The sequence below is a fragment of the Onychostoma macrolepis genome, chromosome 03 (genome assembly GCF_012432095.1).
Source record: "Onychostoma macrolepis isolate SWU-2019 chromosome 03, ASM1243209v1, whole genome shotgun sequence".
Classification (NCBI taxonomy): Eukaryota; Metazoa; Chordata; class Actinopteri; order Cypriniformes; family Cyprinidae; genus Onychostoma; species Onychostoma macrolepis.
In genome coordinates, this window is record NC_081157.1 from 2890406 (window position 1) to 2950561 (window position 60156).

Here is a 60156-nt window from a genome sequence, read left to right on the forward strand (position 1 = left end):
CCTATAAGATTAGTTATGGATATTTCTGGTTTAGATAAGAAAACAAGGACATCATCAGCATAAAGATTAATCTTATGCTGCCTACTAGCTCTAGTCAAACCATGTATGCCCAAATTTGACCTAATTTCCTCAACCAAAGGTTCTACTACTAAAGGAAAAAGAAGGGGTGACAATGGACAGCCTTGTCGAGTGCCCCTACTGACCCCAAAAGTGGAAGAGCGCAAGCCATTGGTTATTACAGCAGCAAGAAGGCCAGTATACGACCCAGCTAACAAAATATTCACCCAGACCTGTCAGCATCCTGCCTCTCGTAGGTTGTCTCCGTGCCTCTAGAGGTACTCCTCCTCTGCCTTAGTTCTTCCTCGTGTGGCCTTGTTAGCGTTATCCAGGTCACCTGTGCTTTGTTTCCCCCAGTGTATTTAAGTTGTGTGTTTTACCCTTGGTTCCTCACTCGGTTTTTGAGTTTTTACACTGTGTTTCCTGCCTCGTCTCGCTAAAGCCTCCCTAGCTACCCCCAAGTAAGGTATCCTGAGCTCCTTTCTTTGCTTGTTATTGTTCTCTGAATTCGTTTTTTCCCATCGTGGAGTTTTTATTTTCCCATGTAGTTTTTCCATTGTTTTTGCTGTTGTTAATACCTCAGTCTGAGAAGAACTCCTGTTGAATTATTCTTGCAAAGGCTTCGTTTTTTAAAAATAAATCTACATTTCTTGGGATACTGCCTCAAGCGTTTGGGTCCAACATTACCACTCACGTGGCTCAGTGGTAGATCTCTCAACCACCACACCAGACACCCGACTTCAAGCCCGGCTTGCATCTTTCTGTTATGTTTGCCTCCGCCTCTTACTAAACGTATAAGAAATTATAAGACACCTTGAGAAAGCCTTAATCGTTTCCCATAGCAGAGAAAAAAAACATGACTGAAGCCCAGCTGTTGCAACTTAAGATGTTCTTTATCATCAAGATGAGTTTCTTGTTGGAGGGCTATTTCAACCGTCTCCTTTTTAAGGAATGTGAGAATTGACTTCCTCTTCACAGCTGTGCATAAGTGGCACCGGCTGCCCTCAAGACGCTTCTTGACCTCGTCAAATTGCTTGAGTTTGCGCAAAACCGCAGCAGAGAAATTCTGGAAAATCTTCACCTTAGAGTTTCCGAGCATCAAAGCCTGCTCGCCGTTACCCAGCTCTCTCGCTGCTGTGATGACCCGTTCCTTGTCCACGTAGTTATGAAATCTCACCAGAACTGCCCTTGGATACGGGGACGATGTCTCGACAGCTCTGCCTGGAACGCGATGGGCTCTTAACAGGGCGATCACGTTCTGCATTCTCGGGAAGCCCAACAATACGTATGTTCTTCCTTCTCCCTCTGTTTTCCAAATCATCCAAATGATCTGTTAACTCCCAAACTCCTCGTCTCTCTAGCGTCTCCAATTTACCCTCGACCGGGGCAGCAGCATCTTCCAGCGTGGAGATTCGATTCGAAATCACCGAAACTGAGAATCGTTTTTCACGGTTGCTCATCTAGTTTTAGTGGACTCAACTTTTCATCCATCAATTTCAAAATGTTTTCCGTGACTTCCGTAATAATCTGACCAATAATTCAATAATTTGACCAAATGCGACATGTTCCTGGAACAACGTTGTGATTAACCAATCAGATTTGAAGAACCAGTTTATAGTTTTTGTGACGTTTAGGCTTCCAATCAGCGTTTGGTTCTTGTACATCTGTGGCATTCATCTATCATCACTCTGATTTTAGGGATCACTCACAGTTAACCCTCTGGGGTCCGAGGTCATTTTGGGGCCCTTGAGATGTTTTGACATGCCCTGATATTTGTGCTTATTTCAGCAACTTAAAACATACTATTGACCAACATGTAATTTTTTTTGTATTCAGCACAAACTGTGCTACAATAATATGTGACCAAGATGGATGTACATGTTTGCATTTTTTAGAAAAAAAATATTATGCGTGGTTAGTAAGTTTTGGGAAAAAAAATGTAGCTGAAATAAGGCCTTAAAACCCATACTAAATAGTCCTGACCAAGACTTTTGAGTAATCGGTCTTGTAGCCTAGAATATTTACTTCAAAATTATGTGAAAATCATTCTGCTTACTCATTCACAGAAAACAATATATTGATTTAAAATTTTCAAGACATGTTTTGTGATCGAGGGTCTATATGCGAGGGAGTGGCAATGGCCATGAATATTAAGTGATTTTCACCTGAGAGACAAAGGGCCCTCCCCTAATGGCCCATCAGTGTGACTGTGACTTTGAGGCAGGTAAGAGAGAATGTGAGGAGATTGAAAAAGTTTTTTAATTATTTGTATTTTATTTACAACACAGTATAATCAAAACATACATAATGAAGGTCAAAGACACATTATTGTGCACACTGATCTAACCACAGAGATGTGAACAGACTTTGAGTCATTCCTGCAACAGATTCTGTTCAACAAGTGAAACAAGGAAATCATACCTGATATTTACGTGTGTTATTTAAGTGTTTCTACTTCTTTCCATGGATTCAAGAAGAAAAAACATAATCAGTAGAGAAGGAGCTTGTTTTGACATAGAATATCAGTGTAGTTGAACATCTGATGTTGGTGCAGCGCTCTCAGAGGAAAACAGTTTGAAGAGACATCAGGAATCATCTGAATCGGATATAATAATCTTGGGAGAACAGTCATTTTCAAAAGAGCAATGTGCCCCAGCCAAGAAATAGGGAGAGTATTCCATCTTTCTAGATCAAGTTTAATACGATTAAAAAGAGGAGTAAAATTTGACTTGAACATCTGGTCGAATTTAGGGGTTATATGTAGTCCCAGATAGACAAAGCCCAATGGGGACCACTTAAATAGGAAAGGAAGTGAACCTGAAGGGACAGTTTGTAGGTTACCTAGGGGCATGGCTTCAGATTTATTCAAATTAATCCTATAACCTGAGAAGACACTAAAACCTTTGATGACGCCTATAAGATTAGTTATGGATATTTCTGGTTTAGATAAGAAAACAAGGACATCATCAGCATAAAGATTAATCTTATGCTGCCTACTAGCTCTAGTCAAACCGTGTACGCCCAAATTTGACCTAATTTCCTCAACCAAAGGTTCTACTACTAAAGGAAAAAGAAGGGGTGACAATGGACAGCCTTGTCGAGTGCCCCTACTGACCCCAAAAGTGGAAGAACGCAAGCCATTGGTTATTACAGCAGCAAGAAGGCCAGTATACGACCCAGCTAACAAAATATTCACCCAGACCTGTCAGCATCCTGCCTCTCGTAGGTTGTCTCCGTGCCTCTAGAGGTACTCCTCCTCTGCCTTAGTTCTTCCTCGTGTGGCCTTGTTAGCGTTATCCAGGTCACCTGTGCCTTGTTTCCCCCAGTGTATTTAAGTTGTGTGTTTTACCCTTGGTTCCTCACTCGGTTTTTGAGTTTTTACACTGTGTTTCCTGCCTCGTCTCGCTAAAGCCTCCCTAGCTACCCCCAATTAAGGTATCCTGAGCTCCTTTCTTTGCTTGTTATTGTTCTCTGAATTCGTTTTTTCCCATCGTGGAGTTTTATTTTCCCATGTAGTTTTTCCATTGTTTTTGCTGTTGTTAATACCTCAGTCTGAGAAGAACTCCTGTTGAATTATTCTTGCAAAGGCTTCGTTTTTTAAAAATAAATCTACATTTCTTGGGATACTGCCTCAAGCGTTTGGGTCCAACATTACCACTCACGTGGCTCAGTGGTAGATCTCTCAACCACCACACCAGACACCCGACTTCAAGCCCGGCTTGCATCTTTCTGTTATGTTTGCCTCCGCCTCTTACTAAACGTATAAGAAATTATAAGACACCTTGAGAAAGCCTTAATCGTTTCCCATAGCAGAGAAAAAAAACATGACTGAAGCCCAGCTGTTGCAACTTAAGATGTTCTTTATCATCAAGATGAGTTTCTTGTTGGAGGGCTATTTCAACCGTCTCCTTTTTAAGGAATGTGAGAATTGACTTCCTCTTCACAGCTGTGCATAAGTGGCACCGGCTGCCCTCAAGACGCTTCTTGACCTCGTCAAATTGCTTGAGTTTGCGCAAAACCGCAGCAGAGAAATTCTGGAAAATCTTCACCTTAGAGTTTCCGAGCATCAAAGCCTGCTCGCCGTTACCCAGCTCTCTCGCTGCTGTGATGACCCGTTCCTTGTCCACGTAGTTATGAAATCTCACCAGAACTGCCCTTGGATACGGGGACGATGTCTCGACAGCTCTGCCTGGAACGCGATGGGCTCTTAACAGGGCGATCACGTTCTGCATTCTCGGGAAGCCCAACAATACGTATGTTCTTCCTTCTCCCTCTGTTTTCCAAATCATCCAAATGATCTGTTAACTCCCAAACTCCTCGTCTCTCTAGCGTCTCCAATTTACCCTCGACCGGGGCAGCAGCATCTTCCAGCGTGGAGATTCGATTCGAAATCACCGAAACTGAGAATCGTTTTCACGGTTGCTCATCTAGATTTACTGCCAAGCCTTCACAGAATTTACAGTAATGGGGTTTTTACAAGCTACTCTAACAGTCTTCATTCTTTTGATAAAGAGCAATATATTGAAAGAACTCTATATCCAGCCATTTTATTAGCCCATATAAAAGAATCGAACCATCTGTCTAGGTCTTTAAATGTTTTCTCCAAGAAAAGAACTGGAATCATCTGAATCGGATATAATAATCTTGGGAGAACAGTCATTTTCAAAAGAGCAATGCGCCCCAGCCAAGAAATAGGGAGAGTATTCCATCTTTCTAGATCAAGTTTAATACGATTAAAAAGAACATTGAACATCTGGTCGAATTTAGGGGTTATATGTAGTCCCAGATAGACAAAGCCCAATGGGGACCACTTAAATAGGAAAGGAAGTGAACCTGAAGGGACAGTTTGTAGGTTACCTAGGGGCATGGCTTCAGATTTATTCAAATTAATCCTATAACCTGAGAAGACACTAAAACCTTTGATGACGCCTATAAGATTAGTTATGGATATTTCTGGTTTAGATAAGAAAACAAGGACATCATCAGCATAAAGATTAATCTTATGCTGCCTACTAGCTCTAGTCAAACCGTGTACGCCCAAATTTGACCTAATTTCCTCAACCAAAGGTTCTACTACTAAAGGAAAAAGAAGGGGTGACAATGGACAGCCTTGTCGAGTGCCCCTACTGACCCCAAAAGTGGAAGAACGCAAGCCATTGGTTATTACAGCAGCAAGAAGGCCAGTATACGACCCAGCTAACAAAATATTCACCCAGACCTGTCAGCATCCTGCCTCTCGTAGGTTGTCTCCGTGCCTCTAGAGGTACTCCTCCTCTGCCTTAGTTCTTCCTCGTGTGGCCTTGTTAGCGTTATCCAGGTCACCTGTGCCTTGTTTCCCCCAGTGTATTTAAGTTGTGTGTTTTACCCTTGGTTCCTCACTCGGTTTTTGAGTTTTTACACTGTGTTTCCTGCCTCGTCTCGCTAAAGCCTCCCTAGCTACCCCCAATTAAGGTATCCTGAGCTCCTTTCTTTGCTTGTTATTGTTCTCTGAATTCGTTTTTCCCATCGTGGAGTTTTATTTTCCCATGTAGTTTTTCCATTGTTTTTGCTGTTGTTAATACCTCAGTCTGAGAAGAACTCCTGTTGAATTATTCTTGCAAAGGCTTCGTTTTTTTAAAAATAAATCTACATTTCTTGGGATACTGCCTCAAGCGTTTGGGTCCAACATTACCACTCACGTGGCTCAGTGGTAGATCTCTCAACCACCACACCAGACACCCGACTTCAAGCCCGGCTTGCATCTTTCTGTTATGTTTGCCTCCGCCTCTTACTAAACGTATAAGAAATTATAAGACACCTTGAGAAAGCCTTAATCGTTTCCCATAGCAGAGAAAAAAAACATGACTGAAGCCCAGCTGTTGCAACTTAAGATGTTCTTTATCATCAAGATGAGTTTCTTGTTGGAGGGCTATTTCAACCGTCTCCTTTTTAAGGAATGTGAGAATTGACTTCCTCTTCACAGCTGTGCATAAGTGGCACCGGCTGCCCTCAAGACGCTTCTTGACCTCGTCAAATTGCTTGAGTTTGCGCAAAACCGCAGCAGAGAAATTCTGGAAAATCTTCACCTTAGAGTTTCCGAGCATCAAAGCCTGCTCGCCGTTACCCAGCTCTCTCGCTGCTGTGATGACCCGTTCCTTGTCCACGTAGTTATGAAATCTCACCAGAACTGCCCTTGGATACGGGGACGATGTCTCGACAGCTCTGCCTGGAACGCGATGGGCTCTTAACAGGGCGATCACGTTCTGCATTCTCGGGAAGCCCAACAATACGTATGTTCTTCCTTCTCCCTCTGTTTTCCAAATCATCCAAATGATCTGTTAACTCCCAAACTCCTCGTCTCTCTAGCGTCTCCAATTTACCCTCGACCGGGGCAGCAGCATCTTCCAGCGTGGAGATTCGATTCGAAATCACCGAAACTGAGAATCGTTTTTCACGGTTGCTCATCTAGTTTTAGTGGACTCAACTTTTCATCCATCAATTTCAAAATGTTTTCCGTGACTTCCGTAATAATCTGACCAATAATTTGACCAAGTGTGACATGTTCCTGGAACAACGTTGTGATTAACCAATCAGATTTGAAGAACCAGTTTATAGTTTTTGTGACGTTTAGGCTTCCAATCAGCGTTTGGTTCTTGTACATCTGTGGCATTCATCTATCATCACTCTGATTTTAGGGATCACTCACAGTTAAGCTTAGGTGTAGGGATATGGTCAAGACTACATTTTTGGATTCAAATGTTGTTGCAGGGTCAACAAAATATGTTGACCTAGGAATGCATCTAACTCGGCGAAATCAGAACGTGCGAGACAGCTGTATCAATCTGCTTTTCGACACTGTTTGCTCTTTCAGTGTTTCTTCAGAGATTTTGACGAGCCAAAGAGGATAAACAGGGTCATGTATGCAGTGATTCTACATTACTCATGTTTGAGCATGATGCATTGCTAAACCTAACTAGATGAGTCAAGTTTGGAAACGAACTTTGAAAGTTGGTTTGAAAAAGCCTTGTCTGAAAGTTTGAAGCAGTTGCCAATGCTGAAGTTTAGGTAGCTAGATGTTGATAGCATGATGCTAGCATGATTTAACACATTGCTAACATGTTGTTACCATAGGTATAGGTAGATGCCATATTCGACTAGTCGCGTCCGCTATCGTGGGCATCTAACTCAATGTCTGTGGTTTTTAGCATGATGTCCTAGGATAATCATTAAGCTTTGCTAGTGATAAACAGCTTAAACGCCCTATTCCCTGCTTTCACAGACAGAGCTTAGACTAAGCCAGGATCAGTGTTGGGTGTAATGCGTCACGAAGTAGTTAGATTACTTATCCACCTAAAAAGTAAAGATTACGGTTCATTTTTAGGTAATTTAATTACAATTACTTGTATAAATAATTGTAGTAATTTTAAAAAAAGAACATACAGTACATTTCAACAGTTCAAATTCAATATTGATTTTAGAAATGTAAATATACCGTCTAAAGATAAAATTGAATGCAGCGTCTAACCCTCCGCGCGCCGGCTCGATTTTCCTGATTCACATAGGAACCTTAAATACTCAGATACATATAAGACTAAAATCAATAGAATCTAAAAGGCTTGAATTTTACTTTTAAATGAACAAATTCAAATCGAAAACGAATATTCCTGATTATCTAGTCAAACCGTGTACGCCCAAATTTGACCTAATTTCCTCAACCAAAGGTTCTACTACTAAAGGAAAAAGAAGGGGTGACAATGGACAGCCTTGTCGAGTGCCCCTACTGACCCCAAAAGTGGAAGAACGCAAGCCATTGGTTATTACAGCAGCAAGAAGGCCAGTATACGACCCAGCTAACAAAATATTCACCCAGACCTGTCAGCATCCTGCCTCTCGTAGGTTGTCTCCGTGCCTCTAGAGGTACTCCTCCTCTGCCTTAGTTCTTCCTCGTGTGGCCTTGTTAGCGTTATCCAGGTCACCTGTGCCTTGTTTCCCCCAGTGTATTTAAGTTGTGTGTTTTACCCTTGGTTCCTCACTCGGTTTTTGAGTTTTTACACTGTGTTTCCTGCCTCGTCTCGCTAAAGCCTCCCTAGCTACCCCCAATTAAGGTATCCTGAGCTCCTTTCTTTGCTTGTTATTGTTCTCTGAATTCGTTTTTCCCATCGTGGAGTTTTATTTTCCCATGTAGTTTTTCCATTGTTTTTGCTGTTGTTAATACCTCAGTCTGAGAAGAACTCCTGTTGAATTATTCTTGCAAAGGCTTCGTTTTTTAAAAATAAATCTACATTTCTTGGGATACTGCCTCAAGCGTTTGGGTCCAACATTACCACTCACGTGGCTCAGTGGTAGATCTCTCAACCACCACACCAGACACCCGACTTCAAGCCCGGCTTGCATCTTTCTGTTATGTTTGCCTCCGCCTCTTACTAAACGTATAAGAAATTATAAGACACCTTGAGAAAGCCTTAATCGTTTCCCATAGCAGAGAAAAAAAACATGACTGAAGCCCAGCTGTTGCAACTTAAGATGTTCTTTATCATCAAGATGAGTTTCTTGTTGGAGGGCTATTTCAACCGTCTCCTTTTTAAGGAATGTGAGAATTGACTTCCTCTTCACAGCTGTGCATAAGTGGCACCGGCTGCCCTCAAGACGCTTCTTGACCTCGTCAAATTGCTTGAGTTTGCGCAAAACCGCAGCAGAGAAATTCTGGAAAATCTTCACCTTAGAGTTTCCGAGCATCAAAGCCTGCTCGCCGTTACCCAGCTCTCTCGCTGCTGTGATGACCCGTTCCTTGTCCACGTGGTTATGAAATCTCACCAGAACTGCCCTTGGATACGGGGACGATGTCTCGACAGCTCTGCCTGGAACGCGATGGGCTCTTAACAGGGCGATCACGTTCTGCATTCTCGGGAAGCCCAACAATACGTATGTTCTTCCTTCTCCCTCTGTTTTCCAAATCATCCAAATGATCTGTTAACTCCCAAACTCCTCGTCTCTCTAGCGTCTCCAATTTACCCTCGACCGGGGCAGCAGCATCTTCCAGCGTGGAGATTCGATTCGAAATCACCGAAACTGAGAATCGTTTTTCACGGTTGCTCATCTAGTTTTAGTGGACTCAACTTTTCATCCATCAATTTCAAAATGTTTTCCGTGACTTCCGTAATAATCTGACCAATAATTTGACCAAGTGTGACATGTTCCTGGAACAACGTTGTGATTAACCAATCAGATTTGAAGAACCAGTTTATAGTTTTTGTGACGTTTAGGCTTCCAATCAGCGTTTGGTTCTTGTACATCTGTGGCATTCATCTATCATCACTCTGATTTTAGGGATCACTCACAGTTAAGCTTAGGTGTAGGGATATGGTCAAGACTACATTTTTGGATTCAAATGTTGTTGCAGGGTCAACAAAATATGTTGACCTAGGAATGCATCTAACTCGGCGAAATCAGAACGTGCGAGACAGCTGTATCAATCTGCTTTTCGACACTGTTTGCTCTTTCAGTGTTTCTTCAGGGATTTTGACGAGCCAAAGAGGATAAACAGGGTCATGTATGCAGTGATTCTACATTACTCATGTTTGAGCATGATGCATTGCTAAACCTAACTAGATGAGTCAAGTTTGGAAACGAACTTTGAAAGTTGGTTTGAAAAAGCCTTGTCTGAAAGTTTGAAGCAGTTGCCAATGCTGAAGTTTAGGTAGCTAGATGTTGATAGCATGATGCTAGCATGATTTAACACATTGCTAACATGTTGTTACCAGGTATAGGTAGATGCCATATTCGACTAGTCGCGTCCGCCATCGTGGGCATCTAACTCAATGTCTGTGGTTTTTAGCATGATGTCCTAGGATAATCATTAAGCTTTGCTAGTGATAAACAGCTTAAACACACTATTCCCTGCTTTCACAGACAGAGCTTAGACTAAGCCAGGATCAGTGTTGGGTGTAATGCGTCACGAAGTAGTTAGATTACTTATCCACCTAAAAAGTAAAGATTACGGTTCATTTTTAGGTAATTTAATTACAATTACTTATATAAATAATTGAAGTAATTTTAAAAAAAGAACATACAGTACATTTCAACAGTTCTAAAATCAATATTGAATTTGAAATGTAAATATACCGTCTAAAGATAAAATTGAATGCAGCGGCTAACCCTCCGCGCGCCGGCTCGATTTTCCTGATTCACATAGGAACCTTAAATACTCAGATACATATAAGACTAAAATCAATAGAATCTAAAAGGCTTGAATTTTACTTTTAAATGAACAAATTCAAATCGAAAACGAATATTCCTGATTATGTAATCTGTATGAAAGCGAGGTACAGTCTTTCCCGTATCTGAGCTCATTACATGCAGTCACCTGCGCGCAAACGCTCACACCTAGATACAAAAAATAAAATCAAGATTCATCTAATTTTCTTTCATTTTTGAAAGAAGACCTACTATGAGGAATTTACCTCATAGCAGCGAAATCTGACATTGCTTTATTCAGCAGAGAAGATCATTTCTGTAATTTATTCTTACCTACATTGGTTAACGTGTTATTTTTACATAAACCTGTACGGATTTTACTAGTTGGGCTTTTCCTGAACATATTGCCAAACTGAAGTGTATTGTTTAACTTTTAAGCTTTTTGTTAGTCAGATATTACAGTTGTTTTAAAGCTAAAAGGCTAAACTATTCTATGTTTGACTCAAATTGAAATAATAAAGTTTTGAAAATGAAAAACATTACCAGTGTGCATCTTGAGACAAAACAACGGCACTGACGTATTTTAAGATCAGTCTGTGCAAGTTTCTTTCAGCTGAAACAGCTCAGACTTAAATTTTAATCTGGGAGTAGGCTTAAGCCTTGAAACTGAAACTGGAGGTGTAAGTCTTACTGTACAAAAGTGTCGACTCCTCAATGAAAGTACACGGACTTTTCATAGTTTCGATCATCCGAAAATCGTAAGTACGTTCAGTTAGGGGGAAAAAAATTCCAACCCGAGTTTGGTGGTTGTAGCTTGAAAGCTCTAGGAGGAGATACATTTTAAAATCTAGTCTCAGATGAAAAAGCAGCAGCAGCTTAAATAGCAGATAAATAATTTGGCCTTTTCAAGACAACTTAATTACTGTAGCATATCACATTATTACATTTTAGATACTCTTCCTTGAGGCAAACTCAGACCTTCCTCCCAAGATGACCAACCCACACTTTGGTTAGTCCAAGTTAGGTCAGGTTTCAACAAATGGTGTGGGGAGAGTTATGGGGAAAGAGCAAGCAATAATGACTTGGTAAGCATTCTAAATATGCAGTAATATATCTTGAATTGTAATTCAAATGTATGTTTTTCCTCAATCGCTATTTTGTATCGGTATGTATGTTGTCCAGTTATTATGGAGTCATGTTTTTGTCATCAAATTTCAAGATATACATAGAATTCTGAATTTCAGGGGGGGTGGGGTTCTTCCACAGAATAAAACTCACCATTCTATTAGGTAACGGAAGTCAACATTTGAGAAATGAATGAATAGTTTTGATGAGCTCAAGGGCACATGCATCACGGCCCCGCAGGCCCACGTGAATATGCCATCCACATGTTCTTCACCTCTCTCCTGGTCTCAATGTGTAATTACAGTCAAACCTCTTTCCATTCCTGCTATAGCTGTGAATAATGCCTAGAAACATAGTGACAGTGACCAAGTTAAATGTCATTATTGACACAAAGTTATCAAATAACCAAGTCAAGTAAATGTTTGTATTGACTTTAGGTTATGTAACGTGTGGTGCAGAAATCTGCTTTTCCTGCGTGGGTTTAGGTGTATGATTAGGATTTGTGGTGGGTTTCGGAGACAGGAACCAATCAGACAGCAGTCTCCTCGGTGTATGAACCAAATAAAAGTAGGGAGTCATAATCTGGTGTTGAAGAGTCAGATTTTGGACAAGCATTTGTTGTTCTGCAGAGACCTACAGAGTACTTGTACGTGACTAACTTCATAGAGGGTGAGGTTTTCAGCCGTTCAAAACATAAAATTTCACTCTGTTTCATAAAAGTATGGCTTGAGACAATGGATCATTTGGAATGCTTATATATATATATATATGTGTGTGTCTGTGTATATGTAATTTTTATTTAATTTTTTTGTGCTTTATGGCTTTTTAATTGGACTTGGTTTGGAAATGTTAGGCTATCTGATTACAATATAAAAACAGGCAAGAAGAAAGAAAGTAAAAAAAAAAAAGCTAAACAATGCACAATCGATTTATTTATTTTATTTAATTACTTTTTTTTTTTTTTTTTTTAAGAAAAAAAACACATCAGCGGATGTTTTTGAGAAACCAGCTTAATGATCTTAAGTGTGCCGAAGCCAGGTCAATATGTTTGTTTACATCTGACTTACAGTCCTAATTAGCCAAGCTTCAATGACACCTCCATAGTGACACACAGGGATCTTGTACAGTATTGGAATTTGGACAGTGAGAACAGGTTAATAATGAATTAAAAACTTATATTTGCATATATGTTTTATTCTGTTCTGTCTTCATGTTTTTTCAGGTGTGCAGTAGTCCTGGTTGATTTCAGTAATAATGGCAGTCTGGTCTCTTTGTCTGTCTTTCTTTCTGCTCTTTGCTCTGGATGCTGCAGGTAATTGTTGTGAAGTGTATATTGCCCAGTTTTCTGTTTATGCCGTTTAGCTCAAATCTCACTGACTGTCAGATTGGGTTTAGACATAAAATTGTAATCTGATCATTTAAATTCTTTGTATATAAATATATATATAATGCTTTTCTTTTATTATTTCAGGGGCAACACCTCTTAATGGCACAAGCAATGGTGAGATATTGATGCTGTCTTTTAGTGCGTTACATTTGTTCTGTCTAGTTGTAGTGACAAAAGCAGGGTCGTCGCTGGTGGGGTGAAAGGTGATGACGATTATAGGGGCCCATGGCTGTGAACTGCTTGTTGCTTGTCTGTCTTTCTTTCTGCTCTTTGCTCTGGATGCTGCAGGTAATTGTTGTGAAGTGTATATTGCCCAGTTTTCTGTTTATGCCGTTTAGCTCAAATCTCACTGACTGTCAGATTGGGTTTAGACATAAAATTGTAATCTGATCATTTAAATTCTCTATATATAAATATATATAATGCTTTTCTTTTATTATTTCAGGGACAACACCTCTTAATGGCACAAGCAATGGTGAGATATTGATGCTGTCTTTTAGTGCGTTACATTTGTTCTGTCTAGTTGTAGTGACAAAAGCAGGGTCGTCGCTGGTGGGGTGAAAGGTGATGACGATTATAGGGGCGCATGGCTGTGGACAGCGCGCAAACACCAAACTGAGCTCTTCATCTGCACCTGAGTGAACAAAAACTCCTCCCCAGTTTAAACATAGAAACACAAAAAGAGGCGAAAAGCTTAATTCAGCACCCGTGCGCTGTGCTCTGTGCACTCAGCACGCACGCAGAGAGCCACGTCTCAGTCCTTGAACACCGAATTGAGTTTTGCCTCTTCTTGCTCTTGAACCTTGAACCGAAAATATTAGGCTAAGTGTAAATAGCATATTTTTTAGCAATGGATTCTATTTACACTATGTAAAAATAGCAACATTTTCTGCTATTTATACTACTTATTGCAAATAGTGGTAATTATCTGCACCTCAGTATTGTAGTACATTATGAAACAGTACGCAATAATAACGTATTGAGTGTAAATTATAGTTTTAATTCAAATTATTAAATGGATGCCATCTTATTGGGATGGGATCGGGAAAGGTCCTCGAGTCGGGATTCGAACAGGGAACGCCCGTAGCGCAACGGCGCTGTATGTCGGCGCGCTGCCCACAAGGCCCACACTTCATTCTTATTTAAAATAAATGCCTTTCTGATGCAATATGAGACTTGAAAAGGGAGAAAAAAGTTTGGTAAAAGGCGGGCTCGAACTCGGGTCGATTGCCTCAAAAGCATGCGTTTTAACATCTACGCCACTGGACCTAATGTCGAATTAGCATCTTTTATTAGTGTTAACTGACTCAATCACACGTTAGTGGGCGGAGTTAGTGTAAATAGCCTTTGCCAACAAGACGGGCTATTTGCACTTAGCGTTAATAGACACTCTGAAAATATTATGGTGAACCCGTCTTGGCGAGTACCCTTGAAAAAACTGTCGGTTATGTCTTAAGTGAACGTAAACGGTTGAGAAAGAAGCGGATGCGTTGTCTCTTAAAGTGACTGCGCCTAATTTACGAGCTGCTGGCGATGTCCTTATATAAATTCATGAAATCCAATGAGAGAAAATCATTCATTGCTCTTTACTGAATTACTTTTAACAAGAATTAATCTATTTTTAATTTATACAGTGAGGACTATGCAATGCAATTTTTTCGGTCTCTGTAGCTGGACACCTACAAACTTGAAAAAAACTTAAACTTTGTTGAATTTGTATCTTTGTTCAATTTATTTATTTGTGCTTTTTCAAACAGAGACCATTGACCTGTACACAAAGATAGACGGAAAGTGTGCACGTACGTACAATATCAATCTGATATCAGTTTAATGAAAATACAAAAGGTTTGAAGCAGCAATAATACTAACAAAACTTTCTTACAGCAACCGGTGGCTGCCTGTGGTCTGCATATGATTGTAGATGCTTCCGCTTTTTTAGCTGCGGGACGTCCTGGATTGATGCAGAGGTATGGGATGCCATCTAATCGTATGGATTCCTTCATCTTTAAGACTTGACATTTTCAATTAGTTAACAATAGTTTTTATGTCCTACTCTCCTTAGAAACAGTGTTTGGACTACAACGGGCACCTCGCCTCTGTACACACTAATGCGGAGTACACCTTCATACAGAACCTGATTAAATCTCAAACTCGAGCTTCAACTGAGGCCTGGATAGGAGGCTATGGCTCTGTTTCAGTATGTTTGTTTAAATTAATTATTATTATTAGTAGTAGTAGTAATAGTATTATAAAATATTTTGTATATTGTACTTGTGTTTTTGAGCGATGTCGTAGTATTGAAGAAAGATTAGGATACAGCTGATACGTTTGTCATGTTAGTTCTACTGGGCAGTTTCTATAGAGAAACACAAACGTGTTTTAGATGCATAAACATTACATTTTCATTTACATTAAGTCATTTAGCAGATGCTTTGAGCCAAAGCGACTTACAAATGAGGACAATGGAAGCAATCAAAATCAACGGAAGAGCAGCGTTACGCAAGTGCTATGGCAAGTCTGAGTTAGCCTAATGCAGCGCACGAAGCAAGGCCTTTTTTTAATTATATAATGAATAAAAAGAAAACAAACACAAAAATAATAGAGAAGCTAGTGTTGGTTAGTAAACGAATAGAGTGAAAGTCTAAAAGAGGCAAGTATTTTTTTTTAAAGAATAGAATTAGAATAGAGTGCTAGAGTTAGAGGGTCAAATAAAAATGGAAGAGATGTGTTTTTAGCCGATTCTTGAAGATGGCTAAAGACTCAGCTGCTCGGATTGAGTTGGGCAGGTCATTCCACCAGGAGGGAACAGTTAATTTAATAGTCAGTGAAAGTGATTTTGTGCCTCTTTGTTCACTTGCAGAACGCAAGCTTCTAGAGGCACATAAGTCTGAAGTAATGAATTTAGGTAAAGAGCCAGAGCCAGTGGTGGTTTTGTAGACAAACATTAATGCCTTAACAAAATGGTTAAACAGAGGTGTGACGTGCAAACTTTTCGGCTCATTAAAAAAATACATCTTGCAGCCACGTTCTGGATTAATTGTAGAGGTTTGATGGAATTGGCTGGAAGACCTGCCAAGACAGCATTGCAATAGTCCAGTCTGGACAGAACAAGAGCCTGAACAAGGAGTTGTGTTGCATGTTCCGAAAGAAAGGCCCTGATCTTCCTGATGTTGAATAAAGCAAATCCGCAGAACAGGGCAGTTTTAGCAATGTGGTCTGAGAAAGTCATCGATCACAACTCCAAGGTGTCTGGCTGTTTTTGAAGGAGTTATGGTTCATGTGCCTAACTGGATGGTGAAATTGTGATGAAACGATGGGTTTGATGGAACAAGCAGTTCTGTCTTGGGAAAGTTGAGTTGAAGGTGATGGTCATTCATCCAGCAAGAAATGTCTGTTAGACATGCTGAGATGCAAGCAGCTATCGTCGGATCATCGGCATGGAATGAGAGGTAGAGTTGAGTGTCCTCAGCATAGCAGTGATATGATAAGCCTTGTTTTTGAATGACAGAACCTAGCGATGCCATGTAGACAGTGAAGAGTAGTGGTCCAAGAACTGAGCCCTGAGGCACCTCAGTAGTTAGATGTTGAGACTTGGACACCTCACCTCTCCAAGAACAAACCAGTGGAGTGCGGTTTCTGAGATGCCCTTTGCCAACAGGGTTGACAGGAGGATCTGGCGGTTAACCGTGTCAAAAGCAGCGGACAGATCCAGCAAGATAAGTGATGCAGAGGTATGGGATGCCATCTAATCGTATGGATTCCTTCATCTTTAAGACTTGACATTTTCAATTAGTTAACAATAGTTTTTATGTCCTACTCTCCTTAGAAACAGTGTTTGGACTACAACGGGCACCTCGCCTCTGTACACACTAATGCGGAGTACACCTTCATACAGAACCTGATTAAATCTCAAACTCGAGCTTCAACTGAGGCCTGGATAGGAGGCTATGGCTCTGTTTCAGTATGTTTGTTTAAATTAATTATTATTAGTAGTAGTAGTAATAGTATTATAAAATATTTTGTATATTGTACTTGTGTTTTTGAGCGATGTCATAGTATTGAAGAAAGATTAGGATACAGCTGATACGTTTGTCATGTTAGTTCTACTGGGCAGTTTCTATAGAGAAACACAAACGTGTTTTAGATGCATAAACATTACATTTTCATTTACATTAAGTCATTTAGCAGATGCTTTGAGCCAAAGCGACTTACAAATGAGGACAATGGAAGCAATCAAAATCAACGGAAGAGCAGCGTTACGCAAGCGCTATGGCAAGTCTGAGTTAGCCTAATGCAGCGCACGAAGCAAGGCCTTTTTTTAATTATATAATGAATAAAAAGAAAACAAACACAAAAATAATAGAGAAGCTAGTGTTGGTTAGTAAACGAATAGAGTGAAAGTCTAAAAGAGGCAAGTATTTTTTTTTAAAGAATAGAATTAGAATAGAGTGCTAGAGTTAGAGGGTCAAATAAAAATGGAAGAGATGTGTTTTTAGCCGATTCTTGAAGATGGCTAAAGACTCAGCTGCTCGGATTGAGTTGGGCAGGTCATTCCACCAGGAGGGAACAGTTAATTTAATAGTCAGTGAAAGTGATTTTGTGCCTCTTTGTTCACTTGCAGAACGCAAGCTTCTAGAGGCACATAAGTCTGAAGTAATGAATTTAGGTAAAGAGCCAGAGCCAGTGGTGGTTTTGTAGACAAACATTAATGCCTTAACAAAATGGTTAAACAGAGGTGTGACGTGCAAACTTTTCGGCTCATTAAAAAAATACATCTTGCAGCCACGTTCTGGATTAATTGTAGAGGTTTGATGGAATTGGCTGGAAGACCTGCCAAGACAGCATTGCAATAGTCCAGTCTGGACAGAACAAGAGCCTGAACAAGGAGTTGTGTTGCATGTTCCGAAAGAAAGGCCCTGATCTTCCTGATGTTGAATAAAGCAAATCCGCAGAACAGGGCAGTTTTAGCAATGTGGTCTGAGAAAGTCATCGATCACAACTCCAAGGTGTCTGGCTGTTTTTGAAGGAGTTATGGTTCATGTGCCTAACTGGATGGTGAAATTGTGATGAAACGATGGGTTTGATGGAACAAGCAGTTCTGTCTTGGGAAAGTTGAGTTGAAGGTGATGGTCATTCATCCAGCAAGAAATGTCTGTTAGACATGCTGAGATGCAAGCAGCTATCGTCGGATCATCGGCATGGAATGAGAGGTAGAGTTGAGTGTCCTCAGCATAGCAGTGATATGATAAGCCTTGTTTCTGAATGACAGAACCTAGCGATGCCATGTAGACAGTGAAGAGTAGTGGTCCAAGAACTGAGCCCTGAGGCACCTCAGTAGTTAGATGTTGAGACTTGGACACCTCACCTCTCCAAGAACAAACCAGTGGAGTGCGGTTTCTGAGATGCCCTTTGCCAACAGGGTTGACAGGAGGATCTGGCGGTTAACCGTGTCAAAAGCAGCGGACAGATCCAGCAAGATAAGTGTTGAAGATTTGAAATCCGCCCCTGCCAGTCTTAGGGCTTAAACAACTGAGAGCAAGGCCGTCTCGGTTAAATGTCCACTACCGAAACCAGACTGGTTGCTGTCGAGGAGGTTGTTCTGTGTGAGAAAGGCAGAGACTTGGTCGAACACCGCTCGTTCAAGTGTTTTTGCAGTGAAAGGAAGAGGGGAAACCGGTCTGTAGTTCTCTAAAAAAAGATGGGTTAAGGGTGGGTTTCTTAATTAGCCTGTCTAAATGCTGAGGGGAAAACACCAGTGTGAAGAGATGCGTTAATGGTGTGAGTGAGTGCAGGTACAACTGCAGGAGAAATCGCTTCAAGGAGATGAGAATAGGAAACAGGAAATGGAATAGGATCAAGCAGACAAGTAGCAGGATGATTAGAAAGGATGAGTTTGGAGACTTCTGCCTCAGAGAGTGAAGAGAAGGATGTGAACGAGTGTATGTTTGCTGGTAAGATGTGCTTGACAGATTGTGGTGTGGAAAACTGCCACGTTCTTCATTAATAAAATTGAAACCATCAATGCACAAAGTCGTCAGCTGTTAGAGTTGATGAAGGAGGGAGGAAAATGAAAACATTAATGATGTCTTATTATGTCCCTGTGAACCAAGTGGTTAGTGCGAACGTGTTTTTTATACTTAAATAATTTAATAATAAAAAAAACTAAAAGATTTTTTTTTGTTTAATAAATATTAAACAATGCCATGAAGGTGTGTGATGGAAACTGAGTGTCCTTTTTGGTGTTCTGTTCACAGGAGAGATCGTGGCTCTGGAATGATGGGTCCAAAATGAACCTAGAGATATGGGCTCCTGGACAACCTGAGCATAAGCTTTGGAAAGAGAACTGTATTGGGATGAACTATGACTGTGAGTGTTTTTAATGTTTATGAAATATCATGACCATTTTTGTCAGTTTTTATACAGTCTTGTGGAACAGTAGTAACCTTAATTCAAATAACCAGCCGAATGTAGAATAATAATTATATATATTTATATTTTTATTTTATTTTTCCTTCCTGTTATAGGCTCAGAAAAGTGGAATAACTACAAGTGTGATCGGAAAATGGGTTTTGTGTGTAGCAGGATGAGAAACCTTAATGGAGAATGTTGAATGTCATATTGTCTTGCATTAAAGGAATAGTTGACCCAAAAATGACAAATATTTACAACAGTGCTTACCCTCAGTCGATCCAAGACAAAGAGGAGTTCTTCATCAGAACAGATTTGAAGAAATATAACTTTACATCATTTGCTTATCGACGGATCCTCTGCGGTGAATGGGTGCCATCAGAATGAGAGCTTAAACAGCTGATCATGAAAACATCACAATAATCCACACGACTCCAGTCCATCAATTAATGTCTTGTGAAGTGAAAGGCTGCAAGTTTGTAATCAAATTTTCTTTTTCATTTTTTGGTCAACTGCTCCTTTAACTAATTCTCTCTGATTTCTTTACTAATGTGCAAGTAGAACTCACATATATGTGCATTTTCTGAATGAAACTCCCGAAGGTTTTGGTAAACTTTGTATCTGAGTAAATAAAATTCTGCATCAGAGCTGCTTTGTTTTTGTCATGCCTGTGTGTCGTTATAGGAAATAAACAGAAACATTTGCTAATCGAGTTGTTATAGAACAAACTGTAAAGTAATTCAATGAGAAGTGTGCCAAAGAAAGAGAATATTTGAAGATGATTTTTGTCAAAATGTCTATTTAATGAAATTACAAAGCTTATATAAAGCAGCAGTAATACAAACACCAAATTCTTTATAGAGTAACTTGTGACAGTGATTAGTCCACATGAAGGAGATGCTTCCATTTTTTTTTAACACCCCAAAACTGGACTGGTATGAGATGGCAGCTTCGAATGTGGATTCCTTCATCTGACGATGACGAACCTCGCGAACGCATGAGCTGCAGTTAACTGTAGTGCTTATGTCCTCCTCTTGGAAAATGTCTTCGGAAAAGAGTACTTCAATAGTACTCCTACTAATTTGAAAATAGTAAATCAAAAACATCAGTTTAAACAAAGACCTGGTTAGGAGGATATTTTGTGGCTTCTGCTGCTGCTGTGAGAAATCACTATGGAAGTCTTGAGGTTTTGAATTCATTACGATTGATGAATCTGAATTTAGTGTTAACATGAACGCTAAATAAAGCGATCGGGTTGATGTGACATATAAATTGGAAATCGGAAATAACATTTTTTTTTTTTTGACATGCACAGCACACTGCACAAATATAGAGTTTCTCACTGTCTGCACAAAATAAACACTCTCCTACAGACGGCCAAGCAGCACGTCCAGTCTGCGCCTGCACCTTATTTCTCATGCACTGGTTCGCCAGCTGAACAGCCAATCAGAATGAACAGATGGCCCGACTGACCGACGAGCTCCAACGCCGATTCCACATGTCGAATCGGCCGAAAAAAATCCAACGAGGACCAGCTTCAGCCAACGGTGCAGAACACACTTGGTCGGCCGACTAACAAAAACTGGGGCTTGGTGTGTACCGGGGGCTTACAGGCTACACATGTTGGCCTTCAGGCCTTGATCGATATCAGCACTTATGTGCCTTCAGGAATGCCAAATGGCCTTTTTGTTCCTCAAGATATGTTTGGGACTGGAAAGCAGAAGTCTTTGAAGATTTTTGACCCTACGCATCTTTGCAGCAATAAAATGCGCAACACTGTTTTTCTACGAAATTCTACGTAATATCTAATTATTATATCAATATTTAACTTACATGGGAAAGGTTTCCATGACCTCTCGCGAGATCTCGGCAAAAAGTCTCACTATTTATTCCAAAACATGATGCATGATGGGATACACTAAGCCTCGAATAGCTATTTGATAGGATAGAGTGGGTTTATCTGTTTAGAGTTCTGGAGGAATTCGGTTTTGGTGAGGGATTGATTTCATGGATACGTTTACTATATGCTGACCCACAAGCTTCAGTTTCTACTAATAGTGTTAACTCAGAGTATTTTACCTTATCACGGGGTACACGCCAGGGATGCCCCCTGTCTCCATTACTTTTTGCCATAGCCATTGAGCCTCTTTCAATAATGCTTAGAACACTTCCTATATTTCAAGGTATAATCCGCAAAGGAATCGAACACAAATTAGCCTTATACGCTGACAACTTATTACTCTACATTACCGATCCAATTGCATCTATTCCTGAGATAATACATCTATTAGATGATTTTGGGAAATTTTCTGGGTATAAACTAAACCTGCAGAAGAGTAAATGTTTACCCATAAATCAGTCTGGCCAAAAATTAAAGCAGAATGACTTACCTTTCCACTTGGAGAGTTCTAAATTCAAGTATCTTGGGGTAAATGTTACCCTTTCTTATTCTGCCTTAAAAGAAGCAAATTTTGCACCGTTAGTTTCGTATATATGAAGTCAGCTTTTTTAAGATGGGCGGCTCTTCCATTATCTCCACTAGGTAGGATAAACGCTGTAAAAATGAATATTCTCCCCAAATTTCTTTACCTCTTTCAAGCTATTCCTTTGTTTCTACCCAAATCTTTCTTCAAGAATATAGATAAATTAATCTCCTCTTTTATATGGGCAGGTAAAACTCCTAGAGTTTCTAAAATTATGCTTCAAAAAAATCGACTAAGTGGAGGGCTTTCCCTGCCCAATTTTATGTATTATTATTGGGCAGCAAATATTCAGAAGTTGGTGTTCTGGGTACAGGACTCCTCTTTACCCTGGTGCAACTTAGAAGCTAAGTCTTGTATTTCATCATCTCTCCCTGCTATGGTGTTCTCTTCTCTCCCTGTGTCCCCTTCACATTACACGGATAATCCAATAGTATGCTCTTCTCTTAAAATATTCTTTCAATTTCGACGACATTTCAAAGTTTCCTCGGCATCAACCATGGCTCCAATACATAAAAATCATCTCTTCCTCCCTTCTTAGATTCCGTATTCTCTCTCTTGGAAAAGAAAGGTCTGAAATGCTTTGAAGATCTTTTCATTAATAATGTGTTTGGAAGTTTTTCTGAATTCAGAGTCACAGCAGCACGCCACGGCTGCTCGTCCAGAGTCACAGCAGCACGCCACGGCTGCTCGTCCAGAGTCACAGCAGCACGTCCAGTCTGCGCCTGCACCTTATTTCTCATGCACTGGTTCGCCAGCTGAACAGCCAATCAGAATGAACAGATGGCCCGACTGACCGACGAGCTCCAACGCCGATTCCACATGTCGAATCGGCCGAAAAAAATCCAACGAGGACCAGCTTCAGCCAACGGTGCAGAACACACTTGGTCGGCCGACTAACAAAAACTGGGGCTTGGTGTGTACCGGGGGCTTACAGGCTACACATGTTGGCCTTCAGGCCTTGATCGATATCAGCACTTATGTGCCTTCAGGAATGCCAAATGGCCTTTTTGTTCCTCAAGATATGTTTGGGACTGGAAAGCAGAAGTCTTTGAAGATTTTTGACCCTACGCGTCTTTGCAGCAATAAAATGCGCAACACTGTTTTTCTACGAAATTCTACGTAATATCTAATTATTATATCAATATTTAACTTACATGGGAAAGGTTTCCATGACCTCTCGCGAGATCTCGGCAAAAAGTCTCACTATTTATTCCAAAACATGATGCATGATGGGATACACTAAGCCTCGAATAGCTATTTGATAGGATAGAGTGGGTTTATCTGTTTAGAGTTCTGGAGGAATTCGGTTTTGGTGAGGATTGATTTCATGGATACGTTTACTATATGCTGACCCACAAGCTTCAGTTTCTACTAATAGTGTTAACTCAGAGTATTTTACCTTATCACGGGGTACACGCCAGGGATGCCCCCTGTCTCCATTACTTTTTGCCATAGCCATTGAGCCTCTTTCAATAATGCTTAGAACACTTCCTATATTTCAAGGTATAATCCGCAAAGGAATCGAACACAAATTAGCCTTATACGCTGACAACTTATTACTCTACATTACCGATCCAATTGCATCTATTCCTGAGATAATACATCTATTAGATGATTTTGGGAAATTTTCTGGGTATAAACTAAACCTGCAGAAGAGTAAATGTTTACCCATAAATCAGTCTGGCCAAAAATTAAAGCAGAATGACTTACCTTTCCACTTGGAGAGTTCTAAATTCAAGTATCTTGGGGTAAATGTTACCCTTTCTTATTCTGCCTTAAAAGAAGCAAATTTTGCACCGTTAGTTTCGTATATATGAAGTCAGCTTTTTTAAGATGGGCGGCTCTTCCATTATCTCCACTAGGTAGGATAAACGCTGTAAAAATGAATATTCTCCCCAAATTTCTTTACCTCTTTCAAGCTATTCCTTTGTTTCTACCCAAATCTTTCTTCAAGAATATAGATAAATTAATCTCCTCTTTTATATGGGCAGGTAAAACTCCTAGAGTTTCTAAAATTATGCTTCAAAAAAATCGACTAAGTGGAGGGCTTTCCCTGCCCAATTTTATGTATTATTATTGGGCAGCAAATATTCAGAAGTTGGTGTTCTGGGTACAGGACTCCTCTTTACCCTGGTGCAACTTAGAAGCTAAGTCTTGTATTTCATCATCTCTCCCTGCTATGGTGTTCTCTTCTCTCCCTGTGTCCCCTTCACATTACACGGATAATCCAATAGTATGCTCTTCTCTTAAAATATTCTTTCAATTTCGACGACATTTCAAAGTTTCCTCGGCATCAACCATGGCTCCAATACATAAAAATCATCTCTTCCTCCCTTCTTAGATTCCGTATTCTCTCTCTTGGAAAAGAAAGGTCTGAAATGCTTTGAAGATCTTTTCATTAATAATGTGTTTGGAAGTTTTTCTGAATTATCGTCATCATTTAATTTACCTTCCTCTCACTTATTTCGGTACTTTCAAATTAGGCACTGTGCCTCCTCTCTGTTCTCTGGGTTTCTTGCCCTGCCTACAAAGTCTCCTTGGGAGGAGGCATTTAAATTGAATCTTCATATGGGTGGGATTATTTCTAAGATATATGCAATTATCTTGTCAAATGATAATTCTCACAACATTAAAATAATCAGGGCTTGGGAAGACGAACTTGACCTCGAGTTTGAGGATGATTACTGGAGTATTAGACAATGTACGTACTACCACCTCATGTGCTAGACTTGGCTTTATACAATTTAAAACGATTCACAGAGCTCATCTTTCGAAGGCAAAACTTTCTAAAATATATCCCAATGTTTCAGATTTGTGTGATAAATGTAAACTTTCACCATGTAACCTTAGTCATATGTTTGCACTTTGTTGACAGGCTGATGTCATAGCTTTTGCATCTCTTCTTGCTAGGCGCAGAATACTGTTGTCTTGGACCTCCCCTCAACCCCCCTCTATTTCAGTTTGGCTCAAAGATTTGGTCTTTTTTTTTTAAAACTTGAAAAAATTAAGTACAATATTAGAGGTAGGGGGGAATCTTTTTTTGAGAAATGGCAACAATTTATCACATTCTTTAATCATTTAGAAATCTTGAACGTGGATTGAGTGGAGATATATATGTATACCCCTTATTTTATCATTGTTATGTTATCTTAATTATGTTATGTGTGTATATGTATATTGATGTATTTATTTTTCTCACTTTTCAGTTGTCATAGTGTACTAATTGGGGATTGCTTTGTTAGGGCTGGGTAAGATCGTATTATGGTGGGTGGGGTGGTATAAAATGTAAAAATGCAATTTGCAACAATAAAAATTCAATAAAGTCTTCAAAAAAAAAAAAGAATTAGAAATATACATTTGTGAATTAGCATCAGTTGTGTTAGGCTACAAGAGACAGATACAGATGCTTAAATGTCTCGATTAATATATGAGTCAAAGACTAAAAGGGGTGTATATAGCAAAAAATAAATAAACAAACAAACAAAAAATAACATAACAAAAAATAATAAGGAAATAAAATAAAAAAAAACATATCAGGCATATTTTGAACAAAAATCATTTGATGGCATATTCAAATACTATATTTAAGGATCATATATAGTGTAGCCCCAAAATTAATTGTAATTTTAAATCTTTATATTTTGCCGCTATCCTTCACACCACTAGGTTTTAACCAAATGTTTGCAAGAAGTTTTAATCATTAGTGTACTCTGCCAGAACATTTTTTTTAATTTAGAGTTTTCACTTAAACTACCCTTTTTCATGACCTTTTTTCAGCCTTAATTACAGTTTAACAGTCATTACAAATCATTTATATGACATTGAGTGAATCTTTGAGTGTTTAATTAGTGTTGGAGCTGAACTCTTGTCTAGTCTGAGTTGGATCATTTACGCTCTTCATCTGTTTCTGTGGATTCCTGCAGGAGAAGTCAATTTAAGGCCCAGACGGTGAAGTCAAAAGGCCCAGACGGTGTCTCTCCAGCCTGCCTCAAAGCCTGTGCTGTCCAGCTATCATCCATCTTCACATTGATCTTCAACAGATCTCTAGAGCTGTGTGAAGTCCCCTCCTGCTTCAAATGTTCCACCATCATCCCGGTTTCCACGAAACCAAAAATCACAGGACTTAATGACTACAGACCTGTTGCTTTAACATCTGTGGTCATGAAGTCATTTGAGAGACTGGTGTTGGCCCACCTGAAGGACATTACTGGACCCTTGCTGGACCCCCTACAGTTTGCTTACCGAGCAAACAGATCTGTGGATGATGCAGTTAATATGGGACTGCACTACATCCTGCAACATCTGGACAAACCAGGGACTTATGGACTTATGGACTTGTTATCAGAACAAACTGACACAGCTCTCTGTACCCACCTCCATCTGTCAGTGGATTACCAGCTTCCTGACAGACAGGCAGCAGCTAGTGAGGCTGGGAAAACTCACATCCAACACCCGCACCATCAGCACTGGTGCCCCTCAGGGCTGCGTTCTCTCCCCACTACTCTTCTCCCTCTACACAAATGACTGCACAACTAAAGACCCCTCTGTCAAACTCCTGAAGTTTGCAGATGACACTACAGTCATCGGCCTCATCCAGGACGGCGACGAGTCTGCTTACAGACAAGAGGTTGAGCAGCTGGCTGTCTGGTGCAGTCACAACAACCTGGAGCTGAACACGCTCAAAACTGTGGAGATGATAGTGGACTTCAGGAGAAACCCCCCTCCTCTCCCCCCACTCACCATCATGAACAGCACTGTGGCTGCAGTGGAGTCATTCAGGTTCCTGGGCACCACCATCTCTCAGGTCCTGAAGTGGGACAATCACATTGACTCCATCGTGAAAAAGGCCCAGCAGAGGTTGTACTTCCTTCGTCAGCTGAAAAAGTTCAACCTGCCACAGGAGCTGCTGAAACAGTTTTATTCAGCTGTTATTGAGTCGGTTCTGTGCTCCTCTATAACTGTCTGGTTTGGGTCAGCCAGCAAATCAGATTTAAGAAGACTTCAACGGACTGTTAGAACAGCAGAAAAGATCATTGGTGTCCACCTGCCCAGCCTTCAGGACTTGTACAACTCCAGAGTGAAGAAACGGGCAGGTAACATCATCACAGACCCCTCTCACCCCGGACACAACCTGTTTGCACTTCTCCCTTCAGCCAGACGCTACAGACCTCTGTGCACTAGAACAGAGGTCCCCAACCCCCGGGCCGCGGACCGGTCCCGGTCCGTGGGTCATTTGGTACCGGGCCGCACAGAAAGAATAAATAACTTATTTAAAAAAAAAAAAAAAAACTGACTGTTCTCTGCTTATGTAATTAGTATGAAATGTGCATGTGTGTATGAAATGTGCATTTCTCTCTGGCGCGTTCACTACTGCGAAGATCGCGAGTCAGCATCTCAACTTCAAATTCTCTCCGTTACATCCGTCTATGACTCACTCTTGGCGCATAGCAACGCTTGTTTAGGTCACGTGATACGTTACCGCTAAAAATAAACCCACAAGCTACCAAAATGAGTAAGAAACAAACGTCTCTGGAAAGCTTCTTTGCGAAGGGGAAACGGCCCAGTGAGGAGACAGAAGAAGAGCCTACGACTTCCAAGAAAAAGAAAGCTGCATTTAACAGACAATACCAGGAGTCCTACTTGAAATATGGATTTATCGCAACAGGTGATTTACACGCACCAAGCCCGCTCTGCATAATATGTGGCAACCAGCTCTCTAATGAGGCAATGAAGCCTTCAAAATTGCTTCGCCACTTGGAGACCAAGCACCCCGCATTAAAAGACAAGCCTTTTGAGTATTTTGAAAGAAAAAGTGTGAACAAGAAGGCCAGAAGCAATTACTGAGGGCCACCACATCAATAAATGCGAGTGCACTGAGAGCATCATACTTGGTGGCTAACCGTATTGCTAAGGCTAAGAAGGCATTCACTATTGGTGAAGAATTGATCCTTCCCGCCACAAAAGACATTTGCCGTGAACTTCTAGGAGACGCTGCGGTTAAAAAGATAGCACAGGTGCCTCTTTCGGCTAGCACCGTCACTCGGCGCATTGACGAAATAGCAGAGGACATTGAAACACAATTGTTGGAGAGGATAAATACATCACCGTGGTATGCACTCCAGGTTGACGAGTCTACAGATATTGACAACAAGGCAATACTACTTGTTTATGTGCGATATCTTTATCAGGAGGATGTGCATGAGGATATGTTATGTGCACTATCGTTGCCAACCAAAACCACAGCCGCAGAACTATTCAAGTCGCTGGATGACTATATATCAGGAAAACTGAAATGGTCATTTTGTGTTGGCATATGCACAGACGGAGCTGCTGCCATGACTGGACGGCTGTCTGGTTTAACTGCTCGGATTAAAGAGGTTGCACCTGAATGTGAGTCTACGCATTGTGTAATTCACAGGGAAATGCTGGCTAGCCGAAAACATTAACAGTGTATTGAATGATGTTGTTAAAGTTATTAACCACATCAAAGCACACGCCCTTAACTAGCGTCTTTTCGAGCAGCTTTGTGAGGAGATGGACGCGGAGCACAGGCGCCTTCTCTTATACACAGAAATAAGATGGTTATCCCGAGGGAGATCGCTGGCCAGAGTGTTTGAGATTTCTCTCAGAAAAAAAGTCACCGCTGGCAGCACATTTTAGTGACGAGGAATGGGTCGCAAAACTCGCTTACTTATGCGACATATTCAGCCTGCTTAATGAACTCAATCTGTCACTTCAGGGGAAAATGACAACAGTCTTCAAGTTGGCTGATAAAGTAGCTGCATTTAAAGCCAAACTGGATTTGTGGGGACGTTGCGTGAACAGAGGTATATTTTACATGTTTCCAACATTGGCGGGGATTTTGGAAGAAACTGAGCCCGAGCCTTCATTCTCCCAGCTGGTGCACGATCACCTGTCTTCACTTTTAAAAGAGTTTGAGCGCTACTTCCCAACCACAAAAGACCCACGAACTGCCAAGGAATGGATTCGCGACCCATTTGTCAACAAACCAGGTGAATCCAGCATGTCTGTGCAAGAAGAAGATCAACTGCTGGAGATCGCAAATGACGGCGGCCTTAAAAGTATGTTCGAGACAACAACTCTGCCGGTGTTCTGGATAAAAGTCATGACAGAATACCCTGAGATCGCCACAACAGCACTGAAAACCCTGTTGCCATTTCCGACATCCTATCTGTGTGAAGCGGGGTTTTCCGCAGTGACAGCAACCAAAACAAAACTACGGAGTAGACTGGACATAAGCAACACACTTCGGGTGTCCTTGTCTCCCATTAGCCCTAGATGGGACTGTCTCGTTACAGAGAAACAGGCTCAGGGCTCCCACTGATTCAGCGTTATAGTGAGTTGTATTTTTCATGCCTTTTATAATTGTTTTTGTGGTGTATCTTATTTTGAAGGCATGTTTTACGTTGCCATAGCGACCAGAGAGCGTTAGGGGCAGAGAGGATGTTACTCATGTTATGTTGTTGGCGCTGCTAATAAAGTTGCGAGTAAGCCTACATATTGGATTCACGTTTATTATAATATTTAAAAAATACCCCAGTTTTTATGCTGGTCGTATCATTTTATTTTGTTGTTTTTATCCGCCACACCTTAAAGGCCGGTCCGTGAAAATATTGTCTGATATTAATCCGGTCCGTGGCGCAAAAAAGGTTGGGGACCGCTGTTCTAGTGCACAGAGATCTGTAGCGTCTGCCTGAAGGGAGAAGTGCAAACAAGTTGTGTCCGGGGTGAGAGGGGTCTGTGATGATGTTACCTGCCCGTTTCGTCACTCTGGAGTTGTACAAGTCCTGAAGGCTGGGCAGGTGCACACCAATGATCTTTTCTGCTGTTCTAACAGTCCGTTGAAGTCTTCTTAAATCTGATTTGCTGGCTGACCCAAACCAGACAGTTATAGAGGAGCACAGAACCGACTCAATAACAGCTGAATAAAACTGTTTCAGCAGCTCCTGTGGCAGGTTGAACTTTTTCAGCTGACGAAGGAAGTACAACCTCTGCTGGGCCTTTTTCACGATGGAGTCAATGTGATTGTCCCACTTCAGGTCCTGAGAGATGGTGGTGCCCAGGAACCTGAATGACTCCACTGCAGCCACAGTGCTGTTCATGATGGTGAGTGGGGGGAGAGGAGGGGGGTTTCTCCTGAAGTCCACGATCATCTCCACAGTTTTGAGCGTGTTCAGCTCCAGGTTGTTGTGACTGCACCAGACAGCCAGCTGCTCAACCTCTTGTCTGTAAGCAGACTCGTCGCCGTCCTGGATGAGGCCGATGACTGTAGTGTCATCTGCAAACTTCAGGAGTTTGACAGAGGGGTCTTTAGTTGTGCAGTCATTTGTGTAGAGGGAGAAGAGTAGTGGGGAGAGAACGCAGCCCTGAGGGGCACCAGTGCTGATGGTGCGGGTGTTGGATGTGAGTTTTCCCAGCCTCACTAGCTGCTGCCTGTCTGTCAGGAAGCTGGTAATCCACTGACAGATGGAGGTGGGTACAGAGAGCTGTGTCAGTTTGTTCTGATAACAAGTCCATAAGTCCATAAGTCCATAAGTCCCTGGTTTGTCCAGATGTTGCAGGATGTAGTGCAGTCCCATATTAACTGCATCATCCACAGATCTGTTTGCTCGGTAAGCAAACTGTAGGGGGTCCAGCAAGGGTCCAGTAATGTCCTTCAGGTGGGCCAACACCAGTCTCTCAAATGACTTCATGACCACAGACGTTAAAGCAACAGGTCTGTAGTCATTAAGTCCTGTGATTTTTGGTTTCTTGGGTACAGGGATGATGGTGGAACCTTTGAAGCAGGAGGGGACTTCACACAGCTCTAGTGATCTGTTGAAGATCAATGTGAAGATGGATGATAGCTGGACAGCACAGGCTTTGAGGCAGGCTGGAGAGACACCGTCTGGGCCTTAAATTTACTTCTCCTGCAGGAATCCACAGAAACAGATGAAGAGCGTACATGATCCAACTCAGACTAGACAAGAGTTCAGCTCCAACACTAATTAAACACTCAAAGATTCACTCAATGTCATATAAATGATTTGTAATGACTGTTAAACTGTAATTAAGGCTGAAAAAAGGTCATGAGGGTAGTTTAAGTGAAAACTCTAAATTAAAAAAAATGTTCTGGCAGAGTACACTAATGATTAAAACTTCTTGCTAACATTTGGTTAAAACCTAGTGGTGTGAAGGATAGCGGCAAAATATAAAGATTTAAAATTACAAATCATTTTGGGGCTACACTATATATGATCCTTAAATATAGTATTTGAATATGCCATCAAATGATTTTTGTTCAAAATATGCCTGATATGTTTATTTTTAATTTTATTTCCTTATTATTTTTTGTTTGTTTTAGTTTTTTTTTTGTTGTTGCTATATACACCCCTTTTAGTCTTTGACTCATATATTAATTCGAGACATTTAAGCATCTGTATTTGTCTCTTGTAGCTTAAAGCAACTGATGCTAATTCACAAATGTTTATTTCTAATTCTAACATTATTCTGTTTCTTCATTAAAATAACAGTAGATATATAGAAACAGAAAAACATTAAAGTCAGAAAAAATGCACATTTGTAAAAAAAAATAACCCTCTGTTTGTTGACACCAATGAAACGAGCTTTAAGTGGCAATTTACAGGAGATCTGAAGAAATCAGCATAATAATAGAGGCTAGAACAGGAGCTATTGACATGAAATAAAGAGTGTTTTCAGCAGCTGTTAATATTGATGAGCCTCAGACGATCAACACTCATTCAACAAGACATTCAGGATCATCAGCAGATCATCTCACTTTATTCTGAGTGTTTGCTGTAAGAAACACATTATTTGAGTCAGGATATATGATAAAAGTATGGAAGCCCGTTTCCGCTACTTAATAAAAAATTTAAAAAACGTTATTGCGAGGACTGATATGTTCTCAGAATTGCAAGTTTATATCTGATTTAAATCTCACAATTCTGACTTTTTAACTCGCAATTGCGAGTTTATATCATGCAATTATGAGAAAAAAAGTCAGAATTGTGAGATAAAATGTCGCAATAACCTTTTTTATTTTTTATTCAGTGGCGGAAACAGGCTTCCATATAAAAGTCTACAGAAATGACAACTTAAAATGTTGCTTAAAGTGTTTCATTTTTCAAATCTGAATTTCCAATCTATTCATAAATGTGAATATAGATAAATAATGATGAAGTCTGACACCAGAAAACATTCAATGCTGCTGGTGCTCTTTATTTTTCAAAAGTTTGACAGTCATTGTCAGTTTCTGCACATGAAAATCTGTAAAATGTTATTGATATAATTTCTTTACTGAAATTACTTTAGTTCTAGAAAACCAAACTATATTAAGATTAATATGGACATCATAGGCTATGGTGTTGTAGGATAGTTATTTACAGCGTTTTTGTATTATTGATGTTCTTGTCACATTGTGAGAAATAACAGTAGGCCTACTGTCTTTCAGTCTAACACTTGCGCTTTTATCATATATCCCGACTCAAATAATCAATTTCCAACCACTTGAGCAACATAAAATTGGTTCAACAGTCTTCAACGGCAATTCATTAAAATGTATTTTCTAGCAGCAATAAAGTGAGATGATCTGCTGATGATCCTGAATGTCTTGTTTAATGAGTGTTGATCGTCTGAGGCTCATCAGTATTAACAGCTGCTGAAAACACTCTTTATTTAATGTCAATAGTTCCTGTTCTCACCTCATTTATTATGCTGATGTCTTCAATGAAATGGGTTTTCAGGCAATTTACAGGAGATCTGGCGTCAATACTGAAGCTATTTGTTGGTTACAAATCTGTAGATGTTTCTGTGTTTGTTTTCAACTATTTTTCTTACCATTATTTATTTTGTGCTGTGAAAACAATCTGCAGTAAGCGATAGGCTATATTTTTTTATTTTGGCAGATTAGCTCTTCACATGCTGCAATTCACCTTCAATGAAGCTCCTCCCACAAGAATCACATCATCAGTGAAGCTCCGCCCACAGTAATTCAGCTATAAATGCTGGAAGACTCCCATCAGTTCACAAGTGAAGACGAGCATCAAAGCATCAGAAAGAGCTGAAATCTGCAAAGAAGATGAGAGATCCAGAACCCTGCAGAATCAAACACACTGAAGATACTGAAGAACAAACAGGTTGGTCTTTATTTTTCTTTCTTTATAATAGTGCTGATGGTTATAAAGCTTCAAGCTGATTTAGATTTGCTGTAACAGGAAAAATCTTTCGATCTCTGCAATTATATAGCTAAAGCATCAAATAATAAGGCAGGGCTCCGGACTGTGACCATTTTTTTTTCTGCCACAACGACATTTTTTCAGCACCTTACAAAACTCATAATAGCTGCCATTTCTGTTGCATATGAGAAACTTCAAACAGCAAACGCAACAAAAGTGTATGAAATGAGTGTACATTTCTTACACGTTCATACATTTGCACTTTGTTGTTTCTGACCAGAGAATTCGCCAATCGCCAGAAAGAGGTCTTCAGTCAGCGACGGAGTGAAGAAAACACCGGTGTTTCAGCGATGACTCATCTGAACGCCTCTGATTGGTCATTGCTTTCATAAGCTCAACATCATCGTGTGTGATTGGTTATAATGCACAGTGCAGTAAAAATGCATCTGTCTCTGGTTTGGCGCCAGCCAGCAAATGCAGATTTGAATTTAGCAGCTGATGATCAGAGCTGTTGAGAAACAAGAGTTGTGACATGCTTTGATCTCAATAGCTCCAAACAATATGCTTGAATGGGATTAATCGGGACAGACAGTTTCACTATATTTGCAGCAATTTCTAGTGATTATTAACACATCATGTGCATTGATTGTGTATTGATAACTACACTGACTGCGTTTTACAATCGCATTTTATTCTGGGGAGTGATGAAGCGACAGCATTAATATTTTTTCTAATATACTTATTATTTATATTACAATTAGCATAGTATTTAGGGTTAAAATAGAGAAAATGTTTTTAAATTTCAGTGCAAAGAGGCAAATTAGAGGGCATTTGGTGGCCAGAAAAATAATATTCCTATGTAATGCCATGGTTTAACCACTAGATGCCCGTATGGCTGTCTAATATAGCCTACATATATTTAGCTCTACTCTATAGTTGCTATAAAGAGTTTTACCAGTCATAATAGCTTATTTATTTTGTTTTGAATTATATATTTAGACATTTTCGATGTTTATAAATTAATGTTGAATTTAAAAAGATTAATTACTCATATCCCAGTATTATTTTATAACATTTATGTAAGAAGACAATATAATTGAATGTTAAAAAAGGCTAGCAAATAAGGAATTTAATCCCCCCAAAAAAGTAAACTAATGTTTAAAAAAAACACAAGGCAACCAACTGCATTCAGGGAACTCTTTCTTGTATTCTTTTAATGGGCAGTCTTCACTGAAACTCATTCAATTTCCTACAGGGAGAGAAAGATTGCAGAAAGACTAAAACTTAAACTAAACTAAAAACAACTAGCATCTGGTTATGATCTATTAAGGTGTTTCTCACATTATCTAACTGCAAATATAGCATAACTGCCAATTATCTAAATATAAACTAACTATAACACATCCTATAAGCCTCATTCAGACTGTCAGCTCAAATCCGATTTTGTGCACATCCAGATGGAATCTGATGTGAATAACTGACTGTCCACACAGCATATCGCAACTGTTCATATCTGATTTGTGTGTCCATGAGCGCTCTTTCGTTTTTACTGAATATGCATTGGTTTCTATGGTGATGCCGTTGCCTTGTTATGCCTATGCTAAAAACAACAGTAACAGCAATACATTTTGAAATACAGATGTTGTCTTGCCATCGCGGTTGCGCTGTATTATTATATTTAGTCTTGTGAGGCAGCGGCAGAAACGCAGGAAGCTTGAATGTGCGGCTTTATTTCTTGCTGCTGTCTCCGCTACTTTCCTTTTTTTTTTTTTGTCTCCGCTACTTTCAAAACGCAAAGAGGTACGTATACTAGCAGTATATTGTTTCGTTTTTTTTCCCGCTTGACTTTCACTTCGCAACGACACAAGCTTGTTTCTGCAAAGATGTTCAGCTTGTTTTCTTCAAAAACGTCTGACGTGTTTACGTTTTAAGTGGCGTGAGGATGTGAAAAAGCTACGCTAAATCCGATCTGACCGTTCAGACTGAAACAGATTTCCAGAAATGTGATTTGAATAGGATTCCAAACCATATACGAATGTAGCTCGAAACGGATTTGCACAAATCGGATTTCATGCAGTTCGTTGCCATTCAGACTATCTAAACATGATCAATTGAATTTGCAGAAAAATCTGATTTGGGCTGACAGTCTGAACGAGGCTTTAAAGTACAACTGCTGGCCAGATTTCCGAGAGGTAAACTAATGCTTTAAAATGCCAAAAACTGCTGTAATTTCCTCAACTTTTTGGCGAGTGTGTTTGAGAAGCACTAAAATGAATGGGCTTCATATTTCATTTTTACAGCATTGCACAGTATAACCAATCACACACAATTCTGTTGAGCTTATCAGTCCCTCCAGGATTTCGCGATTCTGCGATTGCTGAATTTATCACAAAATCAAGCAAACTCCGCAATTTTCGCAAGAGCTCGCAAATTTTCGTAATTGCCGCCAAGTTTTCGCAGATTTTGGGCTTAGACGCGTCCTGTGCTGTCATTGCAACGCACATTCAGTCAAAGAAAGGTTGTTTCTTAGTTCCAAAAATGGAACAGCCTTGTGTTCTCATCACGACCGATTTACAAGAGATACATTGGACAAACGTGTGCTTAAGAGGTGTTTGCAGCGCGGGGTTTAACAAACTCAAACACACTGGATAAAAGATATTTTGTCTAACTGATAGTCCTTGTCACTCTGTTGTGCATGATAGAAATGTTAAACGTCAAATGTGTCAAAAGCGGAACAAAATAGCGGGACTCGTTTGAACTGCGTGCCACACTCACCTTTTATCCGCTCGCCTCAAAAGCGTTTAATAAAGCGTTTATTACAGTAACCCGTTGCGATCACGCACTAAACAACGCTGTGAAATCCAGTAAAAAGCACTGGAGTTCAGCGCAGAGTTCTCCAGTACAAATCACATCTCTTTAATTTAAATTAGTTTAAAGCCAAATAAATTGGAGCTGTTATTCTCATCAACACTGATACAGAAACAGTGCAACAATGATCCAGTTAGAAGACGTTTCAATCCACAAATCACCCACATTTACCATAATTTTACTGTAGTAACACTAACGGGAACAATGGTACGGTGGCAGAAAAGAAGAATGTTCATATTGAGTATTATTATATTATTAATATACTAAATATGTTAAAGGAGTAATGGAATATAATTACATTATTTTGTTAATTATTGTCACGAATCTGGTTCGTGGCCTTCCGTCCGACTGCCACAAGAGGTCGCCTCTCCATCATATTGACTCTCACACCACACATCACACTGGACTGCATTTCCCATCATCCATTGCACTGATCACACAGCTGTCACCAATCACACACTCTGTGAAAACTATTACACCCACACTATAAAACACACTCAGATCCTGATCTAGTTGCTGAGTATTGTCTAGCGTTTATCGCTCTCCCAGTGATAGCTACTCTATGGAGCCCTTCCATGTTTCTGAGTCTAAGTTAAGTCTAGTTTATTGCCTGAGTCATTTGTATCTTTATCCTAGCCTGTGTATCTCGTTCATTGTCTGATCTCTGCCAGCCCTGAAGTTTAGCCTGCCTTGGATGTCTCTTTAGTCTTGTCGTTTTGTACTCTGTTTGCTCCTGCTTGGACTACTGCTCACGTTATCGGATTTCCCCTCTTGTCAAGCGCTCTAGATACTGTTTGCCGATCGAAGATCCACACTTGCCCTAGGATTACTCTTGTGTCTTTCCCGTGCCATACCCATTTGCTGTTGTTTGACCCTGCCTGTGATTTGACTATGTTTACTAATAAAAGCTTGCACTTGGATCCGCTCGCCTCACATCTTGTCGACTGTTACAATTATACAGTTGATGTGGATTTGTAATTGAATGTCTTTAGGCTACTGTTTTTCAATGCAAACACCATAGAAACCATATAGTTTAGCACTGCGCGTATAGCACTGTAATTTTGCTTATGTATAAAATATGAGGCTGTTACAGTTTTCACAATGGTACTGTCTGCAATGTACATCTGCAACCCAACTCAAGCTCCTGTTCTAATGTGCATTTCTAAGAGACAAAATTTGTAATATTACATGTTCAGTGCTACCAAATCAGGTGCTGGTGCCACTGCTCTCGAATGATAGGTGTCATTTGTTAACATTAGTTAATGTATTAACTAACATGAACAAACAACGAACAATGCATTTATTACACTGTTTATTAAAAACAATAGTAATATGATTAAATTATCTTTAAGTTCGATACCCCCAGAGATACCAAACCTGCTTCTGGTACCACCATCTGTTGAACTTAGTGGCTCTGGTACCACTGCTAACAAATGTTAGTCTGGAGCCCTGTAAGGCACACTTTCTATGAACTGGGTACTTTTTTCAATAATATTATGTTAGATAATTGTGTAGTGGATCAAACATTTTTAATAGTTCTTCCTATAGATGTTTCTATAGGAAGAACTATTAAATATGTTGGATTTTGCCTATAAATGTTTTAAAAATAATAATTTGAAGATCAATGTACCTCATTCATGACAAAAATTCGGAGACAAATAATTGATAAAAATGTATCAAAATGACCAAAATTGTACAATTTATGTACTTTACACTGTAATTTTATGTCCACATTTCTCTGCTTTTTACGAGTTCCTGAAAATGATTTTTTTTACTTTAATTTCAGAGCCGATTGAAGAAAACAAGGAGAATGAAGAATTGAGTGAAGTTGAGGAGAAAAATCATGTCAAAACTGGAGAAAAACTCAAGAGTTGCTCTCAAACCAAACAGAAGGATTTAAAGAAAAAAAGAACCAAGAAATCATTCACCTGCACTCAGTGTGGAAAGAGTTTGACATGCAAAAAAAGTCTTGATGTTCACATGAGAATTCATTCTGGAGAGAAACCGTACACTTGTGATCAGTGTGGGAAGAGTTTCTCACAATCATCAAACCTTAAGGATCACATGAACATCCACACTAGAGAGAAACTGTACACATGTGATCAATGCAGCAAAACATTTTTGAGAGCTTCAGAACTGAAGATACACCTGAGAGTTCATACAAAGGAGAAGCCGTATTCATGTTATTTGTGTGGAAAGAGTTTTTCACATGTACAAAATTTGAAAGAACATCAGAAAACACATACCGGTGTGAGAGAGTACATGTGCTTTGAGTGTGAGAAGATGTTTACTTCAGCGAGCGGTTTAAAACAGCACCAAAGGATCCACACTGGAGAAAAACCTTATAAGTGTTCACACTGCGACAAGAGATTCAGTCGGTTAGGAAATCTGAAAACGCATGAGAAGATCCACACTGGAGAGAAACCTTATAAGTGTTCACACAGTGACAAGAGGTTCAGTGTGCCGTCAAGTCTGAAAACACATGAGACGATCCACACTGGAGAGAAACCTTATAAGTGTTCACACTGTGACAAGAGGTTCAGTGTGCCATCAAGTCTGAAAACACATGAGAGAATTCACACTGGAGAGAAACCTTATAAGTGTTCACACTGTGACAAGAGATTCAGTGATTCATCAAATCTGAAAACACATGAGAAGATCCACACTGGAGAGAAACCTTATAAGTGTTCACACTGTGACAAGAGGTTCAGTGTGCCATCAAGTCTGAAAACACATGAGAGGATTCACACTGGAGAGAAACCTTATAAGTGTTCACACTGTGACAAGAGGTTCAGTGATTCATCAAATCTGAAAACACACGAGAGGATTCACACTGGAGAGAAACCGTATCACTGCACTGCATGCGGGAAGAGTTTCAATCATTCATCTGGTCTACACATTCATACAAAAAACAATCACAGTAAGTAGATCATCTTCAGATCCAGCACTTTCAGGTCTGATAAGCGTCCTCACCAAAAGTGACACAATAATGCATCAAGCAATAAAATATCATCTGGATAAATCTGTTCTAACCAGACATTACAAGTGACATGACAAAGAAACATTATCTAAAGTTTTCACAGTTGAATCTGCTGGTTTTGAAGATGAAGATGAAGATGGACTTTATTCACTGAGATTCAGATCAACTCAAAGATGGAGTTCCTCCCCGAAGTAAAAATGTTTTATTCTTGTATATAATTTTGCTTCGTGATATATGACACTATGATATAATTTATATAATTTTCTATTATGTTCAGTTGTCTTATAATGCAGATGTGATGCAATCTGGGAAAACCCATCAGATGTCGCGCTGGGACGATTTCAGGAAATTCGATAAATAGGTTGAAAGTCATTTTGTTGTCAAAATTAGGTTTTCATTAAAATAAAACACTTACTAAAAAAGATGAAATATTTTGATTTACCTCCATGCCATGTACTCATTAATCAACATCAAAGAAACTGTGAACATGCAAATGTGATATTTAATTATTGAAATATTTATTTTAAAATCTCAGGAGTACTTAAAGTATATTTGGTGATTAAAGTTTAGATGACAAAAAGTTTTGGAATGCCTGCATTACATGTAAATAAGAAATAATGTGAATATATGCATTTTAATGAATTTGAAAGACAAAAACCTTCCAAAGACATAAATCCAGTGGTCAAATGCTGTATCGCCACCTGACTAATGACTGTGTGAATGTCCACAAAACTGGACTTTCTGAATATATATAACTGTAGGCCATTTTAGAAAGGAGAATTTAAAAGATGAAAAGAGAAATTAGGGAGAATCAATGAATTATGAATAATTTATTGCTATTGTGTGAATAATATGTAATCCTCATGTAATCCATAAAAAAGTAACTGTAGTCTGATTACGAGTATTTTAAAATGCAACTTACTCTAATTACAAGTACTTCATTTTTGGAATCTGATTACGTAATCCAGATTACATGTAATCAGTTACTACCCAGCTCTGTATGTATGTATGTATACATGTATATATACACATTAAATTTTTCACTCGGTGTTATATTGCAGCCATTTGCTAAAATCATTTAAGTTCATTTTTTTTCCTCAATGTACACACAGCACCCCATATTAACAGAAAAACACAGAATTGTTGACATTTTTGCAGATTTATTAAAAAAGAAAAACTGAAATATCACATGGTCCTAAGTATTCAGATCTAATACAGCCATGAGTGTTTTTGGGAAAGATGCAACAAGTTTTTCACACCTGGATTTGGGGATCCTCTGCCATTCCTCCTTGCAGATCCTCTCCAGTTCTGTCAGGTTGGATGGTAAACGTTGGTGGACAGCCATTTTTAGGTCTCTCCAGAAATGCTCAATTGGGTTTAAGTCAGGGCTCTGGCTGGGCCATTCATGAACAGTCACAGAGTTGTTGTGAAGCCACTCCTTCGTTATTTTAGCTGTGTGCTTAGGGTCATTAAGCCCTTTCACATATACAGACGTTTGCGGAAAATTACCTGTAAATTGCCGTAAAGAGATCATGTGTGAACAGAACCTTTTCAAAAACAATGGTAAATTCGTTCCGGCAATTTACCGGTATGAGAAGTTGTAACATTACCAGTAAATTGGCGGAATAGGAGCACGTACGAGTTCAGAACGCGGTGACGTAAGATGTCTACTCCGTCTTACTAATGTTACAACTTCTCATACCGGTAAATTGCCGGAACGAATTTACCATTGTTTTTGAAAAGGTTCTGTTCACACATGATCTCTTTGCAGCAATGACCTGTATATGAATATGGTATTTTGTTTCATATATCTGACTGTAGTTATCAGAACTTAGGATATTGTAATCTGTGACTTAAACCATTTAGTAGGTAAAAGTATAGGTATTCAATATATAACTATCTCATGTTTGGTATTAAATTTCACGTTATGATGAGTCCAGTACATTGAAATAGATGAATGTTGACTTTTATCTTCATAAGGTATGATTATAACACTTTGTAGAAATCTGCTAGGATATTGTGGTTTAAGGTGACATATTTATGAGCAGATAATGTATGCACGAAATATTAGTCCTGTTGGGCGGGGCTCCAGCCTACAGAGACAATGTGATTGGGTCAGACAGTGACTAGGATGGACTTAATTCTGTCTGATAAAACAGACACCCCAACTTTGAACAGTGCTCAGAACAAAGAACGGGGTGAAACAACTGGTGAAAATTGCAAGAGACTTGGCTGAAAGTCTGGGCGTTGCCCCCCTGATCGTGCTGCAAACATCTGGCTGATCATCAAAAGACTTCAACATCCTGGCCACGTCTGACCACCAAAGGAAACTTGCAAAACTGCTGCGTAAGACCTTCAAACTCGCTATTCGCGCGCTGCCAGGAAGCCATCAAATCCAAAGGAGGAATCCCGAGTGACGTCACGCGACAACAACACGTCAGCAGAGAAAGTCCTGGGTTTCCCTTCAGCAACCCTTCAAGAAGTACAGCCTTCAATTCAACTTCAAACTCACAGCAAGTAAAACAGACAAATCTCTTATTCACTGAAGCTGGTTGAATTGAATGAATCGTTAAAAGATAACAATAACTGAGTCTTCCGTTTGTGACGTCCCCATAAGGTCGTCCTTAATTCTCAAGAAAAGAGAATAGTTACCTTCCTTCAAACTGCTTTGATCTTGCCATAATATGTGTATGTGTGTGTGTATGTGTTTTGGTTATTTGTATTGTGCCTTAGAATAGTAAATAAACGCTCGATTCATTTTTAATGAATAGTCTGGTGCCTTGATTTTCAAATCGTTAAACTATTTGCCATAGATCGTGTTACCTGTTGCTCAGGCAAATTTCCCAATCAATCCTGTATTCTTATCAACAATAAGAAGCATTGCTGAATTATACGTATTAATACTCGCGGGACGAGTTGTTAATAAGGTATAAATTATACAATTTTGATTAATATCAATTAATCAGATCAAAACCGAATTTCTACGATTTGGTTCCCTAAAGCTAAAATTTATAAATGAAGGATAAAACCTTTCATAACGTTACAATCATTAACAAACATTATATAATGTTTAACTAATCATTGCTTAATATATATTCACATATCTAGAAATATGAGATAATGTGTTTGTTAATGTTAACAAATGAACTTATTAAAGTTATTGAACTTATTAAACATTTCCAAATGATTAACAGATCATTATTTAATGTAATGTGAAATGCTTACGAATGTCATTAAACTTTCGATTCATATGATCATGCATTTTTTTTCTTTTTCTTTTTTAATCTTCAAAAGATTTGGACAGGTGGTTTACAATGATTAAAAGCGTCATATATAAATCATTAACAAACATTATATAATGATTAATGGATAATTAGTTATTGTTTACAAATGTCATTAAACTTTCAATGCTTTTAAAAACCTACAAATTATTTTAACAGAAATTACACAATGATTACAAGTTTATTTGGTACAGTTTTTCTTGATTGCTTAAACACATTTCTTGAAATTATGCCTCTTTTGCGAATCCATAACTTCTAACTCAATTCCCCACACTTCCTATATTCAGGTCAGAATGAAGCTCTCCTCTCAAAACAACTCAATCTTGCTGAAAAACCAAACTTTGCTCTCAGACATGACACACAAACACTCAAAAACACACACACTACAACACAGTCTTACACACTGATGAGATAAACTCAAAACAATACTACGAAAAAACAGTAATAAGTGTGGTACTCCCCAAATGTTTTATTCCTCAATTTAACGTACTGTAGAGTACAGTACAATACAGCAAACAACAACAAAAATAATTATTCTGCCCCAGCATTCCGTCTTTGGTCTGGAACAGGCCAAAGAACCTCTTCAACATGATGGTAATATATGTGAACGGACAATGTTTAATCTTTCTCTGAGTTCCATGAGATATACCCATTTATTTGTCAGCCAAATAATATTTTGAATTATCCGAGTATTGTTTATTTACATATTACAGACTTTGTGACAGTATAAAGTGGATTTCAATTCACCAAACTTACCCTTTAATGGTTGTCTGTTTAACTGCACATGACTTTGAACACATAACTTGTATTATCTTAGAGTTATTGACATATAGATATTAATTTGTTGCCAGAAGATGCTCCCCACTGAGTCACAGTCACCTCAGGCTGTTGATGGGATTATTTTTTTTAACTTTGAAATTTTCTAAAGCTGCTTTGATTGTGAAAAGCAGTGTACCCTTACAACCATGTTTTTACTATGGTAAAACTAGCAATCATAACTGTAGTAATCAGAGGTTTTTAGTTTTTCTCAAACTAAGGTTTTGATATCATGGTTCTACAATAGTAATATTTTAGTAATGCTGGAGTAAAACTGTGGTAACCATAGTTTTTGAAACCATGGTGAAGTTTGTAGTTACTAGGTTTACTACTATGCTGTAGTAAGACCATGGTTATGGCAGTTACTGTGAATTTACTACAACAATCATAGTTAAACCATGGTTAATTTTGTGGTTGACTTTTGTACGGACATATGTGAATTGAATGCTTCTATTTGAAAGTCACATTGGATAAAACCATCTGATAAATATACTGTAAATGCATTTGTATGTTTAATCTGTTCACTGAAAATAAATTTGCAATTATCATTGTACATTGTTTTTGATCCATTAGTGACTACTTTTACATGGACATCAGTAATCTAATTATTTACCTTATTCTGAATAAGACAATATTATGATTATGGTATTTATATGGGTTGCTTTTAGAATAATCCTTTCATGTTCCCGTTTTACATGTTAGAGTTCATAGATCGACTAATGGAATGCGTCATTACGTCACCACACGACGCCATCCGAAGTCCAACCCAGAATTTCACATATAAACATATAGTTCGTCTTTGTGATGATGCCATATATAGTTTTGGGTGTTTCATTTTTAATTTTATGAAAGCTTCAAGTGCAGTTAATTATTTGTATGTGCAAACATATGACGGCAGTGTTGAAGCTCTTTTATTTGCCGTCAAATGGTTGATCGCTGCCGTGTGTGTCCTGTCGCAAAATGCGGCGAAAAGTCCTACACGACGGTGATAGTGTGATTAAGGTGTTTACATGTCTGTACTGCACCTCGATAATGCGACTAAAATAGGAATACTCCACATGTCTTAATTCAATTTCTGTTTAGTTCGATTATGACTTTTGCCGGATTAAGGTCATAAAAAATCTCTGTTTACATAGTAGACTCTTAATCAGAGTATTGTATTAATCATATTAAAAATCGAAGTATTGATGTCCATGTAAACGTAGTGATTGTGTGCAAGGATATTTTGGTTAGCGTAATTGAACTGATTATGAACCACGGACCACCCGTGGACCGCCAGTAAACAGTAATTATAAACCAGCGGCTCGTCAGCGGACCGCTGTCGGAAAAGCGGTGGCTGCCACTGGTGGTTCACTGGAATAAAGATGAGCAAAACGCCGGTGAACCGCAGGTGGCGTCCGCCAGTGGGCCGCCGACTCTGCCACCAGAGGGCCGCCAGTGGCCCACTGGTCTTATGTTAGCTGGGCTGTTACCGTTACTGACAATAAAATGTGGTATTACTATATTATATTATTAGAATTAAATTTTTCAGTTCATCTGAATGGATGCGCAATGCAGCTGTATTTGACGTACCATAAACTCTAGTGTGAAGGCGCACGACTCGCCGTCACTTTCTCTCACATACACGCACGCAAAGAAAGATACAGAGCAAGAGAGTCTTTCATAACATGCAGAATTGACGCGCTACTTGTAAACGATATTCTTTGTTGTATTTTCCTGTCAAAATAACGGAGTTCCTTTGGAATTCTTCAGCTTTTAAGATCTGCCGGTTTCTCTGGTAGTGGGCGGAACTAATGCGCAAATGACAATCTCATTGGCTGGCACTCACCTATTGTTGTGACGAGTCAGAAGCGTTTGGATCCATTTGCAGCTTTTATTAGAGTAATCAGACAATACAGGGTCAAATACCGGCAAGGCAGAGCAGCAGGGGCTAGACAGAGACTGAGTAAAGTACCAGGTGGAAGATCAGAGCAGGCGGTAAGCAAACACAGTCCAGGTGAAACAATCCAAGGTCGGGGCAGGCAGAGAACAATCAGAAAACAGGATACAATCCAAGGTAAAAAAACCCACAGAAATCAAACACAGCTCAGAAATAACAGCAAGGGCAAATCAAGACTTCGCAGAGAGTCTGTGAGTGAGTGGCTTATATGTGTGAGTGTAAATGAGGTGCAGGTGTGGATAATCAATCACTCCCAGGTATGAGGATGATGGGAAATGGAGTCCAAATGGAATGCTTAATATTCGGGAGATGGCTCCCTCTGGTGGTGCGAGGGAGGCGGTAAGGGAGCCTCCTCTGTAACAGAGCCCTCCCCCTGCGAGCGGCTCCTGACGTGAGGAAGCAAACGACGCCGGGGTCGGGGGGACTGAATCCCTCCCAATCGACCAGATACTGGAGGGTACCGCCCCGGCATCTGGAGTCTAGCAACACGCCTCCTCGCCGTCAACCAGGAAAGGCAGGGGGTCTGTGGTCTGGCCTCCTCCTCGGTCTCCCCTCTCGGATCACCAGCGGGTTTCAGAAGTGATACATGGAATGTGGGAGAAATACGATAATTAGAAGGCAGTTCCAAACGAAATGATACTGTGGATATTTGTCTAGAAATTTTGAAAGGACCAACATACCTGGGACTGAGTTTTTTACATGGAAGTCGAAGGCGTAGATCTTTAGTTGAGAGCCAGACCCACTGGCCTGGGGTGTATTCGGGATTAGGGCGTTGGTTGGCCTGTTGTTCTTGACGTCTTACGGCATGAAGTAGATGAGTATGAGCCCGGTCCCAGACCTCCTCACTGTGTTGCAACCAATTGGTGACTGAGGGTAGTTCGGTGGGTTCGCCAGACTAGGGAAACAGAGGAGGCTGGAAGCCCAGAATGCACTTGAAAGGGGTCATACCTGTGGCGGGTTTCATCAATGAATTTTGAGCATATTCCGCCCATAGTAAGTACCTGCTCCAGTCTGATTGTTGTTGTTGACAGTATGATCTGAGGAATCGTATCACCTCCTGATTCAGGTGCTCAGTTTTCCCGTTCGATTCGGGATGATAGCCGGATGTGAGGCTGATGTTAACGTTGAGATTCTTGAAAAAGGCGGACCATATCCTAGAAGTGAACTGGGGACCGCGATCAGAGACTATGTCTTCGGGTAATCCGTAGAAACGGAACACATGATTGCAGTGTAATTCCGCGGTTTCGAACGATGTGGGAAGTTTAGGCAGTTGAATCAGATGGCAGGCCTTGGAGAAGCGGTCGACGATGGTAAGTATAGTGGTGTTACCCTGGGAATTGGGTAGGTTGGTGATGAAATCGATGGCAATGTGCGACCACGGTCGATGTGGTGTGGGCAGTGAATTGAGTAAACCAGCTGGAAGTTGTCGAGGGGACTTGGATGTGTTGCATGTAATGCAGTTCTGGATATATTTGGTTGTGTCAGTCAGCAACGTGGACCACCAAAATCGGTTCCTGAGAAGTTCACGATTGCCCACGTCGTAATTTCGTTCCGCAGCTGTTAGTTTTCGGGAGAAAAAGGCACACGGATACATCTTCGCTGGTGACCCATGACGTTGAGACAGCATTGCCCCTACTCCCGTGTTCGAAGCGTCAACTTCCACAGTGAACTCACGTTCAGGGTCGGGTGTCGAAGGATGGGTGCTGACGTGAACCGAGTCTTGAGTTCCTCGAATGCTTGACGTGACTCTGGTGACCAAGTCAATCTAGAAGCGTGACGTTTAGTCATGGTTGTCAGAGGGGCGGCAATCACACTGAAGTTTCTGATAAATCGCCTGTAGAAATTTGCAAATCCTAGAAAGCGTTGCAGCTCTTTCACTGTTTGGGGCTGTGGCCATTCCAGGACTGCTTTGACCTTTTTCTCGTCCATTGCTACCCCCTCCTGGCTGATAACATAACCGAGGAACGAGGTGCTGGTCTGATGGAATTCACATTTTTCAGCTTTGACGTAGAGGTGGTATTGCATGAGGTGTTTCAGCACTGATCTGACGTGGCGAATGTGTTCCTCCAGAGTGTTTGAATAGATCAAGATGTCGTCTATGTATACGATCACCCATCTGTCGATTTCGATGTCGTTCATGAATGACTGGAAGACTGACGGACTGTTGGCAAGGCCGAAGGGCATGACCAAGTATTCATAGTGCCCACTAGTGGTCGAGAAGGCCGTTTTCCATTCATCACCTTCACGGATACGAATCAGGTTGTAGGCATTGCGGAGATCTAACTCGGTGTAATACTTGGCCAGTAGTAGATAGGGCATGGCTTGTGACAAAAATATTTATTGCTTTGACCTTTTGACCTTTCTCCCTCCCCCACACGGCCCACCCACATAGCGACCACCCAGGTCGTGTTGACCCCTTGACCCCGTTAATGCGTTCCAGATGTGAGGATTGGAATGCGTGAAATTCCTATATCATCCGGGGATGAGATATGTTGTTTGTACAAGTGTAAAACCATAAATAAGCTGTCAAGTATTGTTTTGAAGATTTTATGCTGATCCGGTGGGGGTTTGCCCATCTGTGGACCACGTGGCAGCGGTATCTGGTTGCATTCCGAGGCCTGGTGTTGTGGACTCTTTCTCTCTCTATGGGAGATGTATGTAAAAGGATGAACAGATAAAATTTTAACAGGTCAGTTTTAAGACAGACATATATTCTGATGACTGTATAAAATGTAATTAAATAACACTCATAATAATGAATTGGGAATGAATTAAAACCCTCTTACATTTTTCTTCAAGAGAAAAAATATTTCCTCCTCTCGCGAGCATCACCATTCTTCAAATGAGAGGTTTACCAAAAAATTGTGTTTAGTTTAAGTTGGAAAAGTCCTCTCTCTCTATTCTCTGGGTCCTTGAGAAAAAGATATTGAATTTAAGGGTAAAAGCAGAATAAATAAACAATTTTATCAGGGCAGTTTTAAGACACAAGCCCACGCTCACACATATATTCTGTTGGTTGTATAAAATGTAATTAAATAAAATAGTAAATTCAATATTATTACTCAATTTAAGCTTGTAGAATTTAAAGTTTGAACTTATAAGTATATTTTACTTGGAATTGTTTGTTATTTTTAAGTAAATATAAAAATCATGATCCCGTTGTTCCCATCATGCATTTGGGCATGAATAATTAATAAGGTTTTATTTTTTTGCTGTTTTCAAGATGTATTTACACTGTTTTATGGTTGCCTTTGTTGTTAGGTGAAGTAACTTTTGTGACATCTGGAGTTCATTTTTTACTCAAAATGACCCATTCATACTCAAACACTATTGTCACCGTCATTGTGTATCATGTGCCAAGTATTGAGGTCTCTGTGTTCATTCAGTTAATAACTATATTGAATCAGCATATTACCTTGAAATAAATAACAAGTAGTCTACTTGCTTACATACATGCTTGTAACTTAACCACATGCTTTATAGGCTTTTTTTTTTCAGTGCTATGTTGTTTGAGTAAAGTTTACAAACTGTGACCGAGTGAAATGTATTTGAGCATTGTTGGATAAATTTAAAATAATTAAGTAGAAATGACTCATCAAACTCTACCTGGCCACGTTAAATTTACTTATTTCCTTTACTAATTTTAGATAACTTAGTTAAGTCGATTTTACTTAATTCCTTATTTAAATTTTACTTAAAAAATATTTGTGCAAAAACTTGCAAAAGAAAAATGAAGTAAATTTAACTTATTTTTTCAGCGCAGTAAACTTTCTTCATTTTCTTATATTTTCATGAACATCATTTAGTATAATTTAATTAAAAAATAATAATAATAAAAAAAAAAGCTAATTTATTAAAATGTTTTAATTTAATTTATAAAAGTGCTTATGGGTACAATCATTTGGAGTATTACTACACTCCATAGACAAAATGATTTTTTACTGTACACCTACCAAAATTCTGCATACAACCATTTTTAATAAAATATATTTTAAGCGATCTGAATTATGAAGACTCAAGAAGTTTCATCATAAACCACATTGTCATATCAGTGTAATACCTATGTCATTATACAATTTTGTATCATGATAAGTCATATAAACAAGCACGCACTTAAACATTTCAAGCTAAAGAAACTTATCTCTATTTTAAAGAATATGGCAATAAATAATTCTATATGTCAGAGTAACAAACATGTCACTGAAACAAATCATTTATCATACATTTTAAAGTATTCAACAATTAATTACGTTCACTGAACTTATAAAAAACATAATTATCTTCTTTTAAAGAAGGTGGTAAAAAAATTAAATGTGATTATAAATAACACACTGTATAAAAATAACCATTTAGTTTTACATTATTCTGGGGCGATGATGACCATTGTCCGAATGAGAGGTTGAAGTCGGAAAAGCTCCTCTGTCCCCTTTCTCACCCTCACCCTCTTTGTTTCTCTCTCTCTCTCTCTCTCTCTCTCTCTCACACACACACACACACACACACACGAGCGTGCTCACTTAGGTTTTATGTTTGCTGAGGATTTTTTACTGTACAAACTGTGCCCATCACACATACATTTCTCCATACATACATTTTTAATCAAATATTGTTTTTAATCAATCTGAATTATGAGGACTCGAGAAATCTTATCATAAACCACATTGTTATATCAGAGTAATACCCACATCATTATTTAAATTTGTGTACTGATAAATCATATAAACAAGCACGCGCATACATAAACATTTCAAGCTAAAGAGACTTATCTCTATTTTAAAGAATATGGTAATAAAATATATAGGACAGCATAGTAACATGTTACTGAAGCAAACCATTTATAATACATTTAAACATGTATTCAACATTTATTTATTGAGCTTATAAAACACATCATTCTCTTCTTTTAGAGAAGATGGTAGCAAATAAATGTGATTATAAATAACACACTGTATAAAAATAACCATTTAGTTTTACATTATTCTGGGGCGATGATGACCATTGTCCGAATGAGAGGTTGAAGTCGGAAAAGCTCCTCTGTCCCCTTTCTCACCCTCACCCTCTTTGTTTCTCTCTCTCTCTCACACACACACACACGAGCGTGCTCACTTAGGTTTTATGTTTGCTGAGGATTTTTACTGTACAAACTGTGCCCATCACACATACATTTCTCCATACATACATTTTTAATCAAATATTGTTTTTAATCAATCTGAATTATGAGGACTCGAGAAATCTTATCATAAACCACATTGTTATATCAGAGTAATACCGACATCATTATTTAAATTTGTGTACTGATAAATCATATAAACAAGCACGCACTTAAACATTTCAAGCTAAAGAAACTTATCTCTATTTTAAAGAATATGGCAATAAATAATTCTATATGTCAGAGTAACAAACATGTTGCTGAAACAAATCATTTATCATACATTTTAAAGTATTCAACAATTAATTAAGTTCACTGAATTTATAAAAAACATAATTCTCTTCTTTTAAAGAAGGTGGTAAAAAAAATTAAATGTGATTATAAATAACACACTGTATAAAAATAACCATTTCATTTTACATTATTCTGGGGCGATGATGACCATTGTCCGAATGAGAGGGTGAAGTCGGAAAAGCTCCTCTGTCCCCTTTCTCACCCTCACCCTCTTTGTTTCTCTCTCTCTCTCACACACACACACACGAGCGTGCTCACTTAGGTTTTATGTTTGCTGGGGATTTTTTACTGTACAAACTGTACACATGCCCATCACACATACATTTCTCCATACATACATTTTTAATAAAATATTGTTTTTAATCAATCTGAATTATGAAGACTCAAGAAGTTTCATCATAAACCACATTGTTATATCAGAGTAATACCCACATCATTATTTAAATTTGTGTACTGATAAATCATATAAACAAGCACGCATACATAAACATTTCAAGCTAAAGAAACTTATCTCTATTTTAAAGAATATGGCAATAAATAATTCTATATGTCAGAGTAACAAACATGTCACTGAAACAAATCATTTATCATACATTTTAAAGTATTCAACAATTAATTACGTTCACTGAACTTATAAAAACATAATTATCTTCTTTTAAAGAAGGTGGTAAAAATTAAATGTGATTATAAATAACACACTGTATAAAAATAACCATTTAGTTTTACATTATTCTGGGGCGATGATGACCATTGTCCGAATGAGAGGTTGAAGTCGGAAAAGCTCCTCTGTCCCCTTTCTCACCCTCACCCTCTTTGTTTCTCTCTCTCTCTCACACACACACACGAGCGTGCTCACTTAGGTTTTATGTTTGCTGAGGATTTTTACTGTACAAACTGTGCCCATCACACATACATTTCTCCATACATACATTTTTAATCAAATATTGTTTTTAATCAATCTGAATTATGAAGACTCAAGAAGTTTCATCATAAACCACATTGTTATATCAGAGTAATACCCACATCATTATTTAAATTTGTGTACTGATAAATCATATAAACAAGCACGCACTTAAACATTTCAAGCTAAAGAGACTTATCTCTATTTTAAAGAATATGGCAATAAATAATTCTATATGTCAGAGTAACAAACATGTCACTGAAACAAATCATTTATCATACATTTTAAAGTATTCAACAATTAATTACGTTCACTGAACTTATAAAAACATAATTATCTTCTTTTAAAGAAGGTGGTAAAAATTAAATGTGATTATAAATAACACACTGTATAAAAATAACCATTTAGTTTTACATTATTCTGGGGCGATGATGACCATTGTCCGAATGAGAGGTTGAAGTCGGAAAAGCTCCTCTGTCCCCTTTCTCACCCTCACCCTCTTTGTTTCTCTCTCTCTCTCACACACACACACACACACACACACACACACACACACACACACGAGCGTGCTCACTTAGGTTTTATGTTTGCTGAGGATTTTTACTGTACAAACTGTGCCCATCACACATACATTTCTCCATACATACATTTTTAATCAAATATTGTTTTTAATCAATCTGAATTATGAAGACTCAAGAAGTTTCATCATAAACCACATTGTTATATCAGAGTAATACCCACATCATTATTTAAATTTGTGTACTGATAAATCATATAAACAAGCACGCACTTAAACATTTCAAGCTAAAGAGACTTATCTCTATTTTAAAGAATATGGCAATAAATAATTCTATATGTCAGAGTAACAAACATGTCACTGAAACAAATCATTTATCATACATTTTAAAGTATTCAACAATTAATTACGTTCACTGAACTTATAAAAACATAATTATCTTCTTTTAAAGAAGGTGGTAAAAATTAAATGTGATTATAAATAACACACTGTATAAAAATAACCATTTAGTTTTACATTATTCTGGGGCGATGATGACCATTGTCCGAATGAGAGGTTGAAGTCGGAAAAGCTCCTCTGTCCCCTTTCTCACCCTCACCCTCTTTGTTTCTCTCTCTCTCTCACACACACACACACACACACACACACACACACACACACACACACACACACACACACACACACACACACACACACACACACACACACACACGAGCGTGCTCACTTAGGTTTTATGTTTGCTGAGGATTTTTACTGTACAAACTGTGCCCATCACACATACATTTCTCCATACATACATTTTTAATCAAATATTGTTTTTAATCAATCTGAATTATGAGGACTCGAGAAATCTTATCATAAACCACATTGTCATATCAGTGTAATACCTATGTCATTATACAATTTTGTATCATGATAAGTCATATAAACAAGCACGCACTTAAACATTTCAAGCTAAAGAAACTTATCTCTATTTTAAAGAATATGGTAATAAAATATATAGGACAGCATAGTAACATGTTACTGAAGCAAACCATTTATAATACATTTAAACATGTATTCAACATTTATTTATTGAGCTTATAAAAAAAAAAAAAAAAAAAAAAAAAAAAAAAAAAAAAAAAAAAAAAAAAAAAAAAAAAAAAAAAAAAAAAAAAAAAAAAAAAAAAAAAAAAAAAAAAAAAAAAAAAAAAAAAAAAAAAAAAAAAAAAAAAAAAAAAAAAAAAAAAAAAAAAAAAAAAAAAAAAAAAAAAAAAAAAAAAAAAAAAAAAAAAAAAAAAAAAAAAAAAAAAAAAAAAAAAAAAAAAAAAAAAAAAAAAAAAAAAAAAAAAAAAAAAAAAAAAAAAAAAAAAAAAAAAAAAAAAAAAAAAAAAAAAAAAAAAAAAAAAAAAAAAAAAAAAAAAAAAAAAAAAAAAAAAAAAAAAAAAAAAAAAAAAAAAAAAAAAAAAAAAAAAAAAAAAAAAAAAAAAAAAAAAAAAAAAAAAAAAAAAAAAAAAAAAAAAAAAAAAAAAAAAAAAAAAAAAAAAAAAAAAAAAAAAAAAAAAAAAAAAAAAAAAAAAAAAAAAAAGCTAATTTATTAAAATGTTTTAATTTAATTTATAAAAGTGCTTATGGGTACAATCATTTGGAGTATTACTACACTCCATAGACAAAATGATTTTTACTGTACACCTACCAAAATTCTGCATACAACCATTTTTAATAAAATATATTTTAAGCGATCTGAATTATGAAGACTCAAGAAGTTTCATCATAAACCACATTGTCATATCAGTGTAATACCTATGTCATTATACAATTTTGTATCATGATAAGTCATATAAACAAGCACGCACTTAAACATTTCAAGCTAAAGAGACTTATCTCTATTTTAAAGAATATGGTAATAAAATATATTTTAAGCGATCTGAATTATGAAGACTCAAGAAGTTTCATCATAAACCACATTGTCATATCAGTGTAATACCTATGTCATTATACAATTTTGTATCATGATAAGTCATATAAACAAGCACGCACTTAAACATTTCAAGCTAAAGAGACTTATCTCTATTTTAAAGAATATGGTAATAAAATATATTTTAAGCGATCTGAATTATGAAGACTCAAGAAGTTTCATCATAAACCACATTGTCATATCAGTGTAATACCTATGTCATTATACAATTTTGTATCATGATAAGTCATATAAACAAGCACGCACTTAAACATTTCAAGCTAAAGAAACTTATCTCTATTTTAAAGAATATGGTAATAAAATATATAGGACAGCATAGTAACATGTTACTGAAGCAAACCATTTATAATACATTTAAACATGTATTCAACATTTATTTATTGAGCTTATAAAACACATCATTCTCTTCTTTTAGAGAAGATGGTAGCAAATAAAACTGATTATATATAACATGCTGTATAAAATAAACATCTACTATAGTTTTAGTTGACAATATAAAAATGCCTTACATTTTTCAGAGTGATTAGAGGTAGGCTGGATCTTTATGCAATGATGTCTATTCCATGAATGAAATGTTTCCAACAAAATAGATAAATATAAAAATATAACAAAAAACGTTGAAGTTATAAACTTTATTAAATATAAACAAAACTCACAGATCCTCCCAGGGCTAAACATCGTAGTGAAATGGATTGAATGCTTCAGAGACCGGGAGGAGTGTCTATGGACCATAACAGCTCATGTGTCAAGTTAGTCTGCTACCCCTTTTCAGAGTGAACAAGACATCTTAAAAATGTATTATTATTATTATTAAAGTATAATCTTAAGAGTGTAAATAAGATCTTTCAAACTTAAAGACTGTTTAGACGGAATCTTAAAGGTTTTTAAATAAAATATTTTACTTATCTGTTTACAAATTGAACCTTAATTATGATTTTTATTCAACAGTACCTGTTCAAATTTTGGTTTATCATTTAAAATTGTACTTTATTTATTTTATTTCAAAGCATTTTCCCACTTAAAAGGCTAAATAAAATTTTCCCTATCTTAGACTATTACTAGGGTGAACCTGTGATCTAGTTCGGCGCTTATATAGTTGTACATGTTCATACTTTTTTTTTTTTTAACCGACCTTTATTAGCGTGATAAATATCATAGGCCTGTACTATCACTATACTATTGGTTATCTACAAAATGTGATGTATCCGTTTTGAAGAGAGATTTTATGTCTTTTGCAGGCACCAACCCTTTCTCCCATAAAGCTCATTTAAAATGTTTGTTTAAGTCAACTACAGACCACGACACGCATTCTTTGGAGTTGTAAACTACTCTTGAACGATTCCGCACATGTGAGGAACACCTTATGTGGAGCAATGGGCCAAGAACAAGCTAAATGAATGTCAGACGGTATGAAAATACCTACATTGTTAAAACCTATCTACAATATGGATTAAACATATGCTTTGTTGTTAAGACTGCTTATTACAGTTTTTCTCAAATGCTAAAACACAAAAGCCAATCCTCTAAACCAAATGACCAGTTGTCTAAACACATTTACTAAATCTAGCCATCATTTTCCAATATCATAAACACATTTCACATGAAGACACAATTCACAAAACACAATCCTCCGTTCTCATAAATCTTAACACATTTTTCCTTGCTAAAACACAAGTTGCAAAAGAACTCTGCTCATATTCTCAAATGAAAGCTCATGTGATGCAAAATGCTTGCCACAGTCAGCAATATTTGAACACAATGAACACACCTGGCGTCATTCATTACACACAACGACTCAAAATTGAAGACACTTGTTGCTAATGCTGTGACCACATGTATAAAAGCAAGTTCAGAGTGCACAGTTTGCTGAAGATTCCAAACAAACACAATGGATGAAGGCAGAGTCAGGGGAAGAGGAATTCGAGTCAGAGGAGGGAGAAGAGCTGGCCATGGAAGAAGAGGAGCAGGCCAACAAGGGAGAGGAGAAGGTCCAGGAGGGAGAGCAAGACAACCTCGCACCATCATTACCGACGAGATGCGAGCAACAGTCATTGACCATGTCATTGTCCATGGCATGACAATGGCTGAAGCAGGACTAAGAGTCCGTCCAAACCTGAGTAGGTTCACCGTGGCCACCATTATCAGGGCATTCAGACAACACAACAGGTATTGTACGCTATTGCTTTCTTTGTCACAATACAATTTTACAAGCCTGTGAAAGTAGTCTATTGGTTTCAAATCAGTTGTTACTGTATTGTAAAACATGTCAATTGACAACACATGTTTCTTTCTTTAGAGTTGAAAGAATGCCACATAGAGGTGGGAGGGTTGCCATATTTACAGCGGCACAAGAAACCCTCATTGTGGATATGGTTCGTGAGAACAACCTCATCAGACTCCGGGAGATCAGAGACAAAGTCATTGCCGATAATGTCAACTTTGAGAGCATTCATGTCAGCTTGGGCACAATAGACCGAGTTCTCCGGCGCCAAAAGATGCGGATGAAACAGGTCTATAGGGTTCCATTTGAGCGCAACTCTGCGCGACACAAAGACCTACGTTACGAGTATGTGCAAGTAAGTATACATCCATGTTTACAGTACAGTTAGTGGACATACTGTTTTGCTCAGTGGCCTACATTACTTCTGGACAATACTGTGCTACCTGATTGACTGTTGTTCTGAACACCTGTGCACTTTCACATTTTCACAGAGGATATTACAGTTGGACGCGATGGCCAAACCTCATGAGTACCTCTTCCTGGATGAGGCTGGCTTCAACCTGCAGAAACGAAGGCAAAGAGGCCGTAACATCATTGGCCAAAGAGCCATCACTGAGGTTCCAGGCCAACGGGGGGGGTAATATTACTCTTTGTGCGGCCATGGGTTTGGAGGGGCTTGTCCACCGGCATGCTGTCCTTGGGTCTTACAACACCCAACGTCTCCTCACCTTCCTAGAGGAGCTAAAAGACATCCTCCTGGACTGCCAACAACACCATCCTGGGCCCACACATCACATTTATGTGATCATTTGGGACAATGTACGCTTCCACAGAACAAACCAAATCAGAGAGTGGTTCACCACCAACAGTAACCACTTTTTAAACGTCTGTCTGCCACCCTACTCCCCGTTCCTGAACCCTATAGAGGAGTTCTTCTCATCGTGGAGATGGAAGGTTTATGGCAGACAACCATACACTAGAGAGAACCTCCTAAGGGCAATGGAGCTGGCCTGTGTTGACATCCCAGTGGAGGCCTTCCAAGGATGGATTCGCCATTCCAGGGCGTTTTTCCCGCGGTGCCTGGCAAGAGACAATATAGTCTGCGACGTGGATGAGGTGATGTGGCCCGATGCAGCTCAGCAACATGATGCCGCACAGTGATTGTGGTGTGAATAAAGTGAATAAAATAAAAACTTCACACCCTGATCATGTTTTCAAGAGTACTGTTGAGTGCAATAGATTCTGTTTTTGCATTGAGTTGTGTTACAGTAGCGTACATGCAGAATTTACTATAGATTTATACTCTTCATATGAAACTCACAAATCTAAATGCCTGATCCTCTGCAGCGATCTAAGAAGATCCATTACTGTAAAGTTTCTAAAAATATGCATTGGCAGTTATGAAACAAAGAACCTTCTCACAAATTGAGCATTGTGTTTTCAATTGTTTTGCTGTAGTGTGTAATAATGTGTATAGTGTTTACATTTTTGAAAGCTTCGAGCTGCTCTTTTGGTGTGAAAGTTTGAGTTTTGAAGTGAGAAGGTGTGGTTGTGTTTATGTAGCTTTAGAAAAGGGTGTTGTGTTTAGACATTGGGGAACATGGAGGAAACGTTTGTGAAATGTGTTTTAGCATTTGAGAAAAACTGTAATAGCGGTAATACAGATGTTAAGTTTTAACGGTTCACAAGTCTCATAAATCTATATCATTTTCATTTATTCATTTATTACTTTTCTTATTTTTACAAAGGTTTCATTTCCTAGTAAATATAAGGTCAAAACATGATATTACAAAAGAAATCATGTTGACAAACGTGGTTGTTGCAGTGTTTTTAAAATTGGATTATTTAAAAAAAATAATCCAAACAGATCCACACACACACACGTGCACGATGACGTCATTCAGGAAGGTCAACAGTTCAGGTCGGCATATGCAAGGTAGTTTTCAAACTTTTTCCCCAAAATCAATTATTTCTATAATACTTGCTGATTTTAAAGCACAAACTTACTTTAAAGTTTAAATAAAAGATTACCAAATGTAATTCCATACCCGTTATGTTCTAACAAAATCATTAATCGGTTCTCTTTGTTTTATATGATTTACTTTTATTACTGCACAATGGTTCCCGCTACTTTTATAAGTCTGATAAATATGTGGTCAATACACGAGGAAGTGAGAATCAGGCTACAAAATAAGTTTGACACAATGTTTTTAAGAAAGGCAATTTAATTATTTTATTTATTTTATTTTATTTCTTCCTTTTTTTTTTTTTTTTGAAAATACAACTAAATCAGATAACAGATTATTCTCAGATTTGAAACCTGCATTTCAAATCATTTTTGTTCATTATCCGAGTGGAACTGCTCTTATTTCCCAATACAGGGGTCTAGATGAAGCTTCTTAACCGAACAAAGAAATCGTATTTCACATTCATTCAACATATTTCATTCAATATTTTTGCTCGTGTATCGTGGTTTCATGCCTCTGTCTAATGCTTTAGATGCATCAGAATGTGGATTTTTCACCATCCAACATGAAATTAAAGAGGTGTATCAGCCGAGCTTGTTTCAACTTTCCATTTAGGTTATTATTTTTACTCACATAGATATAGATCAGATATAGAATAAACCTTATCATCCATGCTTTTCCCCCTACAGACCCAACAAGGTCTATGGGGGCACAGTTGTAAATTCCTAGAGGTCTAGTTACTCAGAAAGTGTATACAGCATATAAGAAAAGGGTCATAATGCAGACAGAATACAGAAAAACCTTTCTTGATCTATTGTGACTGTCATTTTACTAAGTCAGATGATCAGGATTATGGATGACGTTGTTCACATTTTGTTTGCTGAACTGTATATGTCATTACAGTATATGACTGTAGGTGAGGCCTTCTCTCTCTAAGAGCAGTCAGTGTTTATAGAAATAAATGAAATTAAGAAAATTTTGACTTGAGAGCATTTGACTAAGTCCGTATTACTTTTTAGGACAATTATCCATATCCGTAGGATCATAAGTCTTGTTGATTTACACATACAACTGAAGCATATCTAGCCATCGCATCGAATGCCACACATTCAGTAAAGTTGATGTTGTACGTCTTCTTGAAAAGGTTACAGACACAAAATATCGAGGAATTTTGTGAGAACAAAAACCCTATGTATCTCAAGAGACACAGTTTCTAAGAAAATCGCCGTATGAATACAGACAATTACGCTCGTGGGCATTTGTGTATATTTTTTCCTTACGTCACTAGATTTAGACCTCTTGTTCAAGATAGCTGATGACGATATTCACATTTTATTTGTCATACCAACGACTCATTTCTTTCAAAGTTTTCCGTTTGCTATTAAATATTAGGCCTATGCGTACTACCCTTATAAGCATAAGCATCTGCCTCTTGCTAAAATTTTTCTGTTTTGTACACTTTTGGCAGACTTGGTAGAGGGACTATGTCGACTCGTTGTAATGTGACCGCAATTAAGAACCATAACGTTAAACTACATGCCCATGAAAAGGTCACAGACGTAGTCTTTTATACAGGAAATATGTTTGCACACCAGAATTATGTATCGGTATAACAAATACCTAATACTGAAATACTCTCTTTTAAATATATTTAATGGTTTTAGTTTTAGTGTTGATTTGACGGCCCACCCCAATAGCTGATACCGCGCTATACTTTTTTAATTGTTTTTGTACAGTTTTTAGTTGAAGACCATCCTCAGAGTTTGGTCAATCATGCGGCGAGTGAAAACGAGAACAAATACAGTATAAGATAATTAAAGGAAAGTCAAGAGAGCATTTAAACGGACATTGTGGTGTACATATTACTGGTCTGTCTACAAAGAGGCCACGCGACACAAGGCCTCGATCTTACTGTTTTCTCTGTTACATGTACATCTATTTCATTTAGAGCTCATACAGTTACGCATTACAATTTGAAGATGGTGTGAAAACAATATTTTCTTTGTACGCGTCTCTAAACGTGACTTTAATAAGTAAATCACAAATGTCATGTAGTTGATTCATTGAAAGGTGCATGCTATTGACCGTTTTAGACGGTCTGCACCAACACACAGACGCATGATTTAGGTATTCATCTGACCAAAAGTTTTGATCTTGGGGAAACATGCACAACACCAACTGAGAGTTGACATGATTGTCTGCTCTTCTTTAAGAAAACCTGCGGTCAGCAGTTTTTAACACGTCTTAATTCTCTTAATTTTTCACAATCGCAAATGTTTGTAGAATAATTTTAAGAGAAAGGTTCAGAATGAGGGTTGAGTGATCATTTTTCCACATATTTATTTTATTTATTTATATTTTTGTACAACATTATAATTAAACTTCAAGGAACATATTAAAAAATAAATAAATCCATGTCATGACCCCTTTAAAGGTAA

The 60156-nt window shown here is 38.3% G+C and overlaps 4 protein-coding genes across 5 annotated transcripts in view; all 4 read left to right on the forward strand.

Moving 5' to 3' along the window:
* Positions 1-661, forward strand: part of LOC131537755 (uncharacterized) — a 13109-nt gene extending 12448 nt beyond the window's left edge. Inside the window, exon 2 of the mRNA XM_058771381.1 lies at positions 641-661. Coding sequence (XP_058627364.1) covers positions 641-661 — 21 coding nt within the window. The remainder of the gene's footprint in view (positions 1-640) is intronic.
* Positions 662-11357: 10696 nt separating this feature from the next.
* Positions 11358-20952, forward strand: LOC131537781 (C-type lectin lectoxin-Lio2-like). Its single transcript, XM_058771431.1, has 10 exons — positions 11358-12024; positions 12578-12667; positions 12827-12933; positions 12976-13030; positions 13188-13217; positions 14500-14541; positions 14627-14709; positions 14805-14939; positions 18997-19108; positions 19267-20952. Exons 2-10 carry the CDS (start codon positions 12610-12612, stop codon positions 19350-19352), a joined length of 708 nt encoding a protein of 235 aa, XP_058627414.1. The 5' UTR covers positions 11358-12024; positions 12578-12609; the 3' UTR covers positions 19353-20952.
* Positions 20953-32373: 11421 nt separating this feature from the next.
* Positions 32374-40071, forward strand: LOC131536774 (zinc finger protein 501-like). 2 transcript variants are annotated; one of them, XM_058769891.1, is made up of 4 exons: positions 32374-32789; positions 37483-38616; positions 38780-38867; positions 38954-40071. In XM_058769891.1, the coding sequence occupies exons 1-4, from the start codon at positions 32732-32734 to the stop codon at positions 38973-38975; spliced, it is 1302 nt and encodes a 433-aa protein (XP_058625874.1). In that variant the 5' UTR covers positions 32374-32731; the 3' UTR covers positions 38976-40071. The 2 variants fall into 2 exon arrangements, with proteins under 2 accessions (XP_058625874.1, XP_058625873.1); XM_058769890.1 differs by having other exon boundaries at positions 38771-38867; positions 38954-40070.
* A 14763-nt stretch (positions 40072-54834) lies between these two features.
* On the forward strand, positions 54835-56392 carry LOC131537792 (uncharacterized). The gene is made up of 3 exons (XM_058771440.1): positions 54835-55696; positions 55827-56106; positions 56243-56392. Exons 1-3 carry the CDS (start codon positions 55419-55421, stop codon positions 56390-56392), a joined length of 708 nt encoding a protein of 235 aa, XP_058627423.1. The 5' UTR covers positions 54835-55418.
* The last annotated feature ends 3764 nt before the right edge of the window (positions 56393-60156 follow it).

What these genes read in the sequence shown, in the direction of transcription:
- LOC131537781 (XM_058771431.1), top strand. Translation starts at nt 12,610, where the DNA reads ATGGCAGTCTGGTCTCTTTGTCTGTCTTTCTTTCTGCTCTTTGCTCTG. An exon ending in CTTTGCTCTGGATGCTGCAG is followed by an intron (nt 12,668 to 12,826) that starts GTAATTGTTGTG and finishes TTATTATTTCAG; the next exon opens with GGGCAACACCTCTTAATGGC. An exon ending in CAAAAGCAGGGTCGTCGCTG is followed by an intron (nt 12,934 to 12,975) that starts GTGGGGTGAAAG and finishes GCCCATGGCTGT; the next exon opens with GAACTGCTTGTTGCTTGTCT.
- LOC131536774 (XM_058769890.1), top strand. Translation starts at nt 32,732, where the DNA reads ATGAGAGATCCAGAACCCTGCAGAATCAAACACACTGAAGATACTGAA. An exon ending in AGATACTGAAGAACAAACAG is followed by an intron (nt 32,790 to 37,482) that starts GTTGGTCTTTAT and finishes CTTTAATTTCAG; the next exon opens with AGCCGATTGAAGAAAACAAG. An exon ending in AGATGGAGTTCCTCCCCGAA is followed by an intron (nt 38,868 to 38,953) that starts GTAAAAATGTTT and finishes TATTATGTTCAG; the next exon opens with TTGTCTTATAATGCAGATGT.
- LOC131537792 (XM_058771440.1), top strand. Translation starts at nt 55,419, where the DNA reads ATGGATGAAGGCAGAGTCAGGGGAAGAGGAATTCGAGTCAGAGGAGGG. An exon ending in GCATTCAGACAACACAACAG is followed by an intron (nt 55,697 to 55,826) that starts GTATTGTACGCT and finishes TTCTTTCTTTAG; the next exon opens with AGTTGAAAGAATGCCACATA. An exon ending in TACGTTACGAGTATGTGCAA is followed by an intron (nt 56,107 to 56,242) that starts GTAAGTATACAT and finishes ACATTTTCACAG; the next exon opens with AGGATATTACAGTTGGACGC.